Here is a 71,655-nt window from a genome sequence, read left to right on the forward strand (position 1 = left end):
TTATAATAAGCAAGAATCTATTTTTACTTACTGCTCTGTACTCTCCAGGTGGCACCTTGTGCCCAGGAAGTTGGTAGACATGCGGCATTACTGTTGGCTTATCTGAACTTGCAGAGAAAACAAGGCCACTTTTGTGACCTTGTGCTCAGACCGGGACAGAATGCAGGTCAACTTTACCCCGCACACAGGTGAGAAAAATAAGCTAATAACAAACAAACACACCAACATATACATATCATCAAACTGCCCAATGATATCATGATTATACTAACAGTGTATGTCTTACACGATGTTCAGGATTTCAGACCTCACCACAAAACTGCTCTTTGTTCCCCCAGATGTGTGCTGGCAGCCTCTAGTCCAGTGTTGGCATCTGTCTTGTCCTCTGCTGGTGCTCTGGTGGAGCTGCAGGCCAAATGTCTCTCTGACTCTGTATTAACACCTCTTTTGGACTATATTTACACAGGGGATTTGCCCTACAGTTACGGCCAGCAACAGTATTATAGTCTGCTCACAGCTGCCTGCTACCTGCAGATGGATGAACTGCAAAAGGCTCTGAGGGCTCAACAGCAGACTGAGGTTTGCACTGCAAATGGCGCAGAGGCTTCTGCTGAAGCTGAAAAGAATTCTTATAGGACAACTGTGAATACCTCCCCTCATATGCCATCAACATCCAGCATTTTTACCTTTAGAAAACCTGACAAAACAAACATCTCCAGTGAACAAAGTATGACAACTTCACCAGACAGCGATATTCAGTATCAGGATTCAGACAATGTGGATCCGTTTAGTGAAAGTCAGATGCTCTCAGCTGCTATGGATTGCAGCACTGATGAAGTAGAAATAGATACAGGTAGAAATAGCAGAGACCACTGCAGTGGAAGGGATGCAAGGACTTTAAGCTATCCAAGTGCACCCTGTGGTATACTTGAAAGAATTGAAAGGAGCACAAATGCAGGACATGCCAGACAAGCAACTTATCTAACGCCACAGCATTTGACTCTGAATGTCCCTAGCATTGCTGAAGTGTATCACACGTCTAAAGTGGACAAAGAGGCGGAAAAGGATCGGCTTAATCCAGCTGGCATCTGGCAAAGGTACACAGGTGACACTCTGGTGAGGACAGCTGAAAATAGGAGGAGCTCATCTTCATCCCCACATTCATATTGTGCGGCAGTACCTGTCATCTGTCACAGCAGCAGAGCAGCTATCCCCCAGCTAGCAGATGTGTCTCCTGTGTCTCCCTGCCATTCAGCCCTCCAGACTTCAAGCAACTCCAGCAGGTCTCCAGTCTCACGTTCAGCGAGCATAGAAAATGACAGCATTATTGAAGGTATTCCATCTAAATGCAAACGTCAATATCAAGCACAGAGCCAGGAATACGGCCACAATAAAAAACACACTATTACACAAAATCTGAATAACAAGGATAATTTAGATCAATGTGCTTTACAAGATTTATATTACAAATCCAGTAGAGGTAGATCTCATTTTGACAGCAGCGATTCAGATCATTTTACAATGCAGGGCAATGAATGTGTTGACAGAGGATCATCTCACTTTACCAACAATAATGATCAGCATGCTTATTGTGATTCCTTTCAGAAAAATACACACAATCTTAGAGAAGATTCAGTGCTGCAGAGTAAGGACTGGAGTCAAGAATTGAAGCATAAAATTGATCTCAGGTTTGATGATTTCTCAACCAAAAAAAAGCAGCTGGATTTCTTTGAATCCTACAATGTCAGCAAATTGGCAACAGCAACAGCAGAACCAGGAGGTCTGAGAGCTGAAGTTCCACTTATTGCTCATCCTGTGGAGGACTTAAACACAGAACATCTAGGTCCAGAGGAAGAGGTGAAAGAGGAACACAGTTACTCTAATAGAGTTCCAGCTGAAAGTGATATACAGGACAGCCACTGCAACTATGAACCAAAGAAAGGGTACTCAAACATATACAGAGCTGACAAAAGTGCAAACAATGCTCCTTCTAACCATGATTCAAACTACAGTCCTACAGCGGTGGACACCAAAGAATACCATGCTGATAGCTTCCCGAAAGCTCTGCAAACTGAAAAGACCTCAGGCACTGACATCACAGAATCACATTCGATTTTTACAATGCCTGCGGACAGAAACATGTCTGACACCAGTGTTGACAGTGCTGTGAGACACTCTTATCATGGACATCTTCGTTATCATTGCCTACAGCATGATGATATGCAAGAGGATGTGCACTTATTGCAGGGTGGTTCTGATCACAAACGCTCCCACTCAAACCACTTTGATGATTCTGATGGTTCAAGTGAGGAGGAAGACTTTGGTGCCTTTGAGAGTCCCCTAAAGCAGCACTACAGCTCAACAGAGACTGCAGACCAGTTTCTTCTTCTGGATATTAGCACAAGACCTGCAGAACTATTAGTATCCTGCAAACACCGATCTGGCATAGAAGAGAAAGGGGATATGTTTGAAACTGGAATCTGGGCATATGATGGAGCAGAGAGGTACGAAAAAACATCTGTAGCATCTGTTGAAATGAAAACAGTTACGGCTAGGGCTAAATTTGGAACTGGGAGACTTGATATGGGTGGCACACACTGGGCTGCAAAGACAAATGCTGAGGAAAGAAAGCCTGTTGTTCAAAGTAGTCCAGCTGTTGAGACTATTCAAAATTCTTGCATTGTGTTTGAAGTTTCCAACCTTAAAGAAGGTGAGAACCAAACCATTACCTCGACACACTGTTCACCTCCTGGAGTGTCAGACTCCATGCAACCCTCTGTGTCTTTTTGCATGGCATCTGGCCTTTCAACCAGCATGCCAACCAATAGATCAGCTCATCTGTCATCTCCTGTTCACCACCCATTCCAATGCTCTCTATGCGACCGTTCCTTTAGCCAGCGAGGTTCTCTAAATAGACATGTGCGGAGCCACCTTGGTGTAAGGCCCTTCCCCTGCCCCCGCTGCCCTATGACTTTTTCACGCCAATACCGTGTCACCGAGCACATGCGTGTTCATCAGCGATGTACCCCTGGGAATGATTTTCAAAAGCCTCCTGCTTCATCAACTTGAGACTTTGAGGAAAAGCTAGGAAACTGAAATGCATTTTTCATTATAATATAATGTGTGTTAGGATGACAGTTTCCTTTAGTGTCTTGCAAATATATGTAAGACAGGGAATTTTTTTACATGTTCGATTTTTAAAATCAGAACTTGCAGATGAAAGTTAGTGACTTTAATGCAATTAATATAGGCTATTCTAAATAAGCAAAAACAGTAGGAGGGCAAGAAAGTAAAGAAAAATAAATGTTGTGGATCTTAATCATTTTAATATGCAGCAGTAGGTAATCCTGTTGATTCACAGCTAGAGCATCCTGGATTCAAACCAGGGCAGGGCCCTCCTGTTTGGAGTCTGTGCATTTCATCCGACCTCTGGGATATCTGGTTTCTGTCACCAGCAAAAACAAGTGTTCTTGCGCCCTTGACAAAGGTAATAAAACTGGTGGGAGTTGTTTCCCATAATGTGTTCAGTATAGAGAATTTGTTTTCCTACAGCCATTAAATAAAATAATCTATTAACTGAACATAGTGCAAAGGCAACATATCAAATGCATAAACAGAGAATGAATCAAATGAAATGCTTTTTTGAATTTGATGCCAGCAACACATTAAGAACAGAGTGCGAGACAAGGCCATGTTGGCAGTGATGCATCATCTCTGATATCAGAAACCCTGTATAAGTATTTGGCAACTGAGGTAACTAAATGCTGAAGTTTTAAAGGCAATATGTTTCCCATTCTTACCTTAGTGGAAGATTTTAGCCTTTAAAGACTAATTAATTGTTGCAATGTTATTTTGACATTCACTTGTTGAAATGAGCCTTTCCTTAAAAAGGTTTTCCTTTGGATGAAAGGACTTATTCCAAAACCTGTATACTAATCCACTAATATACCTCTATACCATGCAGTACTTTGAAATGTGCATTGATAACAAACCACATGGCCCCACTTCTCTTTACTGCAGATTTTGTTTTTCATATATACATGTGTGCATGTGAGGATGTTCATTTTTAATCTTTGCATTTTTTTTTTCCGCTAACATTTGTGAATGCAACAACAAATCTTGTGATTAAATATTCCTGAGCCTATGCAGTTATTTCCAGTACAGAACAAATTTGGTTTTAAATACAGTTCTGCTTAGCTGCCATGTCACCATTGGCCTTTGTGAATATCTCTGCATACACAGATTTCTCCAGATTTTCTGTATCTTTCAGTGATATTATGTAGCTGTGTCTTAAATTGGAAATATTGTTCTTAAATTGTCTCTTACAGAGTTGTGAATTCCTCCATTCCTCTGAAAGATGTGTCCTCTTTTTTCTGTTCCTTTTATAACCAGTCATGTTGTTTAGTCATTGTCTTCCTCCATGTCACCCTATCCTAGCATTCTCCTGTTAGCCCTAAATTTACATATCCTTCATTCTTCACCATTTTTTTTTAATTGCCCCATTATAACATTTGCTTACATCAAATTCAAAAGTATACAATTTTTAACAGTTGATATATTCCCTTTTTACTATTTTAAGCTAAACATATGGTATGACTGATTTGCAAATCAGTACGAAACCCAGAAGCAACCTGGAAAACAAGGTGGCATTTCCCTGCAAACTAAGTGTAGAACAAATGAATATTTTATGTTTATATATTTGGTATTTCACAATAACAATGTGAAAATAATGGCCAAATCTACAGAAAATACCATTCTGCAGCTTCCCTCTACTTTATCTGTTCGGCTTGCAGTTTACCGTACTGGCAGCTATTGCGTTCGCATATCAGTGTAAAACACTCTAAAAGATTGCGGTATACTACTGGCACCAAACAACAGACAGATACCAGCTCATGCACAAAGTAGATCATTTAGTATCTAAATGATAGAGTTTATTAGAGACCAAACCGAGTAAAACTCAATAATGACTTCACATTCACCAGGTAGCCAGAACCATGACATTTCCTCTCTGTGTGTGATTTAATTTAAAGATATTACCATGTCAACTAACTGGCTGGTACATTATATTCCAAAGTTGCTTTCACGGCCTTTCACTTCCACAGGTACCAGAGCTGTCTAGTCTAATGCAGAGAGGGAGACACACATATTCTATGCTCTTATTAACTTTACATGTTTAGCCATTAAGTAGTGTAGTAGATCTTTGCCATAATATTGACTTCATTCCATTTAGTGTTGTGATTCTGAATGTCTCTATATGTAATAGTTATATGTCTCACATAGTGTTCCCTGTAAGAGAGGACAGCTTGTTGGGTGTCACAGTGTTTGTGCCAATGGTGTGAAACACGAGTCAAGGGCAGCTATGAGGTTCTGTGCATGTTCTGTCTGGTCTATTCCAAAAAGGATCATATTATTTGGTATCTTACACCTGGTATGAACTATTGGTACCTTTGATATGTAAATACATATATAAATAAAAGGGCAATGCAATTTATGAGAGGTGCTTTAAGTTCCTAAGATTGTGTTTTCATGTTCTGAAGTTCCCGCCTATTTTAATTTTTTTTTTAAAGTTGGGTTATTAACTTGTGATGCTAAAAAAAACCCTTGTAGGACATTTACTTGTGTACTTATGATTAATAAGGACTGTTAATATTGTTTTGTTATACTAATGTAATAGTTTGGGCTCTATGGCTTTTGAAACATTAGCTGTGAGATGAGCAGTCTCCAGATAAAATCAACCAGCTGATCTAAGAACACTGGAACAGTCAAACTGCAAAGTGAGACAAAGACAAACATTTCTGATAAAAAAGATGTAATTAATTTTGAGATCATTTAACTTTAATATTATAAGAATGTAACATTGTACTTTAACTGCATTAAAAGGTTTCATGAAAAATGTTACGATACCTTAAAAATATTTGTGTGTGTGTCTTTCTTGCATCTCCTTTCTGTTTCTTTACTAACATACAAACACACATATATCAGCACACATTACAAACAAATACAATTAGTAGGGAAATATGAAAAAAGGTGCAACACATGCAATAATGCAATTAATTAATTGTATTAATTTTATAAGGAACCATCAGAATAGTTGCTAAAACTCAGTTGAGGAGGTGCCCCAACAGAATTAAATGGCAATATCTAATTAATTAAGGTAAATTGGACCAGTAAATACATTTGTACATAAATTTGGTTTATTAAGGATAATATTAGCATGTGACATGGAATATGAACCATACTTGTATGAAACAGATTATTAATTTGTTCCTTATTGATTTATCAAGTTTATGTTAGGTTATACACCATGCAATTTCAAAACGATGCATTGAATCTGCCGCTTCAGCAAACTAAAACTAAAGGGTTTGTTTATACAGTATATATATATTTCTTCTCTTAATTTTTCACACTTCAGACAGTCCTCTTGTGTTTGCTATTCAACTGACGAATCAGGCGATGCAGCAGTCATCACTACAATGGCCTAAAGGAGGAGAAAAAATTAGCGTAACTTGACCTTTTGCAACTTTTTAAAACAAATATTGGGTAATAAGTTCCTTGTAGGACATTCCCAACACTAAGCAATGACTGCAGTGTGCCCTCTTACCTGGCTTTTTGTGGATCGCAGGGCAATGCCAGCCAGAGCTGACATTACAATGAAAATAACCGCTACAACAAAAGTGTAGAACACCAAAACTGCTTCCAAAGCCAATCCCATGAGCTAAAAAAAAAAAAAGGTTGACATTAAAGAAATGAAATACACTGTTACATAGCATTTAACGCTATATTATATTTAATTTAATACATTTAAGAATTTAATTAGTTAAATTTAAAGCTCCAGTCAAAATACATCATGCTGTCCAAAAGATAGGTAAATAACAATAACAATAACAGAGACATAAAACCTGAGAAATATGATAAAACAATTACCTGGTGATTTTCCATTGGTTCAGTAAATGAAAAGGTTCCATTATCATAGATGTAATCTAGGTGGTAGGAATATGCTTCTATGTCAGGCAGGATGTGTATTAAAGTCCAGCATGCGACCAGTATGGAGACAATGCTCAGAGATAACGAAATGGTTACCTGCAGACACCAACAGACAAAGATGGGGGTGATACACAGTCATTTAAAACAAATAAATTCCACTGGAGTCTATGCAGTTCTGTGAAAAACTGAGTACACATGAGAACCACTTTTAGCAGCAATAACTTCAACTAAAATGTGATAAAGAAATCACAACCTCAAGGGTTAGGGTTCTGAGCAACTTCTTAAGAAAAAATCCCATTATATTGAGGTTGGTAAGCATTTGTTTATGCACAGCTCTCTTAAGGTCCAGCCACAGAATTTCAGCTGGACTCAGCTGGACCATTTCAGCACCTCAAGTATTTTTATTCCCAGTTTCTTTCTTGTAGATTTGCTGGTGTCCAAGGTTTTGCTGTGAAAAGGCTTTCTAATGGAAACCCTTCCAAACAAACTATTCTCCTTCAGTCTTTTTCCAGTTGTACTGTCATAAAAGTTAACATTTAACATGCTAACAAAGACCTGTAGTATAGTTTGTTTGTCGCATGATCTGACTTTGGGGTGAATTATGTCCACATAGTGAAGATTGTTGTTAACATACAGTGGGGCAAAAAAGTATTTAGTCAGCCACCGATTGTGCAAGTTCCCCCACTTAAAATGATGACAGAGGTCAGTAATTTGCACCAGAGGTACACTTCAACTGTGAGAGACAGAATGTGAAAAAAAAAATCCATGAATTCACATGGTAGGATTTGTAAAGAATTTATTCGTAAATTAGGGTGGAAAATAAGTATTTGGTCACCTCAAACAAGGAAAATCTCTGGCTCTCACAGACCTGTAACGTCTTCTGTAAGAAGCTTTTCTGTCCCCCACTCGTTACCTGTATGAATGGCACCTGTTTGAACTCATCATCTGTATAAAAGACACCTGTCCACAGCCTCAAACAGTCAGACTCCAAACTCCGCCATGGCCAAGACCAAAGAGCTTTCGAAGGACACCAGGAAAAGTATTGTAGACCTGCACCAGACTGGGAAGAGTGAATCTACAATAGGCAAGCAGCTTGGTGTGAAAAAATCAACTGTGGGAGCAATCATCAGAAAATGGAAGACATACAAGACCACTGATAATCTCCCTCGATCTGGGGCTCCACGCAAGATCTCATCCCGTGGGGTCAAAATGATCATGAGAACGGTGAGCAAAGATCCCAGAACCACACGGGGGGACCTGGTGAATGACCTGCAGAGAGCTGGGACCAAAGTAACAAAGGTCACCATCAGTAACACACTACAACGGCAGGGAATCAAATCCCGCAGTGCCAGACGTGTTCCGCTGCTGAAGCCAGTGCATGTCCAGGCCCGTCTGAAGTTTGCCAGAGAGCACATGGATGATACAGCAGAGGATTGGGAGAATGTCATGTGGTCAGATGAAACCAAAGTAGAACTTTTTGGTATAAACTCAACTCGTCGTGTTTGGAGGAAGAAGAATATTGAGTTGCATCCCAAGAACACCATACCTACTGTGAAGCATGGGGGTGGAAACATCATGCTATGGGGCTGTTTTTCTGCCAAGGGGACAGGACGACTGATCCGTGTTAAGGACAGAATGAATGGGGCCATGTATCGTGAGATTTTGAGCCAAAACCTCCTTCCATCAGTGAGAACTTTGAAGATGAAACGAGGCTGGGTCTTCCAACATGACAATGATCCAAAACACACCGCCCGGGCAACAAAGGAGTGGCTCCATAAGAAGCATTTGAAAGTCCTGGAGTGGCCTAGCCAGTCTCCAGACCTCAACCCCATAGAAAATCTGTGGCGGGAGTTGAAAGTCCGTGTTGCTCGGCGACAGCCCCAAAACATCACTGCTCTCGAGAAGATCTGCATGGAGGAATGGGCCAAAATACCAGCTACTGTGTGTGCAAACCTGGTAAAGACCTATAGTAAACGTTTGACCTCTGTTATTGCCAACAAAGGTTATGTTACAAAGTATTGAGTTGTATTTTTGTTATTGACCAAATACTTATTTTCCACCCTGATTTACAAATAAATTCTTTACAAATCCTACCATGTGGATTCATGGATTTTTTTTTCACATTCTGTCTCTCACAGTTGAAGTGTACCTCTGGTGCAAATTACTGACCTCTGTCATCATTTTAAGTGGGGGAACTTGCACAATCGGTGGCTGACTAAATACTTTTTTGCCCCACTGTACATCTGAATGCTCCAGACCAGCAAACTGCCAAAAACATCTACTTTTACAGAGATGCTCTATTAATCAAGTGCATTTGCAGCACTACATACCCTGTTTATTTCTATGGAAGCAGTAAAGGTGTGATTTATCTTCACAGGTGTTAAGATATTAACAATGTTCAAATATAAGTCAAACTATAAATTAAACTATAAATCACTGACGATAATGCAATATTAAATTCTAAGGCATCCATAAACACTTTTATTTGAAGAAACCTCTTGTTCAATTTCTAGTTCTAGTATAATTTTGCTATAATATAACATTCATCATATTTCAGTAGAACTTACTGTTTTCTTGGTGGTGTTATGTTGTGCCAAAATGTATGTAATTCCACATATGATTAACTATGAGAAGACAGAGAGAAAGACAGATTTATTACATATCCCATGTGTTGGATGTTTGTAAGGTGACAGGAAAGCAAACACTGACACTAAAATAAAGTGCAATATAAATTCTGATTATTTAATACTTCTTAAGTTAATGTTAAGTTAATGTTAAGTTAAAAAATATTGAGTCACGTCAAACTTCCCAAGGCACTCTTTATTATTCCCTTGTTGAACTACCAACCAGTGTCCCCAGCAGGAAGCCTGGTGGGATGACTGTCCATACATACATCATCTGGGAGTCTGCCGTGATCGCAACGGATATGATAAAGAAGGATGCACCCAAGATCAGCACAATTGTCTAGGAGAAAACATAAACAACGTTTAGCATGATTTTGTTAGCTATGTTTTATTTTCTGTGGCAATATAAGCCTCAAGTTCTTCTCAAATGTGGAAAGATACTGAAATGAAACAAAACAACAAACATTCATGTGCATTTGTGTATGTGTCAGTGTCTTACACCAATAATTTTGGGTTGTCCCTTTAAGAAGCGGTGTAAAGGTTTTGTGCCCCCCACTGAGGTGTCTTGAGGATTTCCATTATTCCCACCTGGATCACTCACAGAGAGGAGCTCAGCAGACATCTAACCCATTAACACACAATGGTTCACAATCATTATTCTCAATCAATTCTTAACAAATGCATGTATCAAATGTCAGATTTATCATCTGAAAAACTCTGGCAGCATGTGTGTAGCTAATGGGATTTCTTCTTATGACAGCAAAATATTTTTTCACTTTTAATCATAATTATACACTACAGCATTAATTTTTAGTTGTATCTTAGGAGATAAAAGCTCCCGGAGTCCATTTAAGCTTGTTGAGAAGCCCAAAAGCCTGATGCTACAGATGCTGCTGAAATAGCATGGAGTCTGCAACAGATTAGCTACTAGCAACTGACCAACAATAGTCCAATAGACTGGCTGCCTGGTGCTTCAGCTTGTTGTCTGTAAGTAAACTGAGCAACTGTAGACAGTAAGCACATTCACAACATAAGCAGAAGTACTGTACTATAAAATATCTATTAAAAAAAGGAAAATCTGCTGTTCCACCAATCCACCGACACTCAAAAGCGTGTCTGCTTTAAGCTACAACTGTACTTCATTTTGAAGTGACTGACTACAAAATAAAGTTGTTTTTTTTACCAAGCAAAAAGAAAGCTAGTAAACAAGAGAAAAAACAGACCGTAGGCAGCTGTGCAGTCAGAGCTGTAGTTCAGTGTGGAAGCTCCTCATATCAGGTTCATATCTGGAGCAGCTTATGGGTAATCTCTGGACGATCACATCATTTTGAACTCTGAGATTTTTGGGAGTGTTTTTCTCTTTTTCTCCCCATTCCTCCAAAGTGTTTACTCATTTCTGTGTAGCTGAAGGGTTTTACTTTTTACTGTGAATTACTGTGAACTATTCATTACAGTGTTTACTTACTAGTCAGTTTTATGTACTGAACAATCAGGTGGACATTATGATCATTGTTATTTTTTTCCATTTTAAGTACATTAATATTCAAATGTGTAAATAGGTGCACATGCATGAGAACAGACATACATCTTCCAACAAAAATCTTTTTCAACTAATTATAAACACTTTCACTCTGTGGAATGTGCTGAATCGAAATGATCGACTCCTTAAAATCGAGTGAAACTTTTCATCACTCCAGCCAAAGCAGCAGAGGGGAGGGATGAACTGTTTTTGTGTGGGGGCTAAAATGGGGCAGGGCTAAAATGAAGAAGTGGACTGTGGCAAAATATCCTGAGAGCAGAAAACACAGAAAGAGCTGATTTCCTGTTTAGCTATATGCTGTTTGGTGTCGTGCTAGATGGAAAAAAAAAAATCAAATTGAACAGCAGAAGTTTGGGAAAGACAAAGTTTTAAAGTGATAAACTGGTAAGGAAGAAACGATTGGCTGGATTGAATTTTAAAATATAAAACAGATGCGGTTTAATAACAAAACTACAAAGATTAAACACTTCCCGTCTGTGGTAGAATAACTTTTATTTTACTGCAGCACACTCATGAGCTCTGCCTCTCAAAATTAGTATATTATAATATAGAACCAAAAACAGTTCAATAAAAGAAAAAGTACAAATTTAAAGAAAGCATTATGAGGAGCCTATAGGCAAATTTCTGAGGTTAAAGGAAGAATTAGGAACTTACGCAAGAAAACAATCAAGCACTGCATGCAGAGTCAAAAAAGTGTAACACAAAATCAATATTAACTTTAAGTTTATTAAAGATGTGTCCATTGTACAGATTGAATTACAATGTTAACAATGGTTTGCACTGGATACTGGTGGCCTGTTGCTTAGAGCCAAAAACATAACATTTACATGGGAAGCAGCAAAGTAATCATCTAAATCAACACAGAGTCAGAGTGAAAACTAGTCAACAGTTTGAATGAATCTTTCACAGAAAGAAATTAGCAATCACCAAATGGGATTTTCTTTAAAAATGCTGAAAGCAAAATTTGAATTTTGACACAATGATCTCATCTCCTTTTTTTCTTCTTTTTCAGAGCAACATGCCTCCTCAAAAGATCAGGCGACAACACAACAGTCATTACTTAAGAGCATGCGTTCTGAGCATCTTTTTCCTCTGGCACAAATTACACTGGACTTCCCAAAGACAGTTTTTCATTAAATGAAAAATAAATTCCTGACTTTCTTTTAAGTTAATCACAATACACAGAGTATCTGTTATATGTACAAACAGTGACAGTATAACCAGGTGAATCACAATCAGTCAGATTTGTTTCTGGCATTCTGGTATTTCAGTACAAGACACATGAACAAATACTTGTGTACTAAAAATATACTTGTTAATTTCAAACTAAAAATCTAATGAAGTACTCTGGGAATAAATCTTTATGCGATTTAAAACCAGTTAGGCAGTGGAAACATATCTCTTTTTGTAAACAGTTGAGGTTTTATCTTGGTTGCCATTAACGCCTCAAACCACAGGCAGCACTAAAACAACTGGGTGTTGATTTATTGCTTCAGTGGTTGCGTGATGAAAATGGCACCTCTTAGTTGACTTAAAAAGAGATTTTCCTTGAGGCCTTAAAATGGGTGTGAATATTTGAATGAGCACCAGCATCAAGGTATTTTAGACAATATACTGATTCACAAGAACTTGTATCATAGTACGGTCACAAAAATTATGTTAACACCATACGCAGTGGTTTTCCCATTTTAAGTAATATAAATTAAAAGAGAGGTTTACATTAGGCATAAAAGTTGTTTAGTGGATGTTATTAGATAAGTGATGAAAATACAAACGTCTGATAACAGACGAAAAAACCCCGTATGTACAAACTACAAAAAATAGGCATGTTTCATACAAAAACTTTACAGAATCTGAATACTCTTCCTTTACTTTCCCTCTGCAGGACAGATAAGTGCTTTACATGAAGTACACTAACCTGTGCAATATATCATATTGCATTACAAAACTGAAAATATACTTAGTGTTAAATTAGCTTATGAAGCAATTGCATTGATGGGCATTAGTTATTCGAATGAGTAGAGAGATTTGTATATTACATTGTACGATATCACAGAATGTCCTTTTTTGTACATTTAAAAACAATAGATAGAAACAGACAGAATTTCATTGCATTGTCTTGCACTTGTCTTGAATATAGTCACTGAAGACTATAATATGTGCCATGGCCACATGTTTCACAGTAGCACGGTCAAAAGACCACACGCTTAGCTTTACTTTGCAAAGGAGTTTGGCACAGGAGATTTTTGCATACCCTATTTGTGCTATTTTTGCATGCTCTGGATGGTTTTACCATATATAGTCTGCATTTTCTGGTGCAAAATGTCCACTGTACTTGAGGTCAGAAGACAACCTTTAGCCACATAGCTAGGTAGAATCTTATTTAAAGTTGTAGTTTAAGTACAACTAATACTGCATGCTACGAGCAGAACAGAAACCGCAGCAAAGGGCCCATCTAGCATTTCAAAAGCTGAACTAAATTGGCAATTTATGTTTTATTGTCTGCTATTTAGGCAATAGTTGAAATAGTTGATTTACTAATTGTTATCCTTTGGAATATACATGATGGGTGTAGGTTAAAGGCAAGAATGGTAACCAGTCGAAGGAATCAGTTAGTTCTGTCTTGGTGCCTTTAGAGAACCAACAAACATGTTTTGAGAAACATTTTGTAGCATAACAAAAAATCTAAAGAAATATTATACTCATGCTGTTTGCAAGGTTTACTATGTGTATGCATTAGAGTCAGAACACTTGCAAATGTGAGTTAGTTTAATTCCCAACCAGCTGCTGAATTTCATCACAGAATTATTTTGGTTTTGCTTTTTTTGTTTGTTTGTTTTTTAAATCTCTTTTCTTGCTTTGTTTTTCACTCAGCAGTCTCATTAGCAATTGATCCTAAGGTTGCCATTTTTAGTCCTCTGCTTTTATCTCCGTCTCCCTGACTACTTTCGTTATCACTCCTAAATGTTAGCACAGCTTGTTTCTTTGTGTTTACTGTAGAAAAAAACATTCATTTCCTTTGAATTGGTACTCAGTTATTTTTTTAAGTATCACCTGTGAGTTAAGGAGCCATCTTGATTTACCATATTAGGAAAAGCTTGATGGCTTCATTCATCTTCACATTTATGCTAAAGCTGCTTCATGCTCGATTCAGCAGTTTCTTCAGCTCATCTTGGCTGGCTGTGGGTCTTCCTCTCCCTCAATAGTGCCTTCAGGAAGTACTTTGTTCCAGTAATTGCATTGGTCAAAATCATCAGAGTGAGGGAAGTCTGCTTCCTCACCTTGCATAAAGACCGGAAAGACATGATCCACCATATCACACAAACGGCCATAGCTGAGAAAGAAACACAAGACTTTTGTCATTTTTCCTGTTAGAAGGCAGAATGCAGACATCAAAACATGGCCATGCACACGAGACTGATGAAAATCAAAAAGCAACTAGGCATATAGCTTACGAGGAAATATTTGTTTTGGCATGCTCCTGCACCAGCTCCCCCTTAGGATTGACAGTGAAAATCCTGTTAAGTGGAACGCCCACCTCCTTATAGGAATAGACATCCTGAAATAACACAAACAACCAGCATGCTTTAAAAATCACTGAGGCCAAAATACGAGCGAGTAATCCACACTGCGGATGTCAGCGCAGTATTCTCACCGTAGCTCTGTTGCCAAAAGCAGCGTAGAATGGTTCAGTGTTTGGGTAGAAAAGGTGCTTGATGTCTGTGAGACACTCGATCTTAAACTTCTCGGGCTTCTTCTCAATCACCTCCCTAAACACAACATAATGTTGAACATTCTTTTTTTTTTGTCCTCATTGTAAATCTGCGTCAGCTAACTTTTTTCAAAGGGTACATCTAAGTAATAACCACTAACTTGCCAGAGTAAATACTTTTGCCGTAGTTTAAATATGCAAAAACAATAAAGGTTACCTATTATTACCTGCAACTAAATATTTTAGGTTTTGTGTTAATGGCCAAAAATAATCTAGAGTAGAATTTTTCTACCCCTTGCTCTATATCTGACCTGTGCAAGGCAGAAAAAAGACTGCTTGGGCTGAGCAGCACTGGGCCCATTGGCAGCATGGTTCCCCTTTCATTGACCCAGTGGAGGTAACCTCTTGTCATGTCAGCCATGCCAATGGCCCTTGCAGAACAGTACATGAATTTATATCCATTTCTGTAACAAACAAAAGAAAATAATAGAGACAGAAACATAGCATTGTGCTTCACCCCAACATACTGTATTTTAGCTGGAGGACAATAAGCAGCACTCACAGGCTGACTCTGTGGTAGAGCCGTGCGATACCCTGGTGTGTCCAGTCTTTACCCAGCGTAGGGAGGATGTGGCCCAGAGTGTCTGATCTACAGCGTAATGTAAGACAGACAACGTCACAGAATAAAGCTGTCCCTTTGAACCCAAAAACTGTGTAAAGTCTGACTCCTGCTGGTAATATGATAGAACTGAACAGGATGTAGGCCACTAAGTGTTATTTCACACCTTGTAATGGTTCCATCTATATCGGAGATGACTATCTTGTCATCCCAGCTCCAAAGATAGATTGTGCCATGACATCGGCACGTGCCTTGATACTGAGTGGTCACACTGAACACCACTTCGTTAGGACCCTCCCTTAGCTGCAGGCTAGCCTGTAAACACACAGATGAGGAAGGTTGAGAAGTTTTCTTGAGGTTTTGGACGTATTTCTATTTTCACTTTGCCTCGACTGCTAAGTAATTAAAATTTTCAGATGGTCTTATTAAAGACAGTGTATTATTGTTTGTTACTGTACAGATTCTTCTATATGTAGTGAACCACATGAGCAAAATATCTTAAATAAGGTAATTTGTATTCCTGTTGATGTCAATAAAAGCAAGTGTAGAAACAAACACTGTACCAGTTGCTCTGACGTGAGCCGAAGAGTCTTCTTGTAACAAATGCCACCAGAACTCTCAAGGGGCTCTGACTGAAAGACTCCTGATATCTGACTGGATGATTTGTGGTCTTCATCACTTGAGGATGATTCATCCTTCAGCCTGAATTATACAAGACAAAAATGCTCATATAAGATTAAACAAGTAGGAAAAAATATGTCAATAGGTGCGGAGAGAAAAATACACAGTTTTAAATCTAACGTTACCTGTTTACTGGGGCCATTGTTATGGAAGTCTCGTCTTGGTCTCCAGCTGCTTCTGTCACTGATTCCTGAGGAACAAAAAGGTCAAAGGTCACATGTATGACCCAAGGAAGAAATTTGACTAATCCTTTCCCCGTTCTTCCTAATGTCCAGTAAATGATACGGTGAATCGTAGATAAACAAGTTCATCATCTGCATATCTATCTGTGCACTTACTGACTTATAGTCATTGTTCCTGCTTCTCCATGAGAACCACCAGCGTCCTCCTTTCTTTGGCATCTTGTCCTTCATAATGTTCTCCACCGATGCCTGGAGACAATCATGCATATACAACTCAAAACTGACCGAAAATGTAACTTAAAGCTGGACAAAAAAGAGAGAGCACAAGAAAGCACAAAAAGAAAATCTAAAAGGCAAAGTAAAATATGACAAACCACACTAAACTCCTGCTAACTTGCTTGTGAAACAATTAGAATTGAAAACAATAAGACATGCAAATAGAAAAATAGCAGATGCTAGATTAAATGAAAAGGAAGATGATGTTCATGGTTGGACTCAAGTGAAAATATGGGGAAAAAGAGAGGCTGACGGAAAGGGTAACAATGATAAAGCAACAAAGCAGGCAGATAAAGTCATGCCCCGACCAACACATAAGCAAAGCCAGAAAACATCATACAGGCTGGGTAGGACTGGAGCCAAACAGACCAGGGAGGCAGTATGAGAAGAAGCCAAAAGCAGAAAACACATAACTCAAACACCAACACTTGGTAAATATAAACATCGGGTGGATGGTGAAAGAAAGAATGGATTTAAATAAAAGGGAAAAATAAGAAGGGGGACAAAGACATGACATTAATCAAGTGTTAGGTCAATGAATTTACCACAACAGTTCACTGTGATATAGGACTGGCAAATATGCTATAAGCTCTCCCATGTGTCGAGTAATTTTGATCGGTAGCATGTAAGTTTTGTTCACTTGGGATAAAGTGAAAACATTTAAATCTTCACTTAGTTTTGAAATATTGATTATTGAAACAAGGAATGAGTGTGAACACATTTCAGTTGGTGTTATTTTGTTGTATTAATGAGAGGTGGCTGGCAAACAACAATAGTGAACCAGAGTGGGAAAAAAAAACAGATTAAGGATAAATTGTAAAATGCCAGAAATGCTCTGGAGTAAAGGTGGTCCATAACATTGCAACAAAACAAACACACCATATAACAAATAACAATATTGAATACAACAGTAGATAGTAGCCAAAGTAATGTATATTCATCAAAGCAAAATGTGGCTTTACACATTGTTTCAGACAAAAAACAAAACTCTTCATTTACACATTTTATTGATTAAATACAACAAAACGTAAAGGTCCGTCTTCACAGTTTTTGAGAGGGCAGAATTTGTGGCATTCATGTCGAATGGAAAGAATCAGGAGTAAATACTTGTGTATCACTGTGGTGGTCTTACCTGTGGCAGTGGTTTCTGGTAGACCTGCATGGCCAGCATGACAGGAGCAGCTGTGTTCCAGTTGTAGTACCTACAACAGGTGACAGAGGAAGCTATTATGCACCCGTTCATTCTTAAAGACATCTACTGGCAAAGGATAGCTTACATATTTGCAAAAAAAAAAAAAAAAAGCTTGTATATGTCAGACGCTCAGTTCAAATAAAGAGCAGTAGAAGTACATACTTGCTTCCTATCTTGACCACAAGGTTAGGGTCATCAATAATAGAAGGGTTTTCAGAGAACTGTTGGTAGGAAACAGCCTTCTCCATGAATTGCTCTGTAGCAGGAACAGACAGAGGCAAGAACAAATGAGAAAAAAAGATCTGATTGATAAGATAGTTTTTTCATATAATAACTTATTTTTATCTAACTGTGTGAAATCTTAAAAATCAATTTATTTCTGTTTAAAATATGTAAAACGCGAACAGACCTGCAACATTATTTATGAATATTGTTAAAGTTTTCAAATTAAAAAATATAATATGTTGTTTTTAATTTCTTTCATATAAGCTTTATCTCGACAACTGCAAATATTTCATGCACATTATTTCACTATTATTATCCAACATCATCATTCCCTGTCCCACCTTTTGTAATCTCCCTGTTATCAGTGAGTCCTCCACACAAAGAGATAGCAACATGAGGTAGATCACACACTTGATCCACCAAACTGTCCACGCCACTGTCCACCCCGCTGCTGCCGACTGACTGTGGGGATTGGTTAGCGCTCCGCACACCCACCATCATCTCAGTGTCCCCCTTCATCGAGCTGCTGCCTCCGTCACTGTGGAGGGAAAAATACACACACATGGATCACACAGTAATTCTTCATACTATCATGCCATATACTATGTAAACAATGGTCTAAAATGTATTTAGTACACTTCAAGTTCTTCAAGGCTAAATTCAGTTTTGGAAATTGGAGTTTTCGAAGACCTTGAGAGGAGGAATATCTGTCTTCTCTTAGTTATAAAGAAGTTCAATGGCTGTTACCATGTGGTGACAAAAATACAACTGAAAGAAGGTCTCCTTCTTTCTCGTAACCTAGCTACCTCATTAATCTTCTTCATGCTATCAAGTTCAAATAATCTGCTATTATAAGCACTTACAGTGAAGCAAGTGCTTAGTTATTGAAAAAAAAAAACCTAATGTTATACAAAAATCATCCATAAAGTATTCTGTGCTCTGTGTGTCAGTGGAAAGAAATACTGTGATCCCTAATATGGCCACCAGAGGGTGCTACAACACATGCTGTACGTACGTTTTAGGAAAGTAAAGAGCAGCTACTTCAGGCTCCAGTTCTGTAATGTCATCCAGGTAAATACCATCAGCACCCAGGTGTTGACTTCTCTTTTCTAGAAGAGACATTTATCAGTGCATAAAAGAGGAAACAGAAATTTAGACACACTGAGATCAAGATATCCATTGTTTACGAGCAGAAAACTCAAACAGTACCTTTCCTCTTGGACGGTGAATCGGTCCTTTTGATGGGACTATTCCTGCTATCTTCCAAATGATCAGGAAGAATTCTTTGAGACACTGAGCATGTTGTCAAACTCTCCATCTGTACACATGACGGCCCAACACTTTTCACTTCTCTCTCTAAAGGAAAAAACACAGCATTTCTCAAAGCATTTTAATGTGACGCTGTGCAAATTTATCCTGCTTTTAGATATTTGTACATTCAGTGCAAAGTTTTATTCTACCTTGTTCTCTGACAATGTGTCCATTTCTGTTTTCCTCTGTGTCTTTGTCCAGTGGTGGCACTGGACTGCACAGAGTTCCCATGTCACTGATGGCTCGGAAGTGAGTGCTAGAAGACACCGGTATGGAGACAACAGCGGCAGAATCCTGCTTCTGGTGGGCGGTCAGGAAAGATGGCTGTAAAAGAAAAACAGACAGTCAGTTCAGACAATATTTGCTTTCTTACATACATTTTATTAACCCCACCCCTTAGTCATGTTTCATTTTCTCCACTCATACAGGCTGAAGTCTTAACATTACTTATAAAATAGATATGGCTTTGTTGGTTCTGATCAGCAGGTGGAATCAGTTCAGAATCAGCACATTTGTGTCCATTTGTTTGACTTTGGGTGTGCAACCTATGCAGACATACTTTAGTGTAGTCCTCCAAGAAACTAACAGTGTGCAGCCTAATGTTGATGAAGCTGTGTGTCGACTGATACACAAAGTGGATCAGCGTGAGTAGTAAAGGGAGCAACTGTGGAGCACAACCCAAAGGCGAGAAGCATGAAAAAACAAAAAAAGCAGCACGAGAAGTGCTAATAATGGGTGCGGTGGACAGTTTTCATTGTTTGCACACTTTATTTTACCTTCACACCTTAACACAGTAAACAGCTACAACATGCAGTTATATGTATATATTGTATTTTATGACCATGCAGTTGATTTAATGCTGCCATCCCCAAAAGGCAAAGCCAACAGACTCAATTCATGTGATGCCATGTGTGGTTATGTACCTGGGCAGCCTGTGGTAACTCCCCCCAGGTCCATAGCATCTCAGGGTTGTCCTTAGATGGATTTGTTAGCTCTGAGTCACTCTTTGGTGTTGATGACTGCGAATCGTCTGGGCTACTGGAAAAGTTAAAGTCAAACATTTGTTTTGGATTGTCTGGTACTTCACAGTTTCAAAGTTACAAAGTTACAAAATGTATCATTCTTTGTGCAAATTTTTATTGCATAAATAATGCACTAAAATTAGTGCATTATTTCATATTTAGTGTTCAGAGAGGGTGGAATCTAAGGTGATACCTAGTAGGAGAAGAGAAGTGAGAGGACTGCTGAGGACAGGAGATGGATAGACCACAGGGCTGAGGAATGGACAGAGTCTTCTTAATCAATTTACTACAGAAAGAATAAAAGACAAAAAGAACACAAAAAAAGAGAAGGGAAGAAAAGAGAGAATGAAAGACAGTGAATTGTGATTCCATCTAATTATCATGAGGACAAAAAAACATATTAAAATGTGCAATATGCTATTTCATGAGAAGAGTTTATTAAAGAGTTCAAGTGTGTGTCTGTCAGTGTGACAGACACACACTTACATCCAAATACCTCTGTGAATGAGTCCAGTCAGTGCTGGGGAGAATGTGGGCATTGGCAGTCAATCCCTGATCACCATACACAGGTCTGATCACAAATACACACATCCAGTGAGATGTCAGTCATGTGCACAACCATTTTATTTCATCATTAGTGCAGACACTGGTATTTACTATGTAAACAGTGCGTCGATGCAAGTCGTATCACATCCAAGAAACTATGGTATGGTCTTTTTATTTGTTGAAAATTGAAATGTCGTGGGCTGTTTGACTGTGACCGCATATCATAAACCAGCCAAGGAAATACACTCATTAAGTACAATTTAGAGAATGACTTGAAGCACACACACTTTTTTTGCTTGTCTTTAAGGGTTTCAGGATCATGTGGCAAACTTCCTAAAAAAGGCTTGGAATGCCTCCAGTAAGGATGACCCCGTGAGCCATTCTTTCAAAGAGACAGTGCGCGCTGTGGGAAACGGACAAATCCTTGGAGCAAGTCCAACAAGCAGAGCTGGTTTCCAAGAGGGCTTCACACATGAACACAAACATGCACAAACCTGCACACACACATAAAACTGCTTCTCTTTAAACACTTAAGAAAATTATTTATTTATTAAACAGAAACTAACCTTAATTCCATTTAACACCGGTTAGAGAGAAAATTGATCCTGGTTTTCAACATAAACACACCACATTGATTTTTCTGATGCCTTCTCACTGTTTTGAGCTGTGCAGGACTTGCTTAGACAAATTAAAATCTAGCAATGTTTGAATATGAATCTGTTGAAAGCAGGTGGGCTGTTTGTTATTGCCATTCAAATCTGATCAAACTACACTGACACAGCAGTCCTCATGAAGCACGTGTTCTAAAGTTTTCAGTGTTATATTCTTCTCTCATTAAGTACTTTTTCAACACATATTTTAATTGGAGATAAAGTATTGGAATTTCAGGAGCGGGACCACACCTCCAAACATGCTCCTTCCGATTCTTATCTACAGTGGGGCAAAAAAGTATTTAGAACAAATGAATATTTTATGTTTATATATTTGGTATTTCACAATAACAATGTGAAAATAATGGCCAAATCTCACAGTTGAAGTGTACCTCTGGTGCAAATTACTGACCTCTGTCATCATTTTAAGTGGGGGAACTTGCACAATCGGTGGCTGACTAAATACTTTTTTGCCCCACTGTATATATGTTCCCCCAGTTCTACAAGCAGTTCCTTCTTGTTTACGTGCCCCACCCTCCATCCCCTCTTCAATTCTTTAACTTCTTCACTTCTATTTAGTACATGGGGATCTGCTTGGCCCGGGAGCCGCCACCAGGCCCCTTCGAGGTCTTCCCCAAATCGCAGTTCAATTCACATCCAAGCCATTCACCTTTATCTACTAAAACGCTGTGAAAGCTAAAATGAGGACATAGGCCCAGATATGAATATATATATATATATGTAATCTGTGATTTAAATGATATAAATACACACCCAGCTTTTAGACAGTTCAAACAGCCACTTAAACACATACCCATGCATGAAAAATGTAAGCACACACACACAAACACACACAGGTTTTCCACTTAACACAGTTAAGGAATTATTGGCAGTGGTTCATCGGCTTCGCAAACAACACTGTGACAACCAACAAATGTTTTTTTCCCATGTTAAATACCAGGCTGGCAGGTATAATAACCTCTCTTTCTTTCTCCCTCTCTGTTTCATACACGCAAACATATTCAGACTTTCTCTTGCACACACACACCTGCTGCTGTCCCCCTCCATTTCCTCATCTGAGCTCAGGTCAATAGTGAACATGTCCTCATCATCTGAGAACTCTTCTCCACTTTCCTCTCTCCTCAGTCCTGCGCCTCCTCCACCTCCCTCTGGCCGTGCCTTCTTCTTTCTCTTTCTCCTCTTCTTGGTTAACCCTCCTTCACTTTGCTGCAGTCCCAGATTCTGAACAGGAAGCGGGCCGCATGGGATGGAGTCTATATGATGGGAAAGAGTATCATAAAAAACTGTTTAAGAAAATGCAAATTGTCACAAATTCTAACATCGCTGTTTCCAACGGCGCCTACCATGGTGACGAGAGTTGCCCCTGGCCAGATGTGACTTCATTAACTCCTGCCCTGTTGACATGATTGGTGATGTTGCCAGGTAGGATGGAACCACTTCCTGTTTCCAGGGAAAGTGAGATAAGGTCTGAAATTAGCAATACTTGACGCAAGTCTTTTCTGCTGTACCATCTCTTGTGTAGACCGCAGCATCTATAATAGCTGCTGATACTGACATGAATAGTGCTTCTACTTTTGTTTTTTTAAATTATTATTATTGCCTTATTGAGAACTCTTTGTTCATACATTTAATGATGCAATTGTCTTCTTTGGTTTAAGCCATTAGCTTTGACATTTATATCTGGAGTTTTTAAGAATTATTACACAACAGCAAGTAAAAATTGCCCTCAGAACAGTTGTAATATAAAATAGATTGAGAATCCAATCATGTAGGACAAGATGCAAGAATAAAGTGGAGCATTTTAAGGTCCCATCACCCTCTCTACAGCTGGGGGTGATGAAAAAGCCTTGAGTATAGCAGGTAATGACCAGGCCAAATATGTTTGTTCTCTGTCAAAATGTCATAGCAGTCCATATTGCAGATTGCTGATTTTTCTATTCTAAAAGAAAATGAAATATTGCAACAACAGATATGGTCATTCCTACTGCCAAACAGCCAGCTAAATAATCTGGTGAAAATTTGAGCTCAGATTAGCAAAATCACAGAGATTTGCTCATCAGCGTTGCACTGCCAAGAGGCTGCTAGAAGAATAAAGAGAGACAGAGAGAGAGAGAGAGAGAGAGAGTGGGGGAGGCGGAGGCATGATAAAGGGATGATCCAAACAGAGCAGACTCACACATGCCTTGCAGTTCACGTGTCATTGCACAGTCCAACACAGCACAATTCATTTAGACTGGAGAGGAAAAGGGATAGTACTGAGTACAGATCTACTCTGAGCTCTATACTCAGAGGGAAATATCAGCTCTAAAGCCAGTTTCAGTTCCAGTATTTAAATTGTTTTTGTTTTTTTACTCCAGTCTGTTGATATTTCAGTTTCTCACTGAACTATAAGTGTTATTCCCACAATTTCCTTAGAAAAAGAGCATTTGTGCACAAATATAGAGTTCTTAAACCACACAAGATCAACTATAAAGCGATTTGTTTATATGCTGCAAAATGCAATGTAATAAATAAGATTACTTCAATTACTGAGTAAAAATCTTTCCAACACTTTGGTTTTACATCTGTGATATTTGCATTAAAGGGTTGTTAAATGCACATGCCATAAAGATAAAGAGAGTAATAATTCTCTTTATGTGTCACCCTTTAGGGCACAAAGTCATTAAGTTACATCATCGGAGATGTTTCTTTTATTAAAGCACTGGTATTGAAAGATTTCTAATGTTGTAGCATGAAGATGAGAATTTTGGGCTCAATTTTTGTGCATTTATTTGATCATGCACAAACCCCTGCAAACTTTGCACCTTGAGAAACACAGATGAAGAGTGTACAGAGTGTACATTAGGACTTGAGATGTGACAACTTAGACTGACACAGTCTGCAAGCTCCCATGATGCTTGTTCTTTTACCTCTTCATGTGAGTGGCAAACACACCGTGCTGTGCTACCAATGTGCTATTACCAGCTAGAGGTTTTATGTCCTTGTACTGCTCCTCTTTCATGACATGTACAGTATGTCTCAGTAATTTCCGAGGGCAGTCTGTGTGTAACAGACTATACAGTGTGTGAAATGGCAGACCTATAAATAGGTCTCCGGTGGTTTTCCACTCTCTGGAGAGAGAGTTAAGTTAAGGGAAAGGATTCAAGTCGAGACCAAAACTATAAGACAAACATGGTCAAACCGAATTCGCAAATAACTCTATGTGGGACTGAAACTAAAAGCCATTATTTTCTTGTCTGTTGTGGAAAGAGGTATTATAGTATTGATTTATTAATAGCTTCTCTATAAGATGGACAGTAAGTAATGGATGCAGCATTAGATGGACGTAATCCTTCGGAAAAGGAATTAGAACCTCTCAGATTGCAACATATTCCTTTTCATTCTTGGCCAGGGGAAAGCGCGAGCTCCTGGTTACTCACCACTTCACGAGTAACATTGTGACTGCTGATAGATGTTGTTTACTACAATAGATCTTCCTTGAAGTACCTCTCAACCTCAAATACTCCCATACTCCCTCCTACCTCCCATGAGACGTTACCTATCGCGTTACAGAATCAGGTTTCAAAACAGAAGGGAATGTTCCCAGATTATGCCGTTTCCTGTGACGTGTATGTGCATGTGCTCTGCAAATACTTCTGTGTAATACGGCGTATTACAGATACATGAAAAGCTAAAATCTGACAGATAAATTCAGCTTCAGGGGATTGAGGCAAACCAGTGGGTAAAGTCTATGGTTGAATAATGTGAGCCGTTTCTATTACAGATGCCCCAATTTATCAGTTGAACATTGTATCTGTTGCCATTTGCCTGGAAGCAAATAAACTGGTGTCTGGCACTGGCAATAGTCAATGTCTGTCTGTCCTCGCATGACACTTTTGTACTGCGTAAATGTTCATAAGAGCTTTTAGACTTGAAAAACAAATGTCTTTGTTTCCCTGGCTGAAATGGGAAGAAAATGACAAAGTGTTGCCTGCTCCTGGCTAATTGTTGGAAGTAAGAAAACACCCTGTATAACATAGTTACAGGTCCAAAACAACACAAAACACTTTTAGGCAAATGTTGCTATGAATTGACACTATATGAATCAGTCATTCATTTCTATCAAATTTCTTTTTCTCCACCCACATATCAAAGTTAGACAATGACAGACTGTCGACTGTGTGTTTAGTGTCTGACTGACCAGTGTTTGTCTCTGCTTTCTGCTTGTCATGATGGTTTATTTCTGGGAAGCTAAACTCGTGTTTGCCAAGAAGATGCCACAGGAGGACAGAAGCACTTGTTGTGCCTTGTTATTGAGCCTAGTGTTTTGCTAAAATGTTTAGCTACTTATCTACAAACAAGTTGATAAGGTCTATGCTTGGATTTTTTCCCCCAAGTATGACAACACTAGGATATTTTATATGCACGTGTAAATAAAAAAAGGTACTCAATTCATAGAAAACCTCATAATATTAAGAAATTTTGAAGTATATTTTACACTCCTTAAAGCTGTGTGGTAAAACTGACGCCGCGAGTGAGTCAAGGTACATCTTTTTTCTTACTCTGGGCTTGTCAGGGCAGGACGAGAAGACATTTAAGTTTGGCAATTAAAGTTACAACAACGTGTAGTTGCAGATTAATCAGCGAGTGGTAAAACCAGTGAGAATCGCTACTACCTAAGAGGGCAAATAATAATTTAGCTCTGTTGGAGCACAGTGATAAATCAAGCACTTCTTGTATATTAGTTCAGGCTTTATGACCTTCATATCTGCGAGTAATGTTCTGTGCTATTCTCGTGTGTGTTTACTGATTCAGGAGTAATGACTCTGTCAATCACTACTCACCATTTTGTTCTCAGTCTCTTTAACAAAGAAAGCCTCTCCATTTTCTCCCAGCTTCATGTGTAAGCTCACTGGCTCTCCATTAATTTCTATGTCCACCTGCAGAACAGAACAGAAAAAGAATTGATTAAGACTAATGCCTTAGACTTCATTAGCATTCCCTGACAACCTCCAGACTGGAAGGTTGAGAAGACCAATGCAGTACCTTTAGGCTATAAAAAATAAATAATAATCTGTTATAACCTAATGTTATCATTAAGATACTGACTCATGAGTTTTACTGATTGTAGTCCTGTTTTAAATATACTGTTATAATGCACTGTTTTAGTTTCTTTTTTTCAAAAAATATACTATAGCGCTGCACAAATGAATGCAGATTAAATTTACATATATTAAAATTTACATTTAGCTGTCGTGAAATATAAAATAGATTTTAAACATGTGCAGGTTAGAGAGCGCTCTATGATCTCACCACTTTCTCACGTGACCGCAGCACACCCATCTTGCCAAAGCGGACGTGAAACGGAGAGCACTGTAAGGAACCATCTGGCTGCCGGACCACAATGACATCTATACACCCAGACAGTGTTGCAGGGTTGAGCCCTCTGTACAGCTCCTTGACCTGCACAAACACCTGCCCCGCCAGCTGACCCACATAATTCATGGTTTGCAACTGGGAGATAGAGAGTGAGAGAAGAAATATAGGAGATTATTCATCTGTTTTAGTCACGTTTCATGTCTTTAACGTCAAAACACAATGCAAGGCCATCTTGTTACATAATTACACATTAAGACACATTATTGATATACTGAGTCCAGTTTGTGCCCACTCATGCCAGCTAACTGCATAATCTCAAGTGGTTTCTGGCAGGTTGCTGATACCTCAAGCAAAGACAGCTTCATCATTCTTTTCTCTATTCTTGTGGTGCTTCTGAGTGCGGGGTATGTTTGTGGGTTTGACCAAAGTTGGTATATGAGAGCATTGTGCTTTTCAAAAAAGACAGAATGAGGGGGTGGGTTTACCCCCCACCAAAAAAGACAGCATTATAAACTCAGCGCATTTTCCTTTCTGTAGTGCAAATATACAGTCCATCAGGGATGTCTGGCATTACTCTAGTACGGCAAACATGCTCTTGTGAGCGCATCACAGACAGGGAAATGCCTCCAGTGTCCTCCAAGATTTATGGTTGTGAGTAATGGAGAAATGAACAGCAACCCATCTGTTATGAACTGAACAGCCTTATTAATTTTTTATGAATAAACAAGTTGATATTTCATAAGCCTTCTTCTGTTGTACTGTCTTTGCAATGTACAACCTAATGGCCCTACAGCTATGATGGCTTATTAATAGTAGCCACTATGTAATAGTCAATGTTAATTGTAACCAGATATTTTTAGAGAGAATGTTTAAAAATATATAAATCCCCTTTTGGTGAGAGGCATACAGAAACAAGAGGGAGAGCGGGAAAAGGTTACGAAAGGGCGGTGAGGCCACGTGTAACATGGGTTTAAACACATTCAAGAAAATTGTAACCACCTGTCACCTGCTTGTGCTGACTAAGATAGTGTCACATACACAAACATTACAGCACGCCCAGTCGGCAGATGGCTTCGTGCTTCAGCAAACTGTGCAAGAACGCTGATGATGAGGATGATTCATTAACACACATCAATTATTGAACATCACAGATTGGGGATCTTTTGTTCTAATGGCCTAGCTTTATTCCACTGCTCATCAAAGCCACATAAGTCAATCATCACACCCTTGGTCTAACCAGGCCACAACAATAATAACACAACACACCACAACACTGTTATTAGAATAACGACTACACGCTGTGCACCTTTCCTTCTTTTTTCTGCTTCTGCAGAGGAGTGTGGTAGAAAACGGCTTAAATTCAGTGATATCTGTATATCGTACAAAGTAACCCATAATGCTGTTCATGGAAATCAAAATGATTAATATGTGTTCTAAATGTTTATTCAACATTCTTTCTTTTAACATGGAAAGAAAATAATAGGATGGAATAGAAACTGTAGTGATAGCTATCGAACATACTTTGCAAATGAACAAATTTGCATATAACCTCATGGGAGAAAATATGTTCTTTTTCCTTTGGTAGTTTGTTTCAACATGTCAGTTTCTATGGTGCAATTTCGAGCATTACAAATGGGATAGGCAATAATTATTTGATCCCTTGACCCAACTCTGACTCCCTGGACCTCTTGTCCATTTATTTCAACACCATGAATATGAGTCCATCAATTTTCATGCCACAGACCTGACATTACGGTAAACAGAAATCTCCCGCAAACACATCTCTCTCTCTCCTTTAATCTCTCTCTCTCTCTCTTTCTCTCCCTCACACACACACACACACACACACACACACACACACACACACACACACACACACACACACACACACACACACACGGCCAAAGCCATGCCCAGTCCTCCAGGACGTTTCTGTTAAAGAGCCAATCACACTGCGCCTCAATTACGTAATAACCTATCACGAGTCCACCCAAGGGGTCATTATGTGTCATTAAATGGACATGCAGCACAAGAAACAAAACAGTTAGGCTACAAGAACCTGATCTCAGTCACTACTGTTCTTTTTCGGATAAGTGAGCAACAACGCTGAGTTGCATTCACAGTGTGTGACATAGTGTGCTGAGGCTTATTTATAAACATAAAACATCAGTGGCCTCTCACCACAGGAAAGACAGTGTGCAAACACGGACAGGATAGCTGAGAGGTAAGAGAGAGATTGAGGGATTTACAGACAGATGATAATGTGAAGGATTATCCAATTAAATCAATTTAATGTGACTGGAGCAGCCAGACACACCGGGATGATTGTCTGTGACAAATGATAGCTAAATAAAACAAAAAAGGGAGGGGGGTTCTATATATTAGACAGCACTTTACTAAATCACTATACCGTCTGAAAACGCACACCACGAAATAAAACCATAGATGCATATATTATACATATATACAAATATATAAACAAATACTGTCACAAATATTGTGGATATTTCTCTTATGCAGGATGTGAAGAGAAGCTGCATCAGTACGGGATTGATAATTACGTCGTAGTGTGGCTCTGTGGCGACATGTAAACATCTGCACACGGGGTGAGGCTCTGCAGTCTGCATCAGGGCTCTGTCTTCATTCAAACAGCCCAAGCAATATATAACACCTGTACTTCAAAAATACCTAAACCCCATGACATGTTTCTCACAGCATGCTACAGAAGCAATGTAGTCTTTGCTTACATTATTTATGGACGTCGCTCTTCCCTCCAGAATATTTCTTCCTTCCGATTTTTCCACTAAGGGTCCTATACTGGTTTACGGCGTTAAGTGTCAGTGCTCAGCACAAACATCATCGGTAATATTCACACTCTTACAGCTTTGTTGACATCTGATCGTGGCTTCTGTGCTCGAGGATGATATGCGTTTTAAATCGTATGCCGCGTTCAGGTTACCTTGGAAATCGGACGCATGAATCGGGAGTGACGTCACTCCAGTATTAACGTCTGGAAAACAGGAAAAAACAGGATTTGTTTTTACTTCTTAGCAAACTACAGTCTTTTGTGCACCACTAATACTACTGGGAAATACTTTTACTGTTTTTAACACACATTTGTGCACAGAAGCTGCTCAGTTCTCCGCCTATGGCTTATTTAGCGAGCACGACAGTGCAGATTACAAGTTTTACAGTTTAATTTATGACATCTCGGATTGTTAACTCGATATTAATGGGGTTGCTCCGACTTCTCCGGTTGGAAGTCAGAGCTGACGGGTCGTTCCAGACGAAAAATAAGACTGCAAACTCGGAACTTTATACTTCCAAATTACTCTGGAACGCACCACGTGGATTAAATATTCCTCCCTCCACCACAGAGCTGCAACCTCGGACTGATCGATTGGCTGAGCACCGATGACGCCACACAATGTTTGCTGAACAGTTCCCTTAAAAAATCAGTTATGACTATATTATTGTTTTGTCTCTGCTTGTGTTTACTGTTCACACTTTCTAATTCCTGCATTATACTTTAATACTTCTTTAAAAAAAAGAAATTACATGCAACAACTTTATTAATAAAGTAATTTAAAATCTTATCATAAGCCCCTATAAAGGTAATTAATTATGTTGAAAAGGGACAATTTGACCTCAAAGCTCGTTGAAAATATTTCACAAATGCACAACCGAATTATACATTTCAATATTATATACTAATGTAATTAAATAATACCTCTAATAATTATATATAGATAGCGTACTATATCAATTACTATATCTATATATAGATAAATGAATATATAAAATATGTAAATGCTATATGTTAGTGTAAATTCACTTCTTGGTTCAGTGAGAAAAGGATTGTCTAAAAGCAATGCATACATAGCTTACAGTTTTTAACAACTTTATTTTAATAACTGACTAAATATCCTTAGAGTAAAATATAGGTTAAAAAGTTTGAAAATCATTACGTTTTATTAAAATTACATTAATTAAATATTACATGTGATACAGCATCCTTCTTTGGAAACAGGGAGGATTATCTGAGACATTTTCTGAGGACACATTGGGGTTAAATAAGAATTAAGTTCTTCAGCAGTGATGACATATTAATGTCTTTCATGTTTTAGTTGATTGAAACGTCACATTCTACATATAATACAGTACATAGCAGAGTATTGACTGTAACATCATTGGAAAACTCAAATTACTTAGATATGGCATCATTAAATCACACTGTATTCATTTCTACTGAAATCTACCCAAGAGAAAAGGAAAAGAACCTTGTTCTAATTCTGAAGACATGCAAGCCTGGTATGAGCAGCCAAGGAGACAAGAATAGCACTGACATTCAGAGAGCTTGAAGGCATCAGCATTGTGCAATGTACTGACTGTGTCTCAGTGGTCAAAAGTCTACCCATCTGTCCGGAGAAACTAAACCTGTAACTGCAGTTGGTAGTTTATCTATCTAATACATTGCTATAAAAATAAAAATGAAGGAACACTTTGAAAACACATCGACTGAATTTAAAAATCAAAGTGAAAAATTGATGCAGCAGTAGGCTAATCGATTTTGCCCAAATTTCTTAGCATCTATTTAAAATAGTCCTCAGGTTGTATGGGCTCCGCATGCCTGACAGCGTTGGGGCTTCTAACAAGACAATGGCTGGACCAGGGTATCACTGAGCTCCTAGTAAGTCTGAGGTGCAACCTAGCAGTGTAAGATGGACTGAAACAGGTCCCAGAGGTGTTTTATTGGATTTAGGCTGGGCGAGCATGGCGGCCAACCAATGGCATCAGTTCCTTCATCCTCCAGGAACTGCCTACATACTCACCGCACATGAGGTGGGACATTGTCGTGCACCAGGAGGAAAAGAGGAGCCACTTTACCACTGTACAGTCTGACAATGGGTCCAAGGATTTCATCCTAATACCTAACGCTTGTCAGGGTGCTGTTGCCTAGCCTGTAGAGATCTGTGTGTCTCTCCATGGGTATGCCATCCTGGTCATGCTGAGGGATTTTGCATGCAGCATGATATTCTCTACATCTTCTCCAGACCCTCCAGACGTTTGTCATATGTGTTCAGGATGAACCTGCTCTTATCTGTGAAAAGCACAAGGTGCCAGTGGTGGACCTGCCATTTCTAGTATTCTATGGCAAACGCCAGTCAGGCCTCATGGTCCTGGCAGTGAGCACAGGGCCCACTGGAGAAAGTTGGGCCCTCAGGCCACTCACATTAAGTCTGTTTCTGATTGTTTGGTCAGAGACATTCACACCAGTGGTCATTTTGTAGCTCTGGTGGTGTTCATCTTGTTCCTCCTTGCACAAAGGTGCAAATACTGGTCCTGTTGATGGGTATCTTCTACAGCCCTACACAACTGACCTTACTGCCTGCCTCCTGGATTTTCCTCCATTCTCTTGACTATGTTTGGAGGCACAGCAAACCTTCTGGCAATGGCACATATTGGTGCACCATCCTAGAGGAGTGGGACTACCTATGCAAACTCTGTAGGGTCCAGGTATCACCTCATGCTAGCAATAGTTACACTGGCCCTAGCCAAATGCAAAACTATTCAAAAAACATTCAGAAAAGATATACAAGGCACCATACATCACAAACTGTGTTGCACTGTGTAATCTGACACATTTCTATCAGAACCAGCATTAATGATGATGATGAGATAATCAGTGTTATTTGCTTTACCTGTCAGTGGTCATAATGTTATGCTCGACTGGTGTATATACTTTATAGATGTATACAGTTCAACAACTGCAACCTTAAGCAAAATCATATCCTATGAGGAGGGTAATATAATCCTTTATTCCAACAATATAAAGCAGCAGATTTTAAATTGTGAATGAATGCTTGTAATGTTGTATTTTTTCTATTTCATCATTTTGGCGAAATGCTCTTATTCACTTTCTTGACTTGACTTGATGAGAAAACTGATAACTCCCATATCTATAGTCCTCTGTCAGATGTTCCTAACTATAATCCATAATCTGATAAAGTTACATTTATATATGGCGCCCTGAGTTGAGTCTGTACTCAGAGTTCTCATTTTAGAAAAACAAACAAAAAAGTTTCGACATAAAGTCTCCCCGAACTGGGTCTCATGGCTTTTTCTTGTTACTCAGTGTTTCTAAGAACCAGCCCAACTCCCATCCAACTGCCCCCACGCCTGTTTGTTCTAGACCTCTGTGTGTGTTTATGTGTATATGCGGTCCGCATGAAACTGCAATCCCATGACTGTGGATCAAATTCTGCTGTCATTACAAATATACTTTGCACCGCCTTGCTGTGGAGCACTTTATCATGGTGTCACACACACATACATTGCGCCAGGCAGGGGGGGAGAAAGGAAACACGTGTTGGGTTTTCTAAGAACTGGAGCATTCAACATGCAGGAAAACATAGCCAACTAGAGTGGGAGAAGGAGAGGAGAGAAAGAGACTGGAAGAATACGGAGCAGACAACAGCGAATCTGGAGAATGCTAATACTTGTTACTGCTGTGTGTGAATATATGACAGAAAGAAATAAGTGTAGAGATGTGATGGTTTATTTACTGCAGTGTGTGAGGTCATCAGTGGGTCAGGTGCTCAACAAGGTTAAATGTATAATAATAATGATTTGCAATAAAAATAAGTACCATAATATCTTGTGTGAAAGATACACATTTGCATTTTTATGTGTGAAGGGAATAAAAGTGAAAGCTGAGGCAGGTTTTAGTGTAATCTCAGGAATTTTATTAATTAGACTATGGCCATGTGGTTTTCGTGCATATGTGTGCAGGTTAATATTTGCCTTGTTCAGCCTCAAACTATATCAAATCAAATCAAATCAAATCACTTTTTATTGTCACATCACATGTGCAGGCACACTGGCACAGCACATGCGAGTGAAATTCTTGTGTGCGAGCCCCACAAGCAACAGAGATGTGCAAACACAACAACACAAACGAGCAAAATACAAGAATGTGTGACTGTGCATGTATGTACATGCTAAGTGTTTCATCTCAGTGTGTTTACAGTGCATGTGTGTGCGTGTGGGGGTGGGTGGTTGCTGGCCGGTAAGCTTTCAATTGCTCCAGTGATTGCCTTGCAGTGTTACTACATATCAGACACGTGAGAGTGCTTGCAAACGACTGGAGGGAGGTGGGTCGTTTCCTGAGGCAGGGGTTGCCTGATCTCTCACAGGCACTCCCCTTTTGGGCCACAATGCAATCTTTTCATCACCACGGAGATGGGGGTGGTGTTTGGGGGGGTTGGCCTGGTTGAGCCAATGGTAAAGCTGCCTGGGCCACACACTACAGACCTGCTGAGTCTGTCCCCACTGCAGTACTGCAGTGCGTGCTACAGGGCTTTAGAGAAATCTGATTAGAGTGGATTCCAAGGCCAGACGTGAATGGTTAAAGCCACTGCTGCCAATCCTGTATAAACAACACTAACGTACAGCATGTTGGAGCAGCATGTGCATGAAACACTGATTGCTTTTGAAATTCTATATTCCAAACTGCGTCTATATTTGAATGAATCTTGCCCTTCCCTTGCAAACCACCATAGAGAGTTTCTGGGCAATCAATAACAATCAATACCAATAACAACTAACTATAGATCAAGTTCAGGAAGATGTTAAAGGTGCAAAAGAAAAATGTGGGGTCAAAGCACTGCTGTGGAACAGCATCACTGACTGATGTGTTATATACCTTTATAACACATGTGGGCTTGAGGTAATGTGTGGAGATATCAGCTGTTAATCCAACACGTGATTTGACTGCACACAGATAAGAGTTCATCAACTCTAACTACAAAACCAGCAGACATGCAGAAAATGCTGTGTAAAGTATACACATCCTACACTTCCTCCATCTGCACACAGTGCTCCTCTTTTAGCAATTTTCTATAGTCCCTCTGAAATCTTTCTGTCTTTACATTTGATTATACTAGCAATTTCTGTCCCATATGTGGACACTCCAGACCTATTTCCTCACTGGTTGTAGTGTTTTGGGTTCCTTTTTATTTTATTGATTTAATGTCAATTAAGTTTATAGTACAAGCCTGAACTTATGTTATTCTGCCTGCCTCATGCATCCGTGCAGTATATATTTAGTTCTGTTACCCAGGACCAGCTGCCATTGGGGCTTTCATCCTCACTGTGGCTGGTGAAGTCTTCCTCTTCCATGTCATAAATGGCTGCTTCTTAATGAAATGTTCTTCAAGGAGTCTCCAGAAATCTGGCAGGAAATCAGGAAATATTCCTTACATGTAACAGACAAAAAAAAAAATCAACAAAGAAGCAGTTCAGTCCTTTTAGATGGTCGATATGTCAAAAAGCTGTGTAGTAGTTACTGATTTATTTAAAGCTATATTTTATGAAAACTTTGTCTTCTGGTATGAAAAAACTATCTTCATGACAGTGAAAAAGCAGTTCTTAGTGTATCTGGATGAGTCCTTAGACTGTAATGTGTACTGTTGTTTTGACTGAGCTGCTAATGCTTGGGCAGCAAGTGTTTTGGACTAAATTTATCAACAAGCGTTTTCTGGGAATGGAGTACTTGGGAGGAAATCTGAGAGCATCCACTGCTGCTGTACTATCCTGCTGCTTCAGGTGCTGATCTGACACCACATGACAGCAAAATTATATAGGACTGAAATGTTACCTAGATAGGCTATAAAATCTTTGTACTTAAAGTATGCACTGGACCAGTAATAGACATATAATGTAGCTATTAAAGTTTGCTTTTTGTATAGAGTGAGCCTTTATGATGTCTCAGGTTTTACATTTAAACAAACACAAGTTATTTAAAATGTCTGTACATTTATACAGTTAAAAGCATACAAAATTGTACATACAAAATACAGTCAATTAATGTTTCTTATACACGTACAAACAAAATAATCACACAGCCTTCTGGAGCACAAAAAATGCCCTGCATCTGATATAAACAGCTCAGAATTCTTATTCTTGCACACACTGAAACAAATTTATTTTTTACATGATAACAATCTGATGAAATATAATTGAAAATATTTGACATGTAAGAACATACATGCAAAACAAGCATCTACAAAAATAACCCTACAAAAATATCGACAGAAGCCAGCTACCATGTCACACAAATGATTGCCTCCACGTTCCTTAAAGCTCTCCGTGTTGCCTGCACCTGCAAAGAAATCTAAACACTGAGTAATTCTAAACAACTGAATCTGCAAACAGATATCACAAAAATCAAAAGTAGCACTGTGAGTTACGGAGCCTAGCAACTTTGTTTCAAGGATAAAAATGCCTCTTTCCTGTGCACGTACAGTCCCCAGACATCTCAGACAATCAGTATATCTCGCTGAGAACATAAATGTATTTCCAAAACACGAACATTAACCTATTTCATGGAGCAGCACATAAAGCTTAAAAAAAAAAAAAAAACAGAACAAAAAAAAAAATCCCTTTCCTGTTTTTGTTCTGTTTGACAATTAGTAATTTCAGTCCTGTCTACGACAAGCCAAAAGTGCACATCTGCTTCAGTTATATGTGTTTTCCAGTCAGGAAGAAGAGCGGCCGGTCCTCTTTGGCATTGGCAGTCTGGAACTCATCACTGAGCCTAAACCTCCACTCTTCTTCCAGCTCCAACCTGCCCACCGTCTCCCTCAGCGAGCTACGATCTGCGCTGATGACACACAGAGTTGCACCTAAAGCAAGCAGACAGGAGGGAGAGCGACACTCTTTAACAACAGTGACACAGAGCAAGAAATAATTACAACAACGAGAGCATGGCTTCACCTTTTTGAAGTACTTTCCTGATCTTTATTCCCTTTTTTTCTTTGATCAATATAAAGTGATAACTACTGACTAATTTGCTCTTATTTTGTGGGACTTAATGTAAATTATAACTGTTCTAGCTTTACTGGTATTTGTTTACTTAAGTAGAAGTGAAGAAGATTGCTGGTCTGATATTCAGAATGATATCAATCCGCTCCAAATTCTACACTGCACACTGCTTTGACTTCTTCTTAAATGAGTCACCTGTAACAGACATGCTTATTGTCTACATTTGGTCTGCTGCTGCACCTTTAAGGAAGGTGAACTTCTTGAGGAACCCGGGAGTCACAAAGGAGTCTGCAAAACAAAGGAGGAGGCCGCTGAACAGCAACCCTGCTGTACTGATGTTCACAGAATGAGGTCTGGAACTCACAAAACACACAGTCACCTACAGGAAGCAAGAAGATTAGAGTCTTTATGAAGTGTATGTTGAAATATAATATTAGATATTATGATATTATGATATTAGAATTTCTTATTTGTGTAATTTCTTTTTAAAACCATGTCTACATGTATGCGTAGATGTGGAGTGTGTGTGTCTGTATACCTCAGGTCCCAGGTTAAGGTAGCAGTCCACAGACAGTACAGGGTGCGTGTAGTTCTTGGTGCTGAGTGGAAACAGTTTATGGCTGTTGTGCTGGAGATATTTTTCCAGAAGGAGCTGAGCTGGTGTAGCCAAGAAAAGGTGCTTACTGTCTGGGGCACAGATGTACTGTGAGGGGCTCACAGAGGTGGGAACATCTGTCATCTGGAGACAAAATTCTTTGCTTATTAACAATAGCTTGTGAAAGTAATAGGTTTTTTTTTTATGTAATTGCAGAATGACAAGGAAAAAAATATCAATGACTATCTGTTGCCCAGTTTATGATTGCTAGTTTATGTTTTGATTTTGCTGACTGTGGACGATACCTTTGTCTTGATAATAAATGTTCTGTATCCTCCAATGGCGATCTGCTTCTTCATGACACTGAAGTTGTTGAACCTGCAGACAAGCAGCCCGGCACTGTGCAGCCTCAGAGTGAAATCGACGTCATGACAGGTGAAGCGGTTCTGGTCATACTGGACATTCTGACTCCGGTCAACATTGAGGAGGAAGAAGTCATGGAGATGACCTCGAGAGAAGGGTTCCCGCAGTACATTACCTGGTTTAATACAAAGGGAAAAAAGTTACCATAAATATTATTTGAAGGCACAAACAACTTATTTTAAATAGTTGCTTTTTTATGTGAAAAAAATAATCTCTGATCAGTAAGTTTGTTTGCCGGATTAAGTTAGAAAAATGCGGGGAAATAATGGAAGCAACTGTGATTTGTTTTCTTATAAACAATCTGCTACACCTGCTTTTGGTGAGGTAAAATACATCAAGTAAAGTTGGGTGCACCCATTGACCTTTACCCCTTCTTCTCTTTTTACTTTATTTTCAGTTGTTTAAGAGAGACCAAGAACCTGTAATGTACTGCAAATTGGCAGATATTATAAAGTTTAATTATTTATTATGAAAAGAATATTTTTCAATGAAGAAAAATTGATTTTTGCATGTATATAATATCAGTTATAGCGCTTAGAAAAAAAAAAAGAAATTGCCAAAAATCAGTATCAGCTGGTCATAGGAAAAAAATCAGAAAAAAGAAAATATTGCAGTCGGTGCATCTCTACTGCTATGGTCACCACTGACCTGTCAGCGCACGGCTGCTCCACTTCCTGATGCCACATAGACCATAGTAAGATAGGTCTGGACAGGCCTCCATGTGCTGTAGCACCTGTTTCAGTGACACAGCGTGCTCTAGTGGGCCACTAAGTAAAACAGAAATCAAACACTGGTTGTGTTAAATCAAACCAGAAAATAAAACAACAAACAACAAGTCCTTTAACTCATACAATGAATTATGTTGTAAATAATCTGTCACTATGTACTTGCGTGCTTCTAGGTCTACTGTGTTCCACATAACACAGGAGTCATCAGCCAGGATGATGAAAGGCCAGACATCACCTGCTGGACCCCCTCCCTCCAAACGTCGGCTGCGTTCCAGCTCCAAGTTGTGATAGGAAAGCTCTTTAATCAGGAAGTGAGCAGCACCTGCGAGTTGGTTAAAAAAACTTTAAAACTTGGGTTGACTGTCGCTGAGAATACTTGGAGGCTTGGTGGTTCAATCCCTGGCTGCTCCAGTCTGCATGCTAAGGTATTCTTGGGTAAGATAGCAACCCCAAGTTGCTCGCCATGCATCCGTATGAATGCTATAGATTAAGAGCACTTAGGCCTAGAAAAAAGGGCTTGTGTGAAGCTGTGTCAATGGGTGAATGAGGCAAGTCGCATAAAGTGCTTTAAGTGCTCAAGCTGAGTAGAAAGCAGCTATATAAGAATAAGTCCACCAAAATGGTGATGAAGAAGATACTTTTGACTACAGCCTTATTCCATAAGAAGTCCCCACAGTTGATTGATCTGCATCATAGATTTTACACAGCATGGGCTTCATCATCCAGGATAAAATCCTCCCATTTATTGGGGGTAAACTAACTGTCGACCCTCCAGATTATGGAAGACTATGGATAACAGTTTACTTATTACTAACATGAGTAAAATACCTATTCCAGCACCATTGAAGACAGTGGGCAGCACCAGCATGATGTGGTTGGGCCAGTACTTTTTGTAGACGGCCATCTCATATTCTTTGACCACCAGGATATGCAGATGAGAGGCTCCATCCATGGCGTGGTACAGGTTAAACAGACCGTGCTCGTGACGGCCGGTGGTTGGGGTGAAGATTGGACTCTTGATGCAGTCTGGGCTCTGGGAAAGAAGGGGGAAAATAAATAAAATAAAAATAATGCTAATAAAAAGAAAATTGTTATTTTTAACGTGAATTTCATTAATAAAATTCTGTATTACTATGTGGAAAAATAAATTAAAATAATGCATGCAGGCTATACTAACAGCGTCCTCAGGATACCCCAGGATTTTATTAAAAAAATATATAGATTATGTTGAATTTAAACTCTATTTAAAGTCCAGGAAATAGTCACAGATCAGAGCATTTCTGACTGATGCAAGAAACAAATCTTGTAATTTCAAACAATACTTTCTCAAACCCGAATCTTTTGTTTGCATAATTTTGTGAAAACAAATAAGAACTGCTGGGCTGGTGGGACAATTTTAGCAATTGCTAAGCTAATTGCACCACCTAGTGGAACCACCTGGGTGTTGCACTGTGGCAAACCCCACAAATCTGTTCACAGAAATAGTCAACAAAAACAGCGGATGAAAATGTTCATGGAAGCAGATAAGGCAAAGAATTCCTTTTAAATCTTGACACACAAAACTTCTTCTTCTAAATTCTACTTCTCTATTATAATTACCACCTTTTTCTTGATGTGAGGGTGAACAGAAAGGGGAACATTTATTTTCAATGATCAAGTTAAATGATCAAGAACACACCCAGTCAGAAGTGAGCGGCAGCCGCATGCTCTCCAGTTGGCCTCCGGGTTGGCTGAAGCTGAAGTATTGCTCTTTAGACTTTGGGATGATGAAGTAGAGCTGGATCTCTTCCCCAAGCAGTAGATGAGTGAATGTGAAAGCATGCAGTGTTGACTCGCACATCTAAATTATGAGTAGAGACAACTGTCATGTTCACATGTCAAAGACAGTTTGAGTGCGATTTTTTAACTCTGTCTGCTTGCATGTACTGTCCTGACCTGGTATCTAGAGTTGAAGCCCAGGTATTGATGACACTGTTCGCAGTGATGATATGTGTTGTAGGCTGCATACTTAGACAACTTTATCCTAGCTGTCCGGCGACGTAGGTACACATCTTCCTGTCGCACAGGATTTCCTGGAGAACAAACAACCAAAGGCAGATAAGGACCAAAAAACAAAATACAAAAGTAACAGGTAGCACAGCTACAGGTAATATTCATACTATGCACATATAGTTTTGGCTTTGTGTTAATATATTGATAAATAGATCAAGTTTTTTCCAGCTTTACTTACCTTCAGAGTTCGGTTTATATCCAGGGCAGTATATGGTGCTGATGTCATCATATTTGGAGTCGTGGATGGTGTAGTCGAAAGGCATCGTCCTCGCAATCTCTGGGTTGGGCCAGGGAGCACTGGCTGGATGGTACTGCACTTCCTCTGTCTGGGAATCTGAAGATACAAAACATTTACAAATGAATACATTGAAAACAGGTTTATGTACAATCTGTACTGATTACTTAATAAATACTGACAGATATGATTTTATGATCCAAGCAGCGGCAAAAACAGTAACATAAGAATCTAAAAACTGGTGAAAGCTACAGGAAATGCACTGACTGCAGTTGATGTCTTCTTCATCGTAGATATCCACCTCCATCAGTCTGATCAGCATGCGCGACAGAATGCCCAGGAAGTGCAGGTATGCTCCTGTCTTACCCACCTGATGTCGGAAAACAACAAAGATAAAATAATGTGAATATAAAGTACAACATATGCTCGAGTTTGAATAAAACGAATAAAAACAGAAATCACCTGTGGGGGGCCACTGAGCAGCAACCTGCGAGGGTGGAAGTTGTCACTTCGGCCTTCTGTGCGATTGCTGCTGTCCATGTGGTACGAGCGAGGGACCGTCCACTGACGATAATAAAGTGACTGCTCTGTACATGTCATCATTTTACTCAGTAAAGGCCTGCACACAAAATACAAGATTGGTTGTATATATTTTGACTCACAAAATATTACTGTGGAATATTTTTTAGACTCTTTCACTTTCAGTATCGCTGTTCTATATGCTCAATGTTCATATGAAAAACATGGAAATATACGCACATATGTGTTATAAATTGTTGTATATGTCCCCTACCTGAAACTGCTTGCCCATGCAACAGACATGTGTGGCAGGAATGAAGTACATCGTGGAAGCCCGCTGCTGTCACTTGCAGTGATGACGTTGTAGAGGGCACGAGGCAGGAGCACAGAAGGTGGCCGACTCGCTCCCCGTGCCCAGGAGCAGCTCGGATCAGGCGAGGAGGCTCGCGGAGAGGACGAGCCCGATGATGTTGATTTAGAGCGTATTTGCATCTGGGAAAGTAACGGTTGTTGTGGGGGCATTTGAAGGTAAGGTTGAGAATTTGTTTGAGATAACAGCTGAATTTGAGTCTGGGACTGCAGCTGGGAGATCTGCTGAGACTGCGAATAACATGGAGCATAAGGTTGCGTTTGGGATTCTGGTGCAGTTTGGGGACATGGAAAAGACTGAGAGGAGCACTGTGGCTGAAGATGAGTCTGTGACTGTGAGGAAGACTGTGGGGCATCCAAGGCCACCTTCTCAACATTTGGAGAGGTGGCGCTTTGAGCAGGGTTAAGATCCAGAGCTCCACTATCTGGGCATGCCTGGAGTGGCTGGCTGGGCTCCCCTGAAAATACCAGGAAGAAGAAAATATATAGCATGTTTTCTTTAAAAAAAAAAAAAGAAGCATTTATCATTTTCCCAAACAAAATGAGTTTATCTATCTCTTTAGATATGAAATATAGTTTTTGTGAAATCTTACCATTATCTTGTCCTTCCTCCTCTTCATTGTCAGTACTACTGAGTTTTTCAGCATCGCTTTCGAGCAGGTCACTTCCTGATCCAAGGTTTTGTGGTGGTCGTGACTCTTTCTTCACTAGATAAGCAGCCAGTCCCAACTCTTGTTCAAGCGTGGTACGCTGCAGGTATGAGCAGCTTATCACTCGAAGGTCACAGTACTTTAGGGACCTGTTGAAAGAACGACCCCTTTGTTTAAACTCAAAATTACAACTATGACAGCTTTTTTGACTGTGATGCAAGAAAATGTGGGGTTATACCTTTTTAATCTGTTAAGGCCAAAACAGAAAGTAACACTAACACTAGAACAAAGGTAAATACTGTCATGTGAAAAATCAGGGAGGGATGAATAAAATTCAAGTAAGCATACCTGGGAAGTGACTCTCCTAATGGCTCAGCCCCTGAAAGGATCAGGATGCAAGGGAGGGCTTCCAGCTCCAAGTAGGTACAAGGAACCCAGTCAGCATCCTGGATCTTCAACCATTTCTACATGAAACAGAAGGACAAATCAGACTACATGCAGCTTTCAAAGTATCTGAGAATCTTTTGTAGTTCTCTGCAGGTGAAATCATATATAACATATTTCTGAAGAATTACTACCCCACCTTGATCTGATCTGTAAAGGACTGTCCAATACTCAGAGCTTGCTTGGGATTCCCCAGTATGATTTCGAAATTCTCCTCCAAACCCAGCTGCTTCCTCACTCTGGACAGCCGTTGGTGGGCCCACGCTGCCAGAGCCAAAGAGGGGATTCGCACTAGTACCATGTGGCCATGATGGGCCGGACACTGCTGTGCAGCATTGACCAGTGACTGTACAATTTCCATGGTCTCCACTGAAGTGTGTTTTTGGAGATTGTGGGAACGGTTGAACCTTCCAGACACAGCCATCAGAGCAACACAGTAGTGCTGGATCAAAACTGTGGTCCGGATCACAGCACTGTGCAGCTTTGGAAACCTGGAAATCAGAGACAGAAAGATCATAAAGCCTTCTTGCTGTGTTCTTGATATCATTTTAAAACTCCTTTTTTAATCATACAGTGTTTATGTTGATTTAACACATGTGAGTGCACAACCTTTCTTCCAAGGTAGCTGCCATGCTTTCAAATGAGGAATCATAACGCATCAGAGGCAGGCTGTTCCCTGAATGAGTCGACTCCAAAAGCTCTGACACACCAAAGTACCGTGTCCTCTCATGATACAGGTCCACATCCTGTATACACACAGCCAACAGATTTAGCCACTTGTGTGAACATATAGGCATTGCTAGTCTAAAAATGTTACACTAAAAGAGAGTACCAATCACATAGAAAATTAAATCTTACATTACTAAATGCAGACGGCCAGTGGATCTCGTTGTAGGGACTGATGCGGGTGCATTGTGTCTGAAGAGCAAAGGGAAACGAAGTGACGTGCAGAATCAGGATGTTTGTAGCATCTCTGACTTGTCGGGAGTTTAACAGTTGGTCCACAAGACCCAAACCACTATCTGAGCTGCTGTAGGTTGCACTGAGAGTGTTAAAGAGGGACAAAAGGGAAGAGATCCAAAGAGACTGAGTAAACACACTCGATTTGCTCTTGTTGTACCAGTTCTGATACTGTTAAAACAATGACAACTGAAAACAATAATCATTACATTTTTCTTTTTACTTTGCACACAAACCTGCTAATATCCCAGTGGGCATGGTCGTGGACCAGGATGTAAAGTGTGTACGAGTTACTGTGTGCTTCCCGGATCAGGCTGTCAATACGTGCCTGAGCGCTGTGGTCCATCTTGACCACATAACGTTCAGCCTCTCTGTGAGAAACACATGCCTGGTCTAAACTGCCAAGCTCCTGCAGAACACCTGACAAATACAGAGGAAAACACAATATATATAGGAATAAACACATTAATTCAGATTCTTTTGATTAATGAAGAACCATGAACACGATTGCTGGCAAAAGACTTATGTGACTAACCAGAACTCCAGAGGTGGAGAATAGTCTGCTGAAATGTAACCTCAGAGGGCGGTACAAGGATGAGGAAGCTGACCCTGTCAAAGGAGCCAAGGTCCAGGTTCTGTGTGCTGGAGTCGGCTATAGCACAAACATGGGACAACAGCTTTCTAGCCACTGCCAGCTGGATGGGACGCACCTCTCGCCAATCAACAGAGTATTCTACACAAATACAAAAACAAATTTTAGGCCATGTCACTTGACTCTGATGTATCCACTTACTGTATCCACTAAGTCATGTGTGCTTTACCTGAACAGGTGTCTTTGGGACCTGAAGCTGTGTCTTTTGGGCTGTCTTTTGAAAGGTGTGCATGTGAGTCCTTTGGACTGTGTGTGACTATGGGACTTTTATTACTCCTCTCCTCAGCTGATTCTTGGCAGCTAGATAAAGGAGATGGCTCACTGCTGTCCAGAATGGCATTGTCCAGAAGGGAATCTATATCACCATCTGCAAAACATAAAGCCGCACAACAAGTTAGGAAACAATCACTAAAACAGAGCAACAGGTCACAGATAGAGAGACACACCTTGTCCGAGGGAATTGCAGTAGTGGATGAGTTCTTGTGCAACACCAGTGGAGAGCTGATGGGCAATTTCTTTCAGACCCTGACTGGGAGAGAACATACTCTCTGCCAAGGCACGACACTGGTGCTTACCTACAATACAATACAATACAATACAATAAAATACACAAAGACGATAAAGACCACATTTTTCACATACAGTATAAAAGGCATACATTAAAAATACAGATCCCACCTGTAACTACCACACAGGACTGTGTTTCCTGTCCTGGAGCAGTGACAATGATGACCACATAGTTGGTGTTTTCAAGCCGTCCTTCCATTAACCTGCTGAAAGTTAGGTGGAGGCCTTGAGTCAAAGATCCTACATCCTTCCCCAACACTACCACGCCCTCACCATAAGATGATGCAGCCAGCTGGGCAAGCCAGGGAAGCTGGCTGGGGGTCAAGGGTTGTGGGCTTTGTGAGGGCAAAGACAGATACTGGGGGAGCCCAGGCAATACAGGGGGGATCTGGAGACAGAGTAAGACGAAAACTTTGTTAATTTATTGTCATTATGTTTTCTCTCTTTTTTCTCAAATATTTTGCATGAAAAAGTTATTAATATTTGCTTCACTGTACTAAACAGCTGAAAAGAAAGCTGTGGTGTTATGAAGTGTTTAAAAAGCCCTGTAGATATGTACCTTAAAGTCTCCTAAATTCAAATATAGATGTATAAAAAATTTTTTATTTTTTATTTTATTTCTTGCAGCATCTGACCTCTATGCCATAGTGCCTCCCTGGGGTTCCAGTTGTTTGAGGTTGCTGGTACTGTCTGATCTCACTGAGGTGGGACTCCCTCCAGGATCTCATGAATATTTGTTCCAAGTCCTCAACCAGAGGCACCTGGTCAGACCCTTGGAAATAGAGGTGAGAAACAAAACTTAACATTTATTCATTTAAAACAGTTTAGCAAGTAAAAAAGCCACAGTTTTGATGAACTGTTTAGTACAACAGCGTGTTTCTGAAATAAAGATTGCATACTTACCAAGCTGAACAAGGTAATAGACAGTGAGCAGAATCTGCATCTCAGTGGACAGTGGTTGAATGGGTGATGGCCCATAGTGCTGGTAGACTCTGGGTAGTGTTTGTGAGCTCAGATAACAGCTCTGAAGTAGAGAACTGACAAGTACATCACTTACATTGCCAGTCAGCTGAGGAAGAGGGCCATGACCTGCACACATTAAAAGCAGTGCACAGATAAAATAAAGAAAAATATAGACATAATGGGGAATGAGGGAGAATGAAACTCAGCTGGAAATAGGATGGAAAAAAATGTAATTCAGTTTTATTTAGATACAATTCACAACAGTTGTCTCAGGTTGCTTGATATTGTAGTGAAAAACCCAACAATATTAGAAAGAAACTTCAAAAACAAATCCCCCTATGAGCAATCACAGGAAGGAAAAACTCCTTTTTAACAGGAAGTAAACTCCAGCAGAAAAAGTCTCAGGGAGGGGCAGCTGTCCAGAGAAGAGCTCAGACAGAGACAGGACAAAAGACAGAGCCAGAGTATAATCTCTGAATGGTTTAATACAGTAGTGGTGTATAAACACAAAGAGGGTTTATGATGAGTGAAGTGCTGGGAAGTCCCCCAGTACCCAAAGCTTATTGCAGCATAACTAAGGGATGGTTCAGGGTCACAACTATAAGTTTTATCAAAAAGGAAAGTTTTAAGACTCATCTTAAAAGTAGAGAGGGTATCTGGATCAACTGAAGATGTTTCAGGGTGTTTTTAGAGCAACCTGATAATCATGAATTACAATAGCCCTACACAGAAGTAATGAATGCATGAAGAAAGATTTTTAGGGTCGAGTACAATAACCTCAGTTTTGTAATAATTTATAATTAGTAAAATAAAGGTCTTATGAGTCTTTATGTCTTAAAGGCTTGTATGTATGTAAAAAAGTAAGCATTTTCTGAAGTAATACATTAACAGACAAATGCAAATGAATAAAGTTGTTGGTGCAGAAAAGGCAAAAACTGAATGCAAGAAAAAAGGAAAAAAGAGACATAGGTGACCTATGTATTTGTATTTTTCTTCAGTTAACACAGTGAAGTCTGTAAGCTGGTTTAGGCAGGCACCTCGTACTCTTTGGCCTCACACAGACTAAACTGGACCAATTTATCTATTTACATAGCAGACTCTCTCACCTCTACCTCGGGCATGTCAATACTGGTGTTGTCCTGCATCACCGCCTGTTATTTCAACTAATTTACTGCTCCAGCACCCACAAGAAGGCTCCAGCTGTTGATTCATCATACTTAACTCACAACCTCAGTCTTACTTTTTGGCAGACTGGAAGACTTGGATGGAAATACTGTGACGGAAGGAACCAAATATTTAAAAAACACAACATGTGGTAAGATGTTGGCTGGCGTGGTGAAGGGCAGATAGGTTAGGAAAATTTAGTGAAAACACAAAGTTAAGTTTACAGAAAACAGAAAGGGGCTAAAAGGGTGGAGGGGAGGCTGACCAACACCATCAGGTGTTGGCTGGGCTCTGATCCACGAGGAGGGGCAAGCTAAACTAGCCTTTGACTAAAAATAACTCACCCGTAAGAAAAGCTGAGTTCAGCTGAATGGAAAATTATGATGAAATACAAGCTGGATGTGGACTGTCACAAATCCAAATAATCTTGTGAAACCTAACAGCATGTTCTCTTACTCAAGTGCAACACATTCCTAATCCATGAGTCCGCGAGGACCTGCTTGGGTCTGAGTGACATTGATTGCATCATCAGAGGTAAGCTCCTTGCAGACATCTGCATGTCCTCCAGTTTATTGTGACACTGCAGTACCTACACTACAAGGACACCAGCATATCATTTTATCCAGGCAGACTAAAATAAATAATATAGGAACTACCACACATTCATGGCATCCACAGTTGACCAAGTGTGAGCACAATTCCAGCCTTAGTAAGGTAGAGTAGCTCTCACTCAAATTTCTAACCTTTGAAAATGACAGGTTGCAGTCTGCAGGTTTGCAGCAGCTGATCCGGAACTATTACTGGCACCTCTGGAGGAGAAAGCGGTGTTGAGATCCACTGTGATGAACCCTGTTGGGCTGTAGTCTCTGCATACAGAAGGAAAATACAAATATTTAGACAGAAAAACACACAAGAAGATCATACAACACACAACTGTCTTGTTGATACGTTTATAGAGTCATAGTAGAAGTAAAATATAGTCTTTTTTTCCTGATTGTACCTGCTCTGGAGCCGTTGGTGGCGACAGAGGACACTGATAAAGTTGATGAGGCCAATGAAGATGGTGGCGTTTTCGCTGTGCTCTCAGGCAGACTGCTGGTAGACGATTCAGGTGACCAGCCCTTGTGCCTCTTTTTGGGAGGCCCAGTATTTACATGTACCCCTGAAAGATGAATAAAAAGAAAAAGAAAAAGCTTATTGAGCTTGACACACTCAACTGGAATATAATTAGATTTAAATCTTTAAATTGCACCATTTCTCATTTTTTCCAGATGCGCAAACTCTACTTCTCCTGCATGTTTTGACAGTTAATTTGTTAAATTAGATTTTTTTCTACAACTCAGGTTGTTTTAGGATTGATTTTCTGTAAAACATCGAGTAATCTTGGTCAACAAACCAACAGAACAGATTAACCAAAATCTGTGATTTTGGTTAATCCAACAAAAAAAAGAAAAGAAAAAAGAATTGCATCTTAGTCATGCATCAACCTGTCTTTTCCTCTTCAGTTTCTGTTGTAATACTGTAATATGGGGGACACATAAAAGGCCCACTTGTTAAAAGGACCATGAAAAAACAACACTGACAGGAAGGAAGCTTTTCAATAAGAGAGAAAGCAGGAAAAAGAAGATGAGACGGGGTATTTTACAACCTTGGTTTATAGAGGTGACAGACTGAAGCAGAGGGCGGGAGAAAGACAGACAGAAAAAGGGGATGTAGAAATTTAGTGCCTGAAGTGCTGGCAAATGAAAGCAGGGAAAACAAAAGACATCCCTCTGCAGACAATGCAGCTGGCTGGCGTCTGTATAGCAGGGGTGTTATAACACACACACACACACACACACTCACACACAGTGTTTTGACTAATGGAGGCAGGAGCTCTGCTTTGAGAGGTGAGAGGACCCTTGGGAGGGGGTCAGTGACAATAGACACAAAACTCACTGTGTTTACATGCACACAGAAGCCAAGAGATCAGGTTAAAACAGCAAATTAAAAAAATTCTGCAACACATTACATAAGCTGTGTATGCAACTACTTTATGAGATATTAGATTTGTAGCATAACCAAAACCCCTTTAAACAAAATATCATCTGTAAGCCTTTAAACCAACTGGAATAAACTGCAGAAGTCACCGGAGTGCACAGTGTACCTGTAGCTGAGGGTCTTCCAGGCCCTGACTGATTTAAAGGTGGCTGAGTGTTGGAGGGAACAGCCTGGTTGTCATTTATCAGAGTGTGGGAGACGTCAGCTGTTTGTGCCTCCGTATGTGAAGCTGCCATTAGCAGAGACAAACAACAAAGTTGAGTCAAAATAATCAACAGTAATGAATGAAACTTTTCATTGAAACTATTTCTGTAATAATTGCATTCACTCTTCACTTTTGCTCATTTAAGCAAAATACAGATTGTCTGTTTACAAATTTTTGACGTGCCAATAACCCTGAGCAGCCTTGTGTTTAAATAAGACTTGCACCCTGAAAATGATTCAATTAAATCTTTTTTAATACAAACAAAAAATGATGACAAAAAACCAAAAAGGAACCCAAGAATCAACTTGTCTTTCCTGGAGCTTATCTCTGTATTGTTTGTTACCTGATGGCTGGCTCAATGCTTGATTTGGCGGCTGTTCATCTGGTGTCGATTGGCCTTCTGAGAGGGTGGGTCCCAACTGTCTCATCCTGCCATCTGATATGGAAAAAAATATCACCACTGAGACAGAAACGCAGCAACAAGCTGCTGTAACGGCTAGCTTTAAATGTGTGTATGCATCAATGTGCAGGTGTGCGAGGTTCATGGGAAGACAAAGTGTTCCAGTCATGGTCTGAAAGTTCAGCAAAGTTATCCAGACGGCATAATAATAATGGCATCCTTCTTAAAACTGGGCTCAGGGAGGAAGGCATACTAATAAGCAGTCAGTGAGAGTTACAAGCGCATCAGAAAACCATGTAGCAGAAAAGATTAAAAACAGTATCGAGTAAAAACGCGACGGTCCTGGAGACGTTTGTGGGGAACGATGACGATAACTTAACCAGCCAAACACATGAACTTCCGTCACTGGGTTTAACCTAGTTTGGTTTATTATTAAACAATAAGCAAATAGGAAAAGAGCTTCATCCATGAGAACAACATATATATTCCACACTTCTTAATATCAACACTCCTTCGTGCTTTGAAAACGAGCATTAAGAGATTTCTTGACTGGTAATATTGCAGCAATACATACCCCGAGCTCCGATTTTTGTTTTTAAAATAAGTCTCACATTTTACTCCTAAACTTCAGGATTAACAAATCATGAAAAAACACAAGCGCTTTCACTTCATAAAAGTTCATCAGTAAACTATTATGCCTCTGTCTACAGTCTACGCTCTCCAGTATGACCTCTCACTTGCACTTATGGCTTTACTACTTATTCACTTGGTTGGGAATACATGAGCCAAAGATTCTACACAATGGATAATTATTTTGAATATGATTTGCTTTTGGATGTTAAATGAATAAAAAATAAAAAAAACACAATGCTGTATATGTACATGACTAAGCTACAGCATTAGCTGTGAGAGTTTGGTCATTGTTTACACTAAAACAAGCATTGGGTGTTTTGTTTTTTTTTGTCCTAACAATGCTAACTGAAATATACAGAGAAGGATTTTCAAAATAAAATCAGACCTTGAGACCTTCTCATAAAGTTAATTAATCTGTCAATGAAACCATCATTTAGTGGCAATGTTTTTCATTCCCTGTCTTTAATTTGAGCGGAGTAGTAAAAAAAAAAAAAAAAAAAAACATATCAAGAGCAATTTATTTTATTCAATGGACTACTACCTGTTTAAAAATAAATACAAAAGACCACAAATTAAAACAGCAGAGAGCACCTTTTATCTTTACTGCATCATGATGCTTTTAACAGTCCACTTTTTATTCTGAGCACTTATGTTTAAGAGGGGATAGGGCTCATCTATAAACTGCTGGAAAATGGTAAACTATATTTCAAGGCAGATCTAGGTTCTGCCCCGTGCTTTATGTTTTTCTTTATGTGAATCCTATTTAATGCAGAAGATGGACACCAGTAATTGCTGAATCTAAATCTGATCAAAGACAAATGTTTCTTGAAAAAAGACGTTTATGCACATCTGTGACCTACAGTGTTTAGTCACTACAATTGAATAAATCGGTGTTTGTGCTACAATCAGGAAGTCAACTTAACTGTCTGACTACATTAACATGTGTGCACCTCTTACCATTTCCCCTCCAACAGATGGGAGCTCCTCTGACGAGCAAGCCCTGGCTGTTTCGGTACAGATAGTACTTCAAGTGCTTCTGTTTCTTGGGCTGGGTGTTGAGCTTCAGGTTAATGTGATTGGAGAACTCTGTGAAATAGCGGAAACCTTTCTCTCCACAGCCCATACAGTTTCCTGAGAAACCTGTTGGGGGTACCAAAATGAAAAAAAATTATTACAATAAAAAGTATAGAAAATAAAAAGTATTTTTTGCGTATCCCTACATTCACACAACTGAATGGCACAAATGCACTCTTTATTTTCCTCTTTCAGCTGATTTTTTGTTAACAACAATTTCCTGTTTCAGTCTTCTCCCTCACCCAACAGTGCGTAACGACCCCGTTCGTCTGGCAGGAAGCGGCGGTCCACAGCGCAGACCAGCAGGTTCTCAGGAAGAGAAGGAGACTTTACTCCAACCAACATGAACCCAGGGGGTACATCCAAGGGATCAGAAGCAAGGGAGGACAAGCGAAGGTCCTTGCCTGCTTGACAAAAGCCTGTGGAGTGGAAAATCAGGACAGAAAAGTGCTTTTCAGTAAATGAAAGGGCAGTGTGCCTTGTGATTGACAGTCCAGGGTGTAACCTGCGCTTCATCCGATGACAGCTGGAACAGATTCTGCACACACACATCCCTTAATTGGATAAGTGGTCAAGAAAATTAATTAATGAGTAGTACATTTTTATTGTATTTATTTTTATTAAAGAGTGAATACAAAATGAGACACAGAAGACAGCTCAACTCAAGAGTAGGTACAAATCCTGATTTTTTCTCCATTACTTCACCCATCATGTACAACGCATTCACAGAGGACGTAACGCCTAAAAGGTACATCTCCTTGTCACTGTTCCAGCTCCGAATCCTATTTATAGTCACTATCTTGCACATGTATTCCTGAGAGTGTATGTTTATTGGTTTTATATGGTGTTTATGTGTATGTATACAAACCGTCAGTGGTGCAGCATCCCTCAGGTGGGGGCTTCATCTGGTAGGGTATCGGAGGACTATTAGACTCTGAGCCATCTTCATCTGTTTAGCATGTTTGAAGCACAACCAAAATCTTTACATTTTCAGCATAAAAAACGTGACAGGAAAATAAAAACTAAAGAAACTGAGATTCAGCTGAACATCAGAAAGTCATCAAACCCTTGTGTTGTTCAAAATATCATTTCTCATGACCATCCATAAAACCCACCGTCACGTGCCAGTGGCTGCTCTGTCTCAAGGTATAACTGTGAGAAGACAGGTCGGGGTATTATCGTGTCCGACCTCAGTGAAGCCTCAATGGAGTTATGGAGGACCTCCTCAAAACGTGTGGTCCGCAGCTGGCCTGCATAAGAGTTCCCCATTGATGTCCTGTAAAAACAAAGTGACCTTATCTTGTGATGGACAGTACAGGCCCAAAAATACCATGCTAATGGTATTTTTTTTAGTTACTTTAGAAAAAGAAACTGCAAGATGGGAAAAAGACCACATAGAAGTTCTGTGATGTTTGTGGTTTCTATGGAAGATGATTTCAGAGGAAGAGGATTTCAGGACTTCTTAAAAAAATAGCTACCGGTATGTTATATTTTTTTTTATCTTTGGTCCAGGTGCATGTTTCAAGCACACACAAAGCCTACAAAGGTGACATTCAAGTCTTATTTATCATAAATAGTTAAAAGGCCTCCTTTTAAGGTAGAATTGATTTTGAAGTAGCACACACACACACACACACACACACACACACACACACACACACACACACACACACACACAAATAATCAGAAACACATCTAGTCACAAAGAAGCACAGGGAGAAACACACACACACACACACACACACACACACACATGCGCACACACGTCTAAACAGTGGTTACTGGTGGATGGAATCTGTCCAGACAGCATGATATAAAATCAGCTGCTCTGACAGTGTCAGGGCACCCTGACCTAGACGCTACTCCCTCCCTCTGTTTTTCTCCTTTCTGCTCTAGTGCATCTCTCTCTCGCTCTCTCTCCGCTCTCTCCCTGCTTCGTTTCGCTTCTCTACTCTAAAACAGATGAGTCTGTTTTTCTTTTTTTTTTTTTTTAAAAAGTCAATTACATAATAATACAAAATGTAATAAAACACTGAGTATTTTCATAAAAGACTTCTGTCAGAACCAAATGTGCTGCAGAGAGAACAAACTGATTCAACACAGGGGGAGAAAAAAAAAAACAAGAAAAAAACAAGGCTGAACAGTAAACACCAACTTAATCCCCCTCCTCCAAACCTCTGAGTGCTCATATACTAGCTGCTACAAGCACAGACCCACACAAGCTGCACATTACTGACTGGCAAACCTGGGTACACGAACCAAATAGTCAGAAACCTGAAGGGTAGATTAATTTCTTTTTAAAGGCTTGCATGTCAGATTACAGCCTTAAAGCTGAGTAAGTACCTTACACTATGGTTCTCTAAACCATGAGGCTCATGTACAAAATCTTTAAAAGCCAAAATATGACATCCAGTTTTAAATATCGTGGTATATGGATTAATGAGTAACAGATGTTAGTTTTCGGTCTCAGTTTTCTGTAATTTCAGCTTAAACAAATCGTCTTTAACTTAAACTGACATGAACTGCCATTTATAATAAAAACTGCTGTATTCATTTACTTAACTGACCTTTAAAGAGTTTAATATCTTTACAAAAGTTAAACCTGGTTAAACTTTTCCCTAAACATCTATCTATCTATCTATCTATTACTGGGACAAGTCTTCTCTTGATTTCAGTTTTATTTTCTCATCTTGAAACACTTGTTGGAAAGAGACACACGTCCTCTCTCTCACATTTCCCATACACATACCTTACCAGTCAACCTTCTGCTTCCACACTTTCATATGTAAAGAAGCAGAGCTGGCTTTTAATGCCTTGCACCGTCTTGTAGAGAGCAGAAGACAAAAAGCCCTGTCATAACACAGTCGGGACTGAGAGGAAGTAATCACACCTTCTACCAAAGCGCAGTCTGATCTTTTTACAACCACAGAAAGAGACTGTGGGGAGGGAAATGGAAGGGAAAGCAGATTAAAGCAGAGAGGTGTACTCCACCTTTTACTGAATCTTAACCAAAATCCTAAACTTCAAATAGGCAAATGCTGTCAATCTAAGGAAACAGAATTGGCTTTCCCTTGAGCTGTGTGGTGTGGTTTTGTAGCTACTTGTTAATAAAAAGTGGTTCCTTGTGCTATCACTTCAAAGAGAGATTTTCTTCACATATTGTTATGGGACACTCTCAAAGCATACAAAGCACTGACAGTAATCTTCTTCTGGGACTTGTATTGTTCAATAAAAATGCCCTCATCTTTAATCTCTAGCTGCACAACTAAGGAGGAAGACATGATGCAGATTCTTTACTTAAGTAAAAGTGCCAACACAATGCAAAATCTTGCTAAGAATTAGCAGGAACATTACTGCAGCATTAATGCATTTTACTGTTGTAGATGCTTTTGTTTCAGCCACTTTTGATCAAGCTGCATACTTTTCAGTATAGCAATGCATCACATGCTAGAAGATCATTGAATGTTTGTAAAAAGAGTACCAAATATCTCTAAACAGTCCCCTTTTTATTAGCTCAGAAACATTTTGTTGTCACGATTTTGTGACAATGCAGTTTACAGTTGCAAAAGGGAGTTTATCGTAGTTTCTATATAAAAAGGAATAAATACATTTCTTAATGGGATGAGGAAACCTCATCTTTGAAGCTGTTTCTGAAATGTACTCGAGTATGAGTGTAAAATACCTAGGTAAAGGACAAATAGTCTAGTGCTATTTATTCAGTTACATTCTATTATATTACTTCTGTACTCTTACTGTTATAGGTCCTAAATTAATTCTTTTTACTACATGTTCCAAGCAAAACAGAGATCACTTACACATGAAGGAAGACATGCAGCCGAGATGACAGAAATTATCTCTGAACTAAAACTTTTAAGGAAGCTTTGTTGATCTTTTCTCCTCCCATCTCCCCCACCTTCCTCTCTCCTTGGCATGGAAGTGGGAGATCCTTTCAAGTCACCACCACCCCCCACCACCCTTCCCTTCTTCTCTTTCTGCCTCTGTTTCACCCTGGGGAGAGAGGCACTATTGTGGTGGTTTATGACCTCTTGGACCCTGTTCCCACTGCTGGCTTCAAACACAGCACCTCACACATACAAACCTGCAGTTAGGATCCTCCCAAAGCTCTGAGCACCACGCAATCCACACACTGCACTTTGCCACCAGTACATTTATATTGAGAACTTCAACACTTTTAAATAAATGGATGTAGCTGCCTTTAAATAACAAATGAAGAAGATGAGCTCGATTTGTTTATTTTCTTTTTTTAATGAAAAAAAAACAACAACAACAACACACAGCACACATCTCGTGAGTCCCTACTTGCTAATATATGCAAACTTTCATGCACATGCTGACTTTTGAGGGCATGGATGAATTTGATTGAGAGACGTCTCATGACCGTGAGGTCAAAGGGGGGTTTAGATAACAATGTTTAGCTAAGGCTTTGATGTGGCTTATACTTCTTATACACATATGCACAAACATGCACAGTCACACACACACGCACATGTAGGCACTCGCGCATGCTCTCTCATAGGCTCTAGCTCAGCTGACACAAAAGGCTTGTCTTGAGGGGTGAAAGGTCATCCCGGGGAGGTCAGATAAGAACCCCAGGCTCTTTCTCCGTTGGCCAGGCACACATACCAGCCACACACAAACACATGCAGTAGCTTTTCTTTCTTTATGTTCAGTCAGACATGAAGGGTTGCAGTCTCCACACACCGCAAATATACAGCCATAAATCTTTGACTTCAGAGGACATTATATTAATTTACATTACCTTTCTGAAGACTAACTCTAAATTCAACTTTTAATTGCCTAACTGGAACCTAACCTTGAAACATGTCCTCAGCTTTATATTTAATTATTTACCTCATGGATTTAAAAAAAAAAGTGTTCCTAGAAGTAAGACATAGCTAAACACATACGATACCATTACATAACAGTTCCTGTTAATGATCCTGTTAACACTGTTGGTCATATACATATATTCAGCTAATTGTGCATGTGACTGTGTGAGAGAGATAAGACGATAAGGCAAAGGAATGTCGAGCACGGTCAGCTGGTCAGTACAGCATGTCTTTCGGCACCAAACAGCAGAAATGGAAAAGAAAAAAAAGCCTCCAGCTTTGCAGATGCTCTGTGAGCACTGAGCCAAAGCCTGCCACATATGTAAGGGGAAGTCAATAATACACACACAAAAACACACAAGCGGACCTTTTGATAGGTCCATAACTGACCACTGACCCACAGTAAATGCTTTCATTCACACTTTGCTCAGCTGACACTGAATCGATGGTAAGGGAGCCAACTGGCCAACTGGTAAAGGCAACTCTTCAGCCAACCATCCACACATTGCACTGGGAAGCCACTCAGCCAACCACTCGCCTTTGCCAACACAAAGATATCCAATCACTGAAACTCAGCGATTTTTCACTGATGTTTCTTTCTGAGCATGCCTACATGTACATCAATTTTATAATAAAACACAACATTGCATCTGACAACATACAGTACACAATACATCTGTTGGAGTTTGTGCACAAAAATAAATAGCTGGAAGGGACTACAAAGCTCCAACTCCCTGAATTTTCAGTGTCTGCTACGCCTGCTGCTTCGCTATCTCACTCAGCGTCCTTCAGCAGTTTTTGTTTCTTCTGTTCTCTCTATCATGCATGACTCCAGGGAAACTTGTGTTGTCTACATGCATGCAAAATCAGTATGAACCTGCACCTTACGATGTAAAACAGTTTAGCTGGAGGATGGCTTACAACGTGACTAAAAAGGGTCTCATTACCCAAATATTATTTGTGTTATTTACTCTGTATCAAAAATTGAGTTTAGCTACACATTACACCTAACATGAAATAAATTTTCATGACACAAAAAGATTGATGTACAGGCTGTAACCACTGTGTTTAAGGACCTAATAGAAGAGAAAAATAGGCAATTTTCAAGACAACACATGATCTGTTGACACATCTACATAGATAATAAACAAAGTAACATAACAGGAGTATAAATGTCTCAACAAGTAGGCATCATTATTAGTTCATCTTACAAACTGCAGCCCAAATTAAACTTTATTTAATTAGTCAAACTGACCTTATGAGAAACTTTTTCATTACGTTGGTACAGTAGGAGATGGGGACAAACTAACAAACTATCTGCACTAGCAAACATAACTAATCCTGTAAAATAGTCAGATGTCTATTCATATTAATGTACAGAATTCACCTGCTTGCTGCTACTACTGCACATTCACCCAATGTATATACTATATATATATATATGTTCTTCCGCTGCCAACCTAAATCCTATGTTACATAGACAGCTGTCCCTCACTATTAAATAAATACAAACGTAAAAGGTTAAAGGCACATACACCACGGGGGTTTCAAGCAAACAGTCAAGACACAGCGCCACAGCTCATACCCACTCTGCTCGCAGTGATCACTACAACATCATCTACAACCGAGCTGGCAGAGAATGTTTTTCATCAGCAAGAAACCCAAAAAGATAATGTGTCATGCCTACAGAAATTACACCAAAAAATGAACTGGCTACTGGGCGCACTTACCTCTACGATTCAGCGAGAAAAATCGAGCAACTACTCTTCAAGAAAAGCCTGCAAGCTGATCTGGTGTTGTGTCACCATGTCTCCGGTGCGAGAGACTACAGCGGGACTGATCGCGCGTGTCATCACCTCTGATCCTCCGCGTGGAAAGGTCCCCCCTCCCCCTCTCTCCTCAACAATGGTACAGTCCGACTGCGAGCGCTTGCCTTTTTTTTTTTTTAAACCCTAATTCATGTATCTTTTTCTTCAAAAGCAACAAGATACCATTGCTCTGTTACTGTATTATTATTATTATTATTATTATTATTATTATTATTATTATTATTATTATTATTATTATGAGCGGACAACAGTAAAGCTGTGGGGATTTTTTTTTGCAAAAGTTATTTGTCACACAATGAGCTCCCCTGAAAAAAAAAGAAAATGGTTCAAAATGTTTAGATGGGAATTTTTTCCCCCTCGTTCTCTCTTTCTCCTAGCTAGCGATTAAATAATTAGTCAGCCTTGTAAACATTTCGACAACCAATGAATCATCTCTGAAGTTTCAAAGAAAAAAAAACAAACAACCCAAATTTACACTAAAAAAAAATAGAATCGTGGTGATAAAGAAAATACTCCAATGGTACAGCCATGCAAAGTGAACAAGGAAGAGACTGAATGGTTTTTACCTCAATTAACCCCCTTTCGCCTCAAAGTTTTTACCCGCTTTTGAGAGAATCAGACCTCAAGGGAAAGAAAATTATGAAACAGGATAAAACGGTTGAGAAAATGGATTCAGTTGAGCACGAAAAATCGTCTCTCCTGTATTAGGAAGAATTTAGTGGACCAATGACTGTGCCAACGAAAACACAAAAAGCAAGTAGATGCATATCTATTATAGGTACTGCTATTTATTTGATGCTTCAAGACTCTTTAATTCACCAACAATATCAACGTTTGACATCTCAATGAATCACATTACTTTGATTATTAACGTCAGTTTTCACGACATGGTGCTGCAATTGGTCACTAGGACATAGTCAAAATTACATTTTCTCAAGAATATGTATGCTGGTTCTAGAGCAGGGGTGCCCAATCCCGGTCCTCGAGAGCTACCGTCCTGCAGCTTTTAGATGCATCCTTCTTCCCACACACCCGAATCAAATGAATGGCTTGTTATCAGGCCTTTGCCAAACATGATGGCATGCTGAAGAGGTAATCAAACCATTTGATTCAGCTGTGTTGGAGTAGGGATGCATCTAAAAGCTGCAGGATAGTAGCTCTCGAGGACTGGGATTGGGCAGCCCTGTTCTAGAGGTTAGAATAAAAAACGACATTAGGCTCCAAAAAATTACTGCATTTTTGAGATTCACTGTCATTCGCATATAATTTTACACTAAACACTCCGCAAAACCCTTAACCGTGTCTCAGATAAATTCACTAAAAGAAGTCTACCTTTTAGGCGTTCAGCATCTTGCTCCTCAAAACTTTAATGTGGAGGCCTGGGGATCGAACCACCTACCTTCTGATTAGTAATTTAATCGCTCCTGAGCCACTGCAAAAAATAAGCTTCCCCGATAAATAACGTTCCTTTATTAGTTTGAAAAAAAAAAAAGCGCAAATGCAAAAGTGTACTACTTACACCTAACTTTCTTCTCTTACAGTTCGGCTATTGAACGCTAACGTTTGAGGCTCACACAGCAGTCATTTGATAGATCTCTGTCGCCCTCCAGTGGAATAAAAATGAGCTTATAGTGTGAAGCATGAGAGGACCCAGGAATACTGCTAATAATGCACGTTAATCAAAGATGATTGGAACTGTGTTTTTTAAACATACTCATATTTATCTCAAAATAAATAATAAAATAAAAACCACATCGTACAGCCAGTGAATGAAACAAATGCTCCAGATTTTAAATTTCCTGCAGTTGAATATTGCTTGTTTCCTTTAAACAAGTGAAGTAAGTGAGTATGATGTGCAGGAAAAAAAAAAGAACTCTGTTCTGAGAGTAAAAAAAGAAAACTGTGCATCAGGTGACCACTCTCTTTGCTTTCATCAACATGGGTAGTAGTGTCCATGTGGGAAAAGAGCATGCCAAACAAAAGAAAACCCACCTACACAGCAGCACAAATACTCATTTCTCATTCATCATTATTCCCCCACCATATTCCCCTATGACACATTAAGTCTCGGCGCTTAAGAAGTAAAACTTCATGTGACAGAAGTAATATTTTTATTTGTCTCATAAGGATAGCTTTGTTGGTCCCATAGAACCCATTTAGGGAGCACAGTCACAGCAAATGCAGCTGTGGCTGTGTTATGCTGTAGATAGGAGCTTGAATCAGTCCTTTGGGTGCTGCTGCATTGGGGAGTCATTTTTGTTTCTAAGTTTTGCACAGAATTTCTATCAGTAACAGCTTAGAGGCAGGTCTTATGTAAATAATTCTAAAAACAATATCAAATCTAAAAATGTACAAATATTTGTATATCTCAGGTGCAAATGCAAACGTTATGCATTCTTCATGTGACAAATAAATCTAGATCATATCATACCTCAATCACTTTTGTGAAATATTAATTTATCATTTGGTATAACAGATGAAATAAATGCCATATTACACACCAACCTCAAAATGAAAGTCAGTGGTGTGATTCATTTGCTAAAATAATGTGCAGGGATACTTAAAAAAATCCAGATATTTGTAAAAGACATAAAAATTTTCCCATGTTATCCTCCCTGCTGATTACAGTTTATATTTTGTCACAGGGATTCTCATACTTCATCGTTCTACTACCCCAACTGGGCAGTGCCAATCTGTACAGTGGCATAACCATGCCACGCCAACACAACATCCCCTGATGGGAGAACAGGTGTTGGACAGGGTCCAGTGGAGCAGAGCGAAGTGGGCTGCCATGATATATCAGATGAACCGGCCAGCACCGACTCCTCTGGCCCCAGGGAGGGGGACCCGGCCATTTATTAAGTGTGTGTCTGTGTGTTTGTGTGTGTAGAGGTCCTGTGAGGGCAGCAGCGGTACAACAATGAAACCCAACAAAAATGATTGGGACCCAAAGCTGCTACAGGGAACCAGGCTGAGCTGGGAAAGCCCTTAAGAAAAACTATAAAGGCTTCCTTGAAGCAATTAATAATTTTATAAGACAAAAAGGAGACATTTTATTGATAGTAAAAGAGAAGAAGTCACATTAAAAGGCTCTAGACTTTCTGTCAGCACTGTCTGACAGATACATGACAAATTATGCTTTAACATTAACTCAGTAAATGAAACATCCAAATTTAATTGATTTTGTTTTCTTTTTAAATTTTGGGTGGCCTTAAAACAGACTCCCCACTAACTTGTACTTTGTGACTCAGACCTTAAGAAACTGGTTTATTGGATTTTTGAGATCAGTTTCTCAAGTCCCTTTACTGCTAATTTTACAGCCAAAATGACACTAGGTATGATGATTTGCTAAGTCGCTGTGGAGCCATATTGGCCTAGGCAAGGCTTGTAGTTCCTGTTAATGGGTTGAATATAATATTTTATGTCCCGTTGCTATAGCCACGGTGCTTAACTTGTGATGTAAAAATAGTCAGGCCCATTCATTTTAGTATAAATACTTCACTTCGCTTCACAGACTGAGCTGTATGTAAAACATGTCTATTTGAATGTGCCCTAGCAGAGGGAAAAGGTATTGCTACTTTACACATAATGACGGCCCAGGTCGTTTGGTTGAGAATAATGGTGGTTTCGCTGTAAAGCATATCACTCTCATTAGGTTTTTACACACTGGTCGTGCCTAACTGGAGATGCACTTGTCTGGATACACACACACACACACATACATGCTTGCATGCACACATAGACTACACCCTCACAAACACACACACACACACTCATATCCATCTCTAAAGTCATTAAATCCCTTTGAAAAGAGGCCTCATTTGAGAGAAGCAATAAAATTTTTAATCATTTTATTACCAAAAGAGTATTTAACAAGTGGGTAATGAAACGCCAAAGGCAGGTTAGCTGAGTTTAACCTTCATAGAGGAAGCCATGTATCACATGCTGCCCCCAGGCATGGTGGGACAGAAATGTCATCCTCCATTATCCACCATACCTGAAGTGTGGCTTTGCGCGGCTGGCAGGCAGGCGTCTCGCTCTGCAAGGCAAGGCTGACGGGAAATTAGGGGGAATTCAATTAATGGACGTTTTTTACGCACCAGGGAGAGGGCACAGCTGCACACACACCTTAATGCGTGATGCACACACAGTGTAAGAAAGGTAACACATCTGCGAATGCACATACACATATCTCCAAGCATATCCTACATGTCCCGCACAGCGAGGGGCAGCTGATGGGACAGGAGGAGCAGGTGAAAAGCATGTTCTTTCCCCAGTTACCGGTCACCATCTCTCTTTGGTGCTCTCCTCACTTTGTCACATCTACTCTCTTAACTTTTTGTCTTCTTTTTTCTGGATGTATGAAGTCAGCTGTGTTGAGTCTTGCATTCTCTCAGTCTTCTTCAGGATAGTATAGCAGGGTCGCTCCATCGCTTTCCCTCAGTGGGTCAGTTAAGGAGAAAATGAGGCAGAGGGGGACACTTACTGTCTGTCACCATAAAAGAACCATACCTACTTACCTGCTCCCAGTAGCTCATATAAAACACTGTTAAACTGCGGTGCAGGGTAAATTGTGGCTTTGTGTGCACGCCCACTTCCAAGAGCGCATGTGAAAGAGGATGAGAGTATGGCAGGAGAACAAAAAAGGGAGGGACACATCATTCAGTAAATGCACCTGTTCAAGAATCGTAGTTATTTATTTATTATTTTCCTGAAAAGCAATCATCAAACAAGTTTTTAAGGGAGGGGAAACACACCAGCCACCTCTGGAAGAACCAAATATAGCTCCTTACATTACATCTTCCAATTCATTTGACATGCAGGAATAATTTATGGTTGATAACAAAAATACTCTATTTTCAATAACAAGCTTCTGTGGTACTTAGAGGGACTGGCCCCCAAAGTTAATTGAAAAGTGTCCTGGCCCTCATTTGCATAAGAAACACATTTAAAGGTGAAAAATTATAAATAAATATGCGGCCACCTGTGAAATATGGCTTTTGGCCTGCTGGTCATTTATAACTTTGCCTTTAATTACGTGACAGGCTGGGGTTCTGCAGCTGTAATGAGAGGCTGGAGTGATGGAGAGGAGTGTGGGAGAGACAGAGGGCTATAGGTCATTTAGTGTATGAACAGACAAACACGCATGCAGAAGCACACAGATGGACAGAAAAGCATGCATGTTGAAAGATATAAATATATAGACACACTCTCACATGACTTTCGATACACATAGGTAAACAAAGAATATACATAGAAATGGAGTCAAAATGCAATTTTAATAATATCGGGATTCCCATGCATTATATTTTGAAGACTTGTAATCAAAATCAGTATGTAGCACAACTTACACCTTTTGACGACTAGTCAGCCGATGCAGTATAGCATCCTGATCAGTGGAGATGCTATCCATCCCAGTAATCAGGATGCACCAGCTCCTTAATGCTCCCTAATGCTTGATATTTTGACATTTGCCATCCTGGGAAACAAAGTTGAAACTGGCTGCTGATCATTTTCCTCACACCTCCACAGTAAGGGCTACATTACGGTGCAGTGTTTGGCGCTGTTGCCTCATAGGAAGAAGGTCCTGGGTTCAAATTCACCAGCCAGCTGGCTCCTGCTTATGTGAAGTGCGCATATTCTCATGTTTTTGTGTGGAGTTTGCTTGCTGTCTCTCTGCCTGTGTCTCCGTGTATCAACACAGTAAGACACACAAAAACAAAACCTGTGACAAGTACCTGTGGCATTTCTGCATACTCAACAAAAAGCAAAAAAGATCAAATACATGAAATCCAAGTAAGAAACCGAGATGTAAATAGAACACATCTGTACACAAGTAATGCTAAAATTCCTTTTTTGAAAATTTAATACATTCTTTTTATTTTTTTCTTTAATATGTATTTATGTTTGGGGTTTTTTTTTTTCATTTCTTGGAATGTAGTGCAGTAAGTGTAATGATTTTCTAATTCACTACCTGGTGAAGGCCCTTTAACAAAGCGTTAGAATTCTGGACAGGCTGTATTTGCAGACTCTAGCAAATTTCAGACAAACATATTGAATGACCAGTTAAAACTAGCTATGACAGAAGTGAGGCAGGGAGAGACAGACATGCATTGCAGATCATCATTCGATATGTAGACAAAAGACTGGGTGGTGGCTATGCAGTGTGTGGCACTTCTGTCAGTCTCTTCTCACTCCCTCACCTCCTCTCTCCCTCCCTCCTTGTCCTTTATGCATAAAGAAAACAGCTTGCATTGCCCTGCAGGTACTACCAGAGCGTCGCGCCGCCGCGCACTGCCTTCACTTTCACCTTCACTCCTTCTCTGCGGTCACTTCCCGGTAGAGCTTGTGCTGCAGCAGCAGCACTTTCTGGGGTGTTCTTTCTCTCGCTCCCCTTATCTCATTTTTTTTATACCCCCAATCTCTGAATAGCAGTAGAGAGAGGAGGGATGAGGGAGGGAGTCATAAGCATGCCCCGCCCCAGCCCAGTAAGTCCTATTATAATTAGAAGAAGGCGATATTTCACCATTTCACCCTCCAGAAATATTACAAGATAGACAAGCAAGCAGGGGCTAATCCCTGGGATGAAATTAGCAGTGGAGGGGTTAGCAGCAGGATGGACGGATGATAGAGGAGGGGGGAGGGTTCTGGGGTGGGTAGCTGAGCCCAGCTAGAGGCAACTCGTCCATAGGGATAATTACAAGATGCTCCTGGGGTCTGTCTGTCTGTCTGTGGGCTCTATTGGGCTGGCCTTCATTTTTGATGGCTCTATTTTCAACACAGGGGGTGCGGGGGACTCGCTCTCTCTCCCTCACTCTGTGCGCGTGGGTTGCCCTTTCTTTCTGTGTCTCCAGTGCTTCAAATACATAGTAAAAGCTATTAAGATTGAAATTGTTCTAGGGGCAGTGAGCGAAGGAGGGAGAGAGGGGACACACTCAAACCCCACAATGGACTGTTTAATAATGGTGTGTATGTGTGTGTGTGTGTGTGTGTGTGTGTGTGTGTGTGTAGAGATGGCAGGTCCTGTGGTATTTTCTTTTATTCCAAACTACATTTCTCTTAAATTTATAATAGCAAGCTTGAAATTGTGACCATAACGCCTCATTTAAAACTTAGGATCAGATTTATTCCTCAACTTCAGTTGATCTGACTTTTCTAGTTTTTATTTAGTTATCGACCAGTCTAGTGGAAGAATACCTTGTATTTTTAAACCTTTATTTATTACTGATCTTTTTTCCCCCCAATCATAGTTCTAAATAGAATTTAGAACACCAATGAGAAAAAAAGTGGTCACAATTTTCCTACATTGCAGGTAAAAGTGAGCAGATCTCCCTCGCTCCCTCTTTGGTCAGTGGTTGGGAGGTGAGTGTGGCAGCAGAAAGCTTTGACCAGCACACTGACCTCTCTCTAGGGAAACAATGACTTTGAAAATGCTGGAACACACATGTATGCTTTCTCTCTCTTTCTCTCTCTCGCACACACACATACACACAGTCACGCACACACACAATGAAGAATGGAATGGGCAAACTCATTCATCACTTTCGCAAATATAACAGGCTATTGTAAGAGCTTGCAAAACAGGAGACAAAAGCCAAAACAATTGCACTTTAGTCTGACACATTACCCACCTACTGTGCACACATTTGCAGGCACAGATCTGCATGGACATACATTTCAGTGCATTTAGTAAAAATTAAAAAGTTTTATCTGAATTTTTGTCATAATACAGCTGAGCAACTTTAAAATAAATACAATTTTATCACTTTCACATGTACTTAATGTACCACTACTTTACCAACACCTCATAAAAAACACTTTCAGTATTTTCTTCTCCTAGCAACCCAACCTGGGACTGACTGACTATTTGACTATTTGAGTATCAGAATCAGAATCAGAATCAGAAACTTTATTGTCATTGTCATGAGAACAACGAAATTAAGAATGGTCCCCGATCATTGCATCATCCCTAGCAATATCAAAATATAAATAAAACAATAAAATTCAATAAATAAAATAGATAGAATACTTAAAATACTAATAAGATATAACAGTAAAACATTCACATACATTCCCACACACATGCTTCAGACCGTGCATAGATTAACACAAGAGTGGCGTGATGGACATTTTTTTGTAGTATTCAGATGTGTTATTGCAGTTGGATAACAGCTGTGTTTGAGTCTATTAGTCCTTGCTCTGATTGCCCTGTACCGTCTGCCTGAGGGCAACAGTTCGAACAGGGAGTGGCCAGGATGTGAGGTGTCTTTTATGATGTTTTGGGCCTTTTTAAAACAGTGGGCGTTGTGTAGAACTTCCAGTGTGGGGAGAGGGCAGCCAGTGATCTTTTGGGCGGTGTTAATGATCCCTTGGAGTGCTTTCCTCTGAGCCCCTGTGCAGCTAGTGTACCAGATGCATATGCAGTAAGTTAGAACACTCTCAATGGTGGCTCTGTAGAAGGACACCAGCAGTCTCTGTGTGACGTTATTCCTCCTGAGAATTCTCAGGAAGTACAGTCTCTGTTGGGCCTTTTTCAGCAGCTCGGAGGTGTTCACACTCCAGGAAAGGTTCTCCTCTATATTGACTCCCAGGAAGCGGAAGCTCGCCACCCTTTCTACACAGTCCCCATTTATGAATAGTGGTTGGATCTCTGCCTATAATTCTCTGAAGAAAAATGGCCTTTTATTGTATTCATTTTAAAAATATTAATAAATGCTGGCTGTCATTTCTCAGCGGATAGTCCTCTCGAGCATGTTGCTGAGTCTAAAAAAATGTTTGTCTCTAAAAAACTGGTGACTGAGACTTGCGCAGCAGCTGAGGTGTACAGTGTTGGACCTGTAGATGGAGCTCTGCACCAGGAAATGATACAGAACTGTGGTGGAATGTGGACCATAGCGCAGAATAAGAGTGTGTGTGCGCGTGTGTGTGAGGGAGAGAGAGGGAGAGCTGGAGAAAAGGGAAAATAGAACAAGAAAGATGGAAAGCGTGTATGTATCTGGGTGTGTGTGTTATAAAAAGAAGAAGAAGGAGGGAGTAGAAAGAGAGAAGTGTACAGTACCTGATGTTACAGAATAGTCTAATGACCGTCCTTCTTTGTCTTTGAGCCCGCAGACAGAGTCATCCAGCACATTCAGCACCAGAATAGCTACAGAACAACCACGCATAAAGTGAAGTTATAAACAAAAAAGAGCACACTAGATTACTGAGAGAGACAGGGCCAGGATGACATTTCCTTCTGATAACTGCATCCTCTCACATAATTCACAGAATCGCCTGCATACCTGGACTGGAAACTCCTCTGGGTTCAATTAGTTATGAAAACTATTGTTTCGTGCCTAAACTTCTATTAAGAAAATGAAAAAAGCTGATTATTTAATGCTTGAACAGGTTTACATCTTAAATGACAGAAAACGGGCTTACAAATAAAAGCATAACAGGAAAAAAAAAGAAGAAACATACATTCCATCACACATGTAAATTATAATTGAGGGTAAATGTAATTGTAATTACAATTAGGGTTTTGTTTTACCGTTCTAGCAGAAGTTGTTATTTCTCAAACAATAAGAAAAAAATATTTTATTTAAACAACAACATAATGGGATTTTTTCCTCTCGGTGAGCAGAGTGTAATAAAATAGAGTGAAATAAAATGGTTAGTGATATGTCGCAGTAAGGAAGACATACAGAATAGACTGTGCATATTTGTTATATTATCATCACATCTATGTGAAGAGAATCATTTATTCAAGGTCAGGTGAATAACTGACCCAGTGGTTAAGCAGCTGCCACATTTTGTTACATACAGTTACACAGTAATTACACTGTAATTACAGAATCTAAGCAGCAACAAACACAGACATAGAGCGTTTTGATTCTTTGTCGAGTTGAGACACGAGCAGTAAGTGCATTTTTTTTCCAGATCACCTGCAAAAAAATTACATATCTTAAGCTAGTTCCTCTTTATAATAACGTGCACCTTGTGGATAAGAGCTTGAATAATTCCTGCCTCAATCTAAGAGCCACTGAGTGACACATATGTCATATTGTTTCCATCCACCTTTTGCATGAAGGCGTTTCAGGGTAAAATCTGTTTATTCGGTGTTACTGGGAATGACATTAATCTGACAGGGATTCCAGTCTAAAAATAGAAAGACAGATGTGACCAAAAGACACATTCAGTGCTGCGGTCTTCACTGCGCGTCGCAAAAGCGTGTATGTATAGCCAAGTGAAAAGTGGTGATTTACAACAAAGTGACAAAAAGAGAAAGCAGACAGCAGATTTTTTTAAGGTCAAATCCATATTATTATTATTAACTGGAGAAGTATTTAATAAATCAATTTAAAATAGTAAAAATATATTCAAGTAAATTTAAAATAAGTTTGCCTAGTTTTTAGATTTTTTATTTTTTAATCCTCTATTTTGTTTGTTGGTTTGTTGTTTAAACAATTATTATTACTACTATTATTAGTAGTAGTGCTTTACCTTGCATTTTTCTTCAAATGATTTGAAGGCTCAGATGTCAGGCTGACTATCCATGTGCAAATCGCAGGGAAAAAACAAAATTAAATGCTAACTCTAAATCAAACTGACTTTTAAAATATTCTTCAGAATTTGGTTTCAATAAAATATCCTGGAAATGATCAATGTCACATATTTTGCCTTTTCAGCATTTAGTCACTGATTAAATATTGCAGAAGATTTTTGGGCCATATGCTGTGATTTAACAGAAACTGCAGATGCACGTTTACATATGTTGGCTCCTGCTCTGAATATAAAAAAGGTGTCCTTGACAGTGACTCAGGCCCTCTGTATTGATGCTTTCTATCATTATTTAATTGAACTTTTCTAAGATATAGTGTTGCTGTAACCCAGATGAGGTTTCAGATAGGGAGAGAGGTAAAAGTCAAACTCTTGTTTTCTATCGCAGCTTTTCATAAGCTGTTGATTAAACACGGGACAATATTCCAGCTTTTCTTTAGACCATCCAGATTGTTTTTAATATATTTCTTAGACTTTATATGATGTGGATAACAGCATTTAATTTTGTGATGTTGTGTGCGTTGACCAAACAGACGTGTACCTTTTAAAGGAATCGGGGAACTTTTGCATTTTAATCTCTCTTGTAGTGTTACTTCTTTTATTTGCAGCCACAGGGGAGGTCAGAGAGAAAGGGTAACTATATACTGACATGTATGGGAACCACTCAGCGTCCAGTATACTGCATATGCTATCAATTTAGCTTTAATCATTTTTCCTAAACAGTGTTTTCCCTAAACATACACACTTTATATTCAACAAAGTGTGATGGCTTTTTGGAGTGCAATGAAAAGGTCACAAAGGTGTTGATGTCATTTATTAATAAAGCATTCGATTTAGACATGCCAACAAAAATGTGCTGTAATTTGTTTCATCGTTTTTTTATAGTTCAGACAGGCTTTGACTTAGCCATCATCACCTTTATACACCCTCAAGGTGTCTCTCACATATAAGGACACGCACGCACGCACACACACACGCACACACACACACACTAGTGCCTCTTTAGCGCTCACCATTTCACTGTTCCGCATGTCCCACTCAGCAGTGTATGAAAATAAAGACAGCGTCCTTGCCAAAGACACACCAGCGTTGCGAGTCAGCCTTGTTTTTTCTTTCAAGTTTCCTGATTGGATTTTCGTCACTGCATGAGGAGTTTGTCAAATGAGTCGTGACAGAACTCGCAAAAACAATTCATAAGCGTACGTTTTTAAAACCACATTTAATGCTAAACTGTTAATATTGAAAATATACTGAAATTATTATTAGTATCTATCAACGTAACTACTTTAAATGCTGATATATACATTTAAAAGAAAAAAGAAAATTACAAATAATAATAAAGAAGACATTATACTATTTTTTCTTTAAATTGCCCACCATTATTTTTATGTTACATTTATTTCTATCAAGTGTCTTTTAATTATTGTCTTAAATAAAACACATAACGTGTTTCACCACAAATGCCAGTTTTGCTTAGATTTCCATGTTTCTAAATTCAATGTTCCCATAAACAATGCCATAAATGACATGTCTCAAGAATACAATAGGGCAAGGGAGGGACACACTCTTTCTCGCTCTTCCTGTCTGTCCAAGTGCACTGACTTTGGTTTTTGCATGATAGTTCCTAACGGTTAAAACTAATGAATTGACCAGCCTCGGGGAGGTATATATAAACCTATTAGCTTTAATAAAGTCCGAAGGTATAAAATTACTCTCTGAGGTATTTCACTATACACTTAGTACTCTCTTCAACCTAATAATATCAGCTTCTCTTTCAAGTACATTGTCGTGGTCTTTGATTGCATTCTGGGGGTCTGTCTGCACAATTATTTTCAATTTAACCACTTAGATGACAGAGACGGGAGCAGAAAAGTGTGTGGGGAGATGTGTTGTCTATATTTATCCTCAGAGACAACGCCAGAGTGTTGAGAGACAGAGGCGGATATGAGAGATTGAAAAGCAGAAATTAGAAGGAAATGGAGAATAAGAGAGTATAAAACGATCAATGAAGAGAGACGACGAGAAAAACAGAAGCAGAGAGAAAGACATAGACATTAGTTGAGTATGTGGCACCTAATCCCTGATTCAATTTCTACCCTTTACACATGACGAATTACACTCCTGTCCTTACCTAATGCTTTTAACACATCCCTATAAGAGGTCTTAATCATGTGAGATGGGCCCCGATGTTACTGGCTGTACATACGCACATGCATAAACGTCAAATACACATTCACAGACATGCAAAGTGTGTTGGCTGCACATACATACAGCACATAAACAGGAACACACATGCACACCTTCAAATACACACAGATAGGCTGATTAGCCTAGCCCTAGTGCTAGCCACCCCGGATAAGCCACCAGGTGGATAATGTGCTGCTTTAGCGCCTTAATTACGCTATAATCTGTTCAGCGCCTCAACCCCCTGCACAGAAGGACAGAGACATAGTGGGGGAGGTGGGGGTGACTGAGGTGTGGGTTGGTGGGAGGTAGAGGGGGACTAAAAGACAGGACAAGAGTGGGTGGAGGGAGAGAGGGAGCAGAGAGAATGAAAGGAAAAGGAGCCCTAAGGCACTCCTCTTCTTAACCTACCCCCCCCCCCCGCACCTCATCTCTAAACTCTCTGTGGTCCTCCTGTGTTCACCCTGCATGTTTCTCTCAATCCTTCCTTTCCTTTTCCCCCCCTTATATGCTTACTTGTGTCCTAAATTCCTTCAAACACCCCCTCGACACACCCGTTTTGTTCCCTACAACACTTCAGCTCTCAGATTTAGTCTTTCTGGCTACCAACACTCATGTTCTCCATGCATCTTGAGCCTCTAGTTTCTCCTCACCTTCCTCAACCACTCACCCTTCCCTCTTCTGGCTGTTCTCCCTCCATCCACCTCTCTCCTTTGGTTTGTGTGTTTCAGTATCTCAGGTCCTCCTGTACCCTGTACCTGTCACTGTGCACGGCCCTTTGACAAATCACGTGAAGGGCAGACTGAGTTTTG

At 39.6% G+C, this 71,655-nt stretch overlaps 4 protein-coding genes across 9 annotated transcripts; 1 reads left to right on the plus strand and 3 right to left on the minus strand.

Annotated features, from left to right (window-relative positions):
- Positions 1–1,076: 1,076 nt before the first annotated feature.
- Positions 1,077–4,802, plus strand: LOC309707059 (uncharacterized protein). Its single transcript, XM_082534150.1, has 2 exons — positions 1,077–1,333; positions 1,606–4,802. The coding sequence occupies exons 1-2, from the start codon at positions 1,316–1,318 to the stop codon at positions 3,067–3,069; spliced, it is 1,482 nt and encodes a 493-aa protein (XP_082390276.1). The 5' UTR covers positions 1,077–1,315; the 3' UTR covers positions 3,070–4,802.
- A 1,056-nt stretch (positions 4,803–5,858) lies between these two features.
- On the minus strand, positions 5,859–10,897 carry LOC309707064 (uncharacterized protein). Its single transcript, XM_082534162.1, has 7 exons — positions 10,832–10,897; positions 10,108–10,230; positions 9,832–9,948; positions 9,552–9,608; positions 6,925–7,080; positions 6,602–6,715; positions 5,859–6,478 (listed from the first exon to the last, which is right to left on the minus strand). The coding sequence occupies exons 2-7, from the start codon at positions 10,228–10,230 to the stop codon at positions 6,431–6,433; spliced, it is 615 nt and encodes a 204-aa protein (XP_082390288.1). The 5' UTR covers positions 10,832–10,897; the 3' UTR covers positions 5,859–6,430.
- A 957-nt stretch (positions 10,898–11,854) lies between these two features.
- lpin1a (lipin 1a) lies at positions 11,855–29,871 on the minus strand. 2 transcript variants are annotated; one of them, XM_082528091.1, is made up of 23 exons: positions 29,691–29,871; positions 26,878–27,078; positions 26,409–26,504; positions 22,929–23,025; positions 22,613–22,838; positions 20,865–20,939; positions 20,562–20,654; positions 20,270–20,384; positions 19,496–19,670; positions 19,245–19,391; positions 19,051–19,144; positions 18,377–18,573; positions 17,973–18,066; positions 17,751–17,820; positions 16,499–16,591; positions 16,286–16,350; positions 16,043–16,181; positions 15,646–15,794; positions 15,423–15,509; positions 15,172–15,324; positions 14,804–14,918; positions 14,604–14,707; positions 11,855–14,482 (listed from the first exon to the last, which is right to left on the minus strand). In XM_082528091.1, the coding sequence occupies exons 2-23, from the start codon at positions 27,067–27,069 to the stop codon at positions 14,311–14,313; spliced, it is 2,748 nt and encodes a 915-aa protein (XP_082384217.1). In that variant the 5' UTR covers positions 27,070–27,078; positions 29,691–29,871; the 3' UTR covers positions 11,855–14,310. The 2 variants fall into 2 exon arrangements, with proteins under 2 accessions (XP_082384217.1, XP_082384218.1); XM_082528092.1 differs by lacking the exon at positions 20,562–20,654.
- A 5,867-nt stretch (positions 29,872–35,738) lies between these two features.
- On the minus strand, positions 35,739–59,712 carry greb1 (growth regulating estrogen receptor binding 1). Of its 5 annotated transcripts, none has more exons than XM_082538711.1 (34): positions 59,640–59,712; positions 52,557–52,717; positions 52,310–52,390; positions 51,684–51,860; positions 51,325–51,507; positions 49,678–49,770; positions 49,236–49,358; positions 48,090–48,251; positions 47,833–47,955; positions 45,866–46,051; positions 45,598–45,734; positions 45,074–45,350; positions 44,842–44,970; positions 44,565–44,762; positions 44,279–44,476; positions 43,980–44,163; positions 43,642–43,825; positions 43,393–43,529; positions 42,923–43,274; positions 42,688–42,803; positions 42,283–42,488; positions 41,595–42,147; positions 41,264–41,420; positions 41,069–41,171; positions 40,745–40,900; positions 40,450–40,586; positions 40,193–40,354; positions 39,343–39,547; positions 38,674–38,836; positions 38,435–38,553; positions 37,669–37,901; positions 37,307–37,507; positions 37,009–37,147; positions 35,739–36,629 (listed from the first exon to the last, which is right to left on the minus strand). In XM_082538711.1, exons 2-34 carry the CDS (start codon positions 52,708–52,710, stop codon positions 36,466–36,468), a joined length of 5,892 nt encoding a protein of 1,963 aa, XP_082394837.1. In that variant the 5' UTR covers positions 52,711–52,717; positions 59,640–59,712; the 3' UTR covers positions 35,739–36,465. The 5 variants fall into 5 exon arrangements, with proteins under 5 accessions (XP_082394837.1, XP_082394834.1, XP_082394835.1 ...); XM_082538708.1 differs by lacking the exon at positions 59,640–59,712 and adding an exon at positions 59,520–59,594; XM_082538709.1 differs by lacking the exon at positions 59,640–59,712 and adding an exon at positions 59,453–59,532.
- Positions 59,713–71,655: the final 11,943 nt, after the last annotated feature.

The sequence above is a fragment of the Aulonocara stuartgranti genome (genome assembly GCF_965226115.1).
Source record: "Aulonocara stuartgranti genome assembly, chromosome: 1".
Classification (NCBI taxonomy): domain Eukaryota; kingdom Metazoa; phylum Chordata; class Actinopteri; order Cichliformes; family Cichlidae; genus Aulonocara; species Aulonocara stuartgranti.

Coding starts and splice junctions, on each gene's coding strand:
- LOC309707064 (XM_082534162.1), bottom strand. CDS start 10,230: ATGTCTGCTGAGCTCCTCTCTGTGAGTGATCCAGGTGGGAATAATGGA. Junction 9,609..9,831: donor GCTTCCTGCTGGGGACACTG/GTTGGTAGTTCA, acceptor GTCTTCTCATAG/TTAATCATATGTGGAATTAC. Junction 7,081..9,551: donor ATAACACCACCAAGAAAACA/GTAAGTTCTACT, acceptor TGGTGTCTGCAG/GTAACCATTTCGTTATCTCT.
- lpin1a (XM_082528091.1), bottom strand. CDS start 27,069: ATGAATTATGTGGGTCAGCTGGCGGGGCAGGTGTTTGTGCAGGTCAAG. Junction 19,671..20,269: donor AGTTACCACAGGCTGCCCAG/GTACATAACCAC, acceptor TTTCTTTTACAG/CCATCTTTCCTGACCGCCCA. Junction 18,067..18,376: donor TAACAGGGAGATTACAAAAG/GTGGGACAGGGA, acceptor TTCCTGCTACAG/AGCAATTCATGGAGAAGGCT.
- greb1 (XM_082538711.1), bottom strand. CDS start 52,710: ATGGGGAACTCTTATGCAGGCCAGCTGCGGACCACACGTTTTGAGGAG. Junction 43,530..43,641: donor GGCCGTCTGCATTTAGTAAT/GTAAGATTTAAT, acceptor GTGTGTATACAG/GATGTGGACCTGTATCATGA. Junction 40,355..40,449: donor GCTTCAACTCTAGATACCAG/GTCAGGACAGTA, acceptor CTCATAATTTAG/ATGTGCGAGTCAACACTGCA.